Source organism: Pygocentrus nattereri, chromosome 22, assembly GCF_015220715.1.
Source record: "Pygocentrus nattereri isolate fPygNat1 chromosome 22, fPygNat1.pri, whole genome shotgun sequence".
Lineage (NCBI taxonomy): Eukaryota > Metazoa > Chordata > Actinopteri > Characiformes > Serrasalmidae > Pygocentrus > Pygocentrus nattereri.
This window is the reverse complement of record NC_051232.1, coordinates 25,381,479-25,449,687: the sequence shown is the minus strand read 5'-3', so window position 1 is coordinate 25,449,687 and position 68,209 is coordinate 25,381,479. Positions and strand designations below refer to the sequence as shown.

At 39.0% G+C, this 68,209-nt stretch overlaps 1 protein-coding gene across 5 annotated transcripts; it reads right to left on the bottom strand.

Annotated features, from left to right (window-relative positions):
* Positions 1 to 7,719: 7,719 nt before the first annotated feature.
* LOC108427441 (sodium/potassium/calcium exchanger 2) lies at positions 7,720 to 55,890 on the bottom strand. 5 transcript variants are annotated; one of them, XM_017697563.2, is made up of 12 exons: positions 55,782 to 55,890; positions 52,788 to 53,761; positions 34,453 to 34,491; positions 33,142 to 33,250; positions 30,235 to 30,249; positions 24,852 to 24,902; positions 21,768 to 21,848; positions 21,326 to 21,408; positions 16,246 to 16,380; positions 16,076 to 16,165; positions 12,816 to 12,982; positions 7,720 to 12,480 (listed from the first exon to the last, which is right to left on the bottom strand). In XM_017697563.2, exons 1-12 carry the CDS (start codon positions 55,861 to 55,863, stop codon positions 12,231 to 12,233), a joined length of 2,076 nt encoding a protein of 691 aa, XP_017553052.2. In that variant the 5' UTR covers positions 55,864 to 55,890; the 3' UTR covers positions 7,720 to 12,230. The 5 variants fall into 5 exon arrangements, with proteins under 5 accessions (XP_017553052.2, XP_017553054.2, XP_017553053.2 ...); XM_017697565.2 differs by lacking the exon at positions 24,852 to 24,902; XM_017697564.2 differs by lacking the exon at positions 34,453 to 34,491.
* Positions 55,891 to 68,209: the final 12,319 nt, after the last annotated feature.

The window sequence follows — 68,209 nt, the reverse complement described above, 5'->3', positions numbered from 1 at the left end:
TTAAAGAGCCCCATTATAACAGTCTTTCTCTCAATGTATTAGCAATATCTCTCGCACATGTGAGATGATCACATGATCACTTTTACACAAACATGAAGAAATGTATGATTATCATATATAAATCAACTATACATATTTATCAGATAGAGTCAAAAACTGAACAAAATACAGCTCAAAGAAATCTACTGATGTTGATACAGTTCCACTAATTATGAAATACCATGAAATCCTCCGTGCGACTGACATATGCAGTAAAGCTGTAAACAGGCCGATTCACAGCCCACCCTGAAAAAGAAAAACGGTTTAAAACACATTCAAACATGTTAATCAGTCAAGGCATCTCTGCTTATGATGACAGTAGTCAACAGAGACTGTCTCTAACAGCTCTCCATTCAAAACGGTCAGAAATGGCTATTATGATTCAAAAGCACAAAAAATAAACAGGATTAGACTTTTATGCCTATAGTATCAACGTTCTGCAGAAGCGAAATGGAAATATATGGTTATCGGAGTGCAGTTACAGCTAAAACCTGAAGAATCAGACATTAATAACATCTGGTGATCGAAATCATGAACAGCAGCCATAAATCTACTCTGTCCTGGAGGATGATTTAGGATAACAGTCCAAATCTCTTTGGTCTAGTGATTTAGCATGTCATTCCCTTCTTAAGCAATAAAGGTAATTAATAACAATCCTGGAGTGTGTTTAATTTCCTCAGAGAGTCAAGATCATAGTTTACAGCTGTTATTAATAGCAGATTTCCTGATAAACTCATGCACAACCTTATTCACGTATAACTTTGCCCTAGTCTGTCCCATATTCTTTCATAGCCAAGAATATAGAGGAACTGCTGCATCAACTGCTGCTCATATAAATGAACTTTCTTTCATTATAAAGTCTGATTACATATGATCTGCACAGCAGAGCTCTACAGCTGAGTTTTCACTTTATAATGTCCATCTACTCTGTATCTGCACTCACCGGAGGGATATAACGGCTCATTTAATCCATGATTTAATACAATTCACCACGCTAGGTTCACTTTTCGGGACTCTGTTGTCAGAAAAAAAGATGACTACAATCATGTTGCACTGCTTCCTACCCACACTAGAGCTGCGAGGCAGGAGGAGAGCTGTGGTGAGGTGTTTATTCTGCTGTATTCTGCTCAGTGCACTGTCACAGGGTCTCAACACATCAGCTGGTTTATCAGAAACACAGACCATATACACTGCCTGGCCAAAAAAAGAAGGTCACCACCTGGATTTAACTAAGCAAATAGGTAAGGGCCTCCCACTGGATAATTACTGCGTGGGTGATTATGTTTCAGCTGGCATCAAGTTACTCGGAAAAAATAACTCTTTTGTTTTAATTGGGATATACAGGCCTCCCTCTGCCCCACACTCTGCAGTCGAGGAATTAGCAGATCTTTTATCCAAATTTAGTGCTTCTGAATTGCTGGTCCTTGGTGATTTTAACCTCAACTGGCTTTCTAATGCATCCGATCACTTAAAGGAAATATGTGGCAATCTTAAACTAACACAGTTAATCAATGAACCGACTCGCCCAAATCTGAAAGAACCCACCAAGTCAACCCTGATAGATCTAATACTCTCCAATAAAGCTGACAAAATTACTGCCTCAGGAGTTTTTGAACTTGGCATAAGTGATCATTGTCCCATCGGATGCATTAGAAACAGTTGCACAAACAAAACAGGCTCTCGGTTGGTGGTTAGAAGAAATTTTAATCATTTTAGTGAGCAAGCTTTCCTTTCTGACTTAGCAATGAGTGAAATCCACCTTACACTAGAAATCTCAGATGTTGATAGGGCACTAAACCACTTCAGTAAAACTTTCCTAACAGTGGTAAACAAACATGCCCCATTCAAAAAGTCAGGAATTAGAGACAGATCAAGTCCCTGGTTTACGGGTGAGGTTTCCTCATTGTTTAAGGCCAGAAATAAAGCCTGGTCAACTGCTAGACGCTCAGGGGAGAGAGACCACTGGATTACCTTTAGACAGCAGATCAGAATATTACCTCAGCTTAATCACCAGCACTAGAAACCCTCAAAACTTCTGGAAAATAGTAAATTCTCTAAAAAATAATTCCCCCCTTTTTCCAACCAGCGTTTTAGTTGACGATCAGCTGATTTCTGCCCAGAAGGAAATATGTCAAGCCTTTAACTCACATTTTGCAGCAGCCGGCCACATCTTTGATAAGAATAGCACAAACCCATTGAATAAAACTGATCTCAGCTCTACTGTTTCTAAAATGCATGGTCTCTTCTCACTCCAGCCCTTTTCTCCATATTTAGTTGCTAAAGCCCTGGCTAAAATTAATCCACGAAAAGCCACGGGAGAAGATGGGCTGGACCCCTTTTTATTGCGTCTCGCAGCCCCGATTATTTTAGAATACATTTGATACATTTTTAATCTTTCACTTTTATCTTGCAAAATTCCCAGGGTCTGGAAAACAGCTCATGTAATTCCTCTGCATAAAGGTGGTGAGACAACAGATCTGAATAATTATAGGCCAATCTGTTGTGTTTAGCAAAAATGTTAGAATCTCTAGTAAACCAGCAAATGAAATCATTTCTTAACGAAAATTCTGTTTAAATATCTAAATATCAGTCTGGTTTCAGAGAAGGTCACAGCACTATCTCTGCTACGACACTGGTTTTAAACCATCTTTATTCAGACATAGACAAGAAGAAACATTGTGCAGCTGTTTTTATTGACTTAACAAAAGCATTCGACACAGTTGATCACACTCTTCTTTTACAGAACTTAGAAAAGATTGGCTTTGATGCAACTGCGCTGGACTGGACCCAAAACTACCTCACTGACAGAAATCAATGCATGGCATTGAATAATTATAAATCAGAGTTGGTATCTGTATCTAAAGGTGTACCACAAGGTTCAATTTTGGGTCCAGTCTTATTTAATATCTACATAAATGATATTGCTACCTCTGCTTCAACCTCAGACTGCAAAATTCACCTTTATGCAGATGATACGATTTTATATTGCTCAGCTGATTCTATTCATGCTGCAACAAGAAAATTACAGAGCTCATTTAATGCTCTGCAGGTGGTGTTATATAAGCACAAACTAGTTTTAAATGCCACGAAAACTAAGTTCATGCTGTTTTCCAGATCTTTTAATACTGATTTTAGTACAGTAAATATTACTACCCTGGCAGGATCCACTATTGAGAGAGTCACGGAATATAAATACCTTGGCATATGGCTGGATGATAAACTCAGTTTTAAACCACACATAAATAAACTAGTCAGTAAATGCCGACAGAAGCTGGGTTATTTTTATAGACATAAGTCCTGTTTCCCCATGCATGCCAGAAAAAGTCTAGCTGAAGCAACTTTACTATCAGTGCTGGACTATGGTGACGTTATCTATAAATATGCTCCCTCCAGCTCTCTCAAATTACTGGTGTATCACCAGTAAAAAGTGTATCACTCTGCCCTGAGGTTCATCACTGGAGATCCGTACAGAACTCACCACTGTGAGCTGTATGCGAAGGTTGGGTGGCCCTCTTTAACGGTACGAAGGGAAACACATTGGTTGATTTTTATTTATAAGACACTCTCAGATAATTTGCCAGAATATATCACTTCATTGATGAATACAAATAACAGTAATTATCAGACTCGCTCTAGTAACTGGATCAGCTGCCAGGTACCAAGAGTTTTTACTGAACTGGGAAAATCTGCTTTTAGTCACAGCACCAGTGAGCTGGAATTCACTACAGGACACATTAAAACTCAGGTCACTGGTGTCACTCAGTCATTTTAAACTTTTAATATCAAACCACCCACAGACAGCCTGTACCTGTTTTACTTAATCATATTTATTTGTAACTTTTATTTTTGAATGAGTTCTCCTTAGTTTTTTATCTCTTTTTATTTATTTATTTATTTCCTCTCATTTTATTTTAAGTTTTTATGATTACTTTTTTTTTTTATTTGTGATATTGTACTATTACTTTACTAATTTCTTATCTATTTTTGATCTTAATTTCTTACCATTTAAATCTCAATTTAAAATTTTCTTTTAATTTAAAATGATTAAATGTAGTTATTATTTTCTTTGTCATGTCAATCCCTGTTTTTGTAAATGCTCGGCTACATTGAAAATGAGGGTTGCCCTCAATGTACTTCCGAGTCAAAATAAAGATTGATTGATTGATTGATTTGACCCCAAGTGATGCAGGGAGTAGCTCCTCATTTGTTAAACAACATGTTAATCTGTTTCAGAAGGGTCAAATTATTGGCATCAAGCAGAGAAAACCTCTAAGGAGATTGCTGAAACTACTAAAATCAGATTAAGAATTGTCCAGCGCATTATTAGAACTCAGAGATATGTTTACTAGTGAAGTAAGAGCATTTCTACATGCACCATGTGAAGGGCACTCAAGGGATTGGTACTTAACAGCTGTGAAGCCTTAAGAAAACCACTTATCAGTGAGGTTAACCGGCAAAAACGGCTTCAATTGGCTAGGGAGCATAAAGATTGGACTCTGGAGCGTTGGAAGAAGGTGGTGTGGTCGGATGAGTCCAGATTTACCCTGTTCCAGAGTGATGGGCGCATCAGGGTAAGAAGAGAGGCGGCTGAAGTGATGCACCCATCATGCCTACCGTACAAGTCTGTGGGGGCAGTGCTATGATCTGGGGTTGCTGCAGTTGGTCAGATCTAGGTTCAGCAACGTTATGGGCCCAAAGGATGAGGCCAGCTGACTATCTGAATATACTGAATGACCAGATTATTCCATCAATGGATTTTTTCTTCCTGTATGGCACGGGTATATTCCAAGATGCCGATGCCAGGATTCATCGGGCTCGAATTGTGAAAGAGTGCTTCAGGGAGCATGAGACATCATTTTCACACATGGATTGGCCACCAGAGTCCAGACCTGAACCCCATTGAGAATCTTTGGGATGTGCTGGAGAAGACTTTGCGCAGTGGTCCAAATCTCCCACCATCAATACAAGATCTGGGGGAAAAATTAATGCAACTTTGGACAGAAATAAATGTTGGGACATTGCAGAAGCTTGTGGAAACGATGCGTGCCGTAATCAAAGCTAAAGGCTGTCCAATGAAATATGAGTGTCTGACCTCATTTATACATGGAAAGGACCACCATTAGGACCACCACTGTCCAGATATTATTTAGGTGGTGGTCCATTCTCAGCATAGCAGTGTCTGATTTGGCAGTGTGGAGCTGGTCTGAGCGGATCAGACACCTAACAGACATGTTATGGCCAGGCTGAGTGTGAAAACACCACTAAAAAATATCCAGACAAGAGAGGAGAAGAACTAGATCTGTACACCTGCAAGGTGTTTCTAATAAAGAGGACAATATGTGGACAGAGCACCACACACACTGTCAGGTCAGTGTCACAGCTGTGCTGAGAATGATCCACCACCCAAATAATCTGTGGGTCTATGCGGGTTTTTATCCACTGATGAAAGGTGTGATCAAATGGTCAGCGAGTGCAGGTCCAAGGCAGGTGGGTCTAATAAAACTGGACACTCAGGTGCAGGAACTGTTCTAGATGTGGGATTCCAAGAAAACTTGCAATACTTTGCTGTTCTTTTTTCTTACCTTACAGCTCTTTGTTTTCGTCCTCCTTCACCTGGTCTACAAACTGTGTTTATGCTAAATTAAGCGAGGGAGGATGTGCTGCAGCAAACCAGAAACAAAGGAGTAAATAAAGAGTAAACAAAAACAGCTGCATCCAGCATTAACCAGTTTAAAGGCTGCTTCCACTAAAACAACAAAGTGAGGAAGTCAATAGGAAGAGCCCACCTGTCAAAACACGTCACGACCATATGATGTCATCAAAGAGCACTAACAGATTTGCTGAAATAAAACAGTAATCCCTTGCGACCACTAGAGGGCCACATAGAGGCTATCATGTATGTTGTTTCAGAAGTGAACAGAGAGTTCTCACAACTGTGAATGCTACAAATGTTTACTCTTGATGTTTTGGTGATGCTTTGGCAGCACTGTATCTCAGCATGGCTAGGATAATAAGGCTTACTGAACTGAGCTGAGATAAATTCCTCAAGTTCTTAGATGTTCTCTTACTGTTCTAAACGTTTGTTCTTGTTCTGATGATGCCTTCTTATTGCTGTACCTATATGGTCAGGGCAAAACAGCTTCCATACTTGAACTGAATCATTAACGCTCCCTAAAGATTATTAATAATGAGGGCAGCTCATTTGGTCGGTCTTTGTGATGCTTGGACCTTCCTGATGACCACAGTGGTGAGGCCTTTAGTCTCTGCATATATTTTCATATGATGTCAAAGTCCGTTAATCAGCTACACAGACAGTCTGGCCAAAATGTGAAACTGAATTTTGAAACCTGAATTCAGTTGACACTTATTTGTATAGATCGTCTTGCAAAGGACATTGTTATAAAGCAGCTTTACAGAAAGCGAACAAATCAATCACAACAGTGGAAAAGAAAAAGCACCTGAGAGCACCACTGAGAGCCAATAAGAGCTTTAAGAATTATAAATATGTGTGCATATGTAACTGTATGTAGTTTGCTGCCCCCTACTGGTTGGCCACGTCCAATCAAATGTACTTGCAGTGTTCTAAAACTGAGTGATGAATTACAAAGAAACCACAGAACAGCCTTGTAGCTGCCAGCAGTGCTCAAACGATCAGAACTGAGTCATACCACACTCCACTGCACCTAAAAAATAGCTCTTTGCCTTCTGTTTGTCAAACTTGGCTGTCAGAGAAGCAATAAGCGCACAGCAGTAGGCAACCAGAAAGGCATGTTTCTGTTTTCCACCTTGTGTGGAGCTCATTAGTGATCAGTCCGATTTTATAGCTTCATTCTCCGTGTACAAGAACAGATGACAAAATTTGAAGGGAAAAAAAAAGCTTTGTGTACCGTGCTCACACCAACCTTTCTTTGCGAGTTATGGTGACTCACCATGGTATTAAGGGGAAGGAACTGTCAGGTTGGAAAAGAAGGTGGGAGGAATGTTGCTGCTCAACACAGCAGATAACTTTTTGTTTTATTATCAGATTTCATGAAAGTAGTGGCTTGACAGCTGAAGCTATGACCAAAATTCAGCAGTCACTGCACTGTCACTGCGTTCTCTTAAAGAGGCCACGTAGTGCAATGAGTGAAAAAGCACTCCCTGCATTACATTTTATTATATACTGCTTCAGAAATGCATATAGAAGTAAGATGAAACCTAATTGTGAACAGCTTCTTCTCAAGAATCACCTGTATTTCGGTGACATTTAAGTTCCCCTTTTTCTAATGATAATCATGTATGCAATACATAACAAGTCCGCTGTGCACCTGAAAGCCCTCCAGGCAGAAAATTCCCCACAAGTGAGCATTAAATTAGCTTTTGGTGCTTTACATCAGTGACACTGTGCCCTTATTATATTTGCATTCCTTAAAATTTCAAAAGCAGCCTGGATTAGCCCTGATTACCAGAGGACAATACCAGGCCTGGTCAGTCATTTTCTTATGGCCAGTCGATGCCATGAACTTCCTTTCTTCTTTTGACAATGATATATGCAGACAAACGTTCTACAGAAACTGAATCTAGGTGTCATGAAAGTCACAGTGAACAGGATTTTACTTTTCTCTTACCATAAACCTGGTATTTCGCTTAGTAGTAGTTAACTGACAGAAGTCATTCACAAAAAGGCCACTACACTGCAAATATTATATTTACTTTTATTTCTTTTATTACATCTTCTGCATTTATACATAGACTATTTCTTTTACACAAGTTATATGATCATATCTGTATATGTATATATGTACACTAAGTCAACTACATTAACAACCTAGAGATGTGACACTGATGTGGAACACTGGGCATGGGAATGATGAGCGTGAGCTGTTATTTAAGTCTGTGATGAAAGGTGCAAGACTTCGTCCAGTGTTTCTCTGCATTCATGCTTCAGGTAAAAAAGCTCTTAACATCAGCAGAGGGATTTCACTCAGGTCCCTTTTCTAAAGCTGGATGCAATGAGAACACAGGGGTTCCTCAGCGTATGCACAGGCAGCTGGCCAGGTGATGTTTCCAACTTGCCTTGATTTCCAGGTGATAGATTGATTTCTGTGATCCGCACTAAAACGGCATCAAGCTTGCATCAGCCAGCACAAGCTCCGTCACCTTCAGGGATTCCAGCAAGTGCGAGTCGTTATTTCCTCCTAATAAATCCTAAAACTGCACGGATGAGTCAGAGTGGGTTGGTGAGATGGTGTGCCATCGATTAAATATATATATATCTCTGAACTGCCTGGAAAAAATGTAGAACTCACAAAACTCCAGGTGAAATCTTGCTGTTGAAATCTCCAATTGGTTTTGTCTACACATCCCATGTAGTATTTCATCCCATGTAGTATATTACATGTTTCTATAAATGAAGGTGTTGAGAGGGTTAAACATCAAGTCCAAATGAGGCAGAAATGTCCCAGAACGTGCAGACCCAGGCACACCCATTTTCAGGTAAGTCTGTCAGTCAGTATGAGGATGGCAAAGAAACAAACAATAAATGAATAAAGCACAAAAGAGGAGCAAGCAAAACCTCCCAATCATACAAAATGCACTGAAGAAACTAGAAGGAAAAGATAGAGCACTTGAATATCGTGGTTACAGGTGCAGGAGAAAGAAAGGAAAGTTTACAGTAAACACATGGCGGAAATCATGTAATATAAAACTTATCCATCTTTGTACACTTCAGAGGCAATGTGGTTTTTTAAAGCCCTCCTTTAATACCCTAATTACACATTCCAGTAAAAAAAAATAAAAAATATTTGTCAGAAAATAAAAGTATGCTGCAGACCGCAGCGGTGTCTGCCAAAATGACCAAACGCACTCGAAGATGTTCAGAAAATCCATAAGCGTCACATAGTATGAAGTCTTCGATATAGCTTCCAGTTGAAAAAATAGCAACGAAATTGTCTATGTACATAAATAGACACGTACAGTACATCTCAGGAATTGTAAGACCACCTGCCTGCTTCTATCTGTAATATATCTATACTATGTATATCTACTGTATTTACAAAGTTTCAGCCTTCAATTAATAATGCATATAGTGAATAAAAGCAGTATCCTCTCATCTTTGCAGTTCAGTGCAGTTCACGATTTATAACGTCCAGCCGTGATGTGGAACTCTATCTGCCCCCCCATCAACGTAGCTGAGGGAATTAGAACAGTTAGTGTATAACAGTGAGGAGTCTATGCTAATCTATACTGCAATGTGAGTCTACATTAAAGTGTTCTGAGTCAGTACAGCTAAGTTTGTATCATTGATTAGTGAATCCACACCACTGAATTCAAAGTCTGTAGCAGTGTTAAAGGCAATTAGTTCCACTGGAGTCTGTAGTAGTTACTAAGTTTACATGTGCACAACAAACTGGACCAAACCAAAGCATTTATATGAGCTGTTTAAAAGACTTGTCTTGTTTACATGCACAGCAGCATACCCCCTGTTTACAGAACACAGAAGGATGAGTATATATTCTTATGGGTCTCCTGCCATTTGAAAATCTCACTCTTCCTTTCTCCCTTGCATCTAATCCATTTCATGATGTATATTTCTACACTGTTCATGGCGAACGTAGGAAGTCTCTCTCTCCTTAAAAGGTTTGAGCCAATTTATGCCTAATTTCTTTCCCACTAATGATTTGAAATATTATGCTTTATACTGTATCAGTACTGTCTACAGCATTCTACTCCTTAGAACTGTACACAGTACAGTTTTCAGTAAGTGAAAATTGTTAGTGACCTATATACCATAAGGCACCTTATGACACCAGACCTGTCTGAAATAACCTACTATATTATGTGTAATGATTGTGCTAAGTAAGTAGTACCTAAATAAATCACATGAAAATCTCTAATACAAAAGCAGTATGTGCTAAGCTATTTCTTACAGGCCTATTCATGAAACGGTCATAAAACTAATCATCAGTTAATTCTACAGAAACTCCAGGCGAGTCAGTGGAGCTCTCTAAGCGCTTACGACCAAATCTCGACAGACTGGTCAACATCAGCGTGAATCTCACATTTTAATCACACTTAGACTAAGTCAATGACACCAAACAGTTTATGTGATCATGTCTTTGTTAGATTAGCAGGTGTGCACCTGATATCGAATCACTGCTGAGCATGTAAACATAGTAAATGACAGCTGAGTCTGTATCACTGAGCACTGAGTCAATAACAATGCTTTCTATGTCTATATTAATGAGTACTATTACAGGGTGAATGTAGCTGTAGGTTAAAATACAACAACTAGGTCCAGATCTGCTGAGAAAAAATGGGGAAACTATTTAATAAATAAATAAATAAATAAATAAATAAATAGCTATGTGGAACTTTTTACGTATTTACACATACCTTTCCAATATCCTTAAAAACAGATTGCACAGGAATAGTAATTGATTAAGACTACCTGCAGACAATTCTATCATATAGAGTAAATGAATACCCTTTTAAACTCAAAAGAATAATCATTCTGAAAATCAAAATAATGAAAAAGTTTATCTGGAGTGTCATGAGATTAGAGCATTATGCTTTAATTAAGCTACATGAATGTTCACGCATGTAATTTTAATGATCGTCTTTTTTTTTAAAAACAAAAAACTCCAGTGTCACCCAAACTCATTCAGAATACACTGAGCGCTCTAAGCATTACGTATTTAAGGAGATTATTGCACATAGCCTCTTCTGCTGAGGAATGCAAGAGATTACATATCTACAGGCTATTTGGACACTCAGCTATGTCTATAAGCATATACACAAGTCCCTTCTGTTTTTTCTCTAAGAGAATGATAAGGTTTTTTTATTCTTACTTAGTATGTTAGTACTTTAAGTCTAATCTAAGTTGACTTACAGTCTATACCATTACATACAGGTGTGTGAATGATTTAAATGATGGGAGTTGTCAGTCAGTTAGTGATTGTACATTGTTTTTTTTTTTTTGCTGTTGTCAATACTGTGGTTCAACTAGCTCTACTTACTATCCATTATTGGAGCAACAGCCATGTCACTTGGCCACTTGACACACAAGCAAAAATAAATAAAAATTTTGAAATAAATAAACAAATAAATAAACGACTTAGAGTGCAAAATGACATCCTGTTATTAGATGTAAAATGACATCCTGAATCCGTGTGAGGCCTTCATATTCTCTGTTGTATCCAAGTTCCCCACTGCCTAATAGAACTTTGCTGTCCAGACATCAAGTTTTCATGAAAGACAAAACGTTGGCCACTGTACAAGTGCCCTGTGAGTCTCTTCCCATTTGAGAAAGTCTCCAGCAGATGTGACAATGAGTGAGTTAGCACCCACACATTTAGCTGCTGTTTCAACCAGTGTAAGGTTGCCCGTGGGACCACTTTGATACAGGTGTGAAGAAAAATCTGTTTTCCAGAGGCATCAGATTCAGTGAACTTAATGCCATGCATAGCAGATATCATATCCACTTCCCTCTTCTCTCCCTGCTTTATAATTAAGCCCCTAGTACTGAGCAATATTGCTTAACCATTGATCTTGATAGAATAACTAAAAAATAATATACATGGTGTATATTAAATATATAAATATATCATGATCTAGTCATGGTTATATTATTAATAATTTGATTCATTTGTACACAAACATTAACTGGTTACTTTGAAAATATTTAATTTACATTAATAGTATTTGCTTTCTTTAAAATGGGCCATCATGATGCTAGGTTGAAATATGTGTCACATCAAGATTGCATCACTTTATTAGTTGTGGTCAGCTATTCAATTAATTTAATTATCTTACTTTACTACAGTAACCAATTTTTAAGTAAAAGTAAATGAAAAAAACAAAACAAAAATACTATCTTACAATTTGATACTGTACTTGAGAAGTTAAAGGATATTCTAATTACTGAAGAGGTTTTGTAACATGCTTTATTTACAGAAGCAAGAACGTAAAATTCTGATACATCGTTCAACACTAGGGGCCAACAAACGTTTTACTCACGCATTTCTAAACCCTAAACAAGCTCTAATGCAGCAAAGCCAGCACCCAGAAAGTTGATGGCAAAAAATCTTTCAGTACATTCACGCTTCCCGAATTAAATATCAAACATCGGTGGGTTTTCAGGTAAGGTTTAAATAGACGTGGATGAGGCTTCTGGAGAGGTGGTTCACAGATCGAGTATCTGTGCGTGTAGGTCAGATTGAAACGGGGCAGGTGATGATTTTGTCCTCCAGCATAACGCTGACCACCAGGAAGACGATGTAGAGGAGGAACATGATGAAACCCAGCAGCTTGCTCATTTTCCACTTGCAGGCGGCGATGGAGATGATGACAAAAAGAAGCATGAGGAAGAGCAGCACAATGGCACAGAACAGTCCATTACTGCTCACCCTTATGGGCTTCAAGCCGTTTATGAGAGAGTACAAGAGCCATGGGAACGGTAACCTGGGAAACACAGGAAGCAGATCCCCATGAAGTATCTCACAGCGTTGGAACGAAACAGCACTGCAGTTTCCTACTACCCAAAACAGCAAACAACTAATAGTCATAATGTTTACCGGTGTCCTCTTTTCTTTTTGTGAACTGTCTTCCTCCTTACATAATTTTAAGGCTGTGTTAAATTAAGAAGTGTTCTCTTCCAGGGCTCAGTAAAAACTGTTTATCAAAATAAAATATATGTCAAGTCTGATACAAAGAAACAGTAACAAATCAAGCTTATACAAAAAACAAGAATAAAATGGAGTAATATTAATAATTTCATCATAGTGAGTCTTTCTTACCCCACGGTGATGTCAAAAATGTTGGAACCGACAGAACTGGACACAGCCATGTCACCGAGACCTTTTCGGGCCACAATGACACTGGTAATGAGATCAGGAATGGAGGTTCCAGCTGCCAGGATAGTCAGACCCATAATCTCCTCTGTGATGCCAATTGTCTCGCCAACCTGAAGGAGAGATAGACAAACAGTAGGTGTGAGACCCAGGTGTTCCGCTTATTCAGGCATGTTCTCTGAAGAAAAGCCCAGCCTGATTTTAACTCATTCATCCATCTCATTCACCTTGCCTGCATCGTCTCTACTCCCGCAAAACTGAGAGAATGTTACACATGTCAGTGACTCGTTTGTTCTTATACAGGCCCAGAGCACAGCAGTTTTGGGCTTTCCCTTATTAAAAACATGTGATGCAACTCATGTAATGCAAACTGTAATATGTAAAGGAGATAAAAACTTTTTTTTTTATTGATATAGGTTAATGCTAAATCCTTTGTTCAGAGGGCATAATTTGTGCTATGTTTGTTGTTACAGGGACTATGATAAATGTAAATGTAATGTAGCGAGTTACCTTTTGATTTTACTCAGATTTTTTGCATTTGGTGTTGTGTTTTATATCATGACAGTTTTCCTAAAATTATATAAAAAAATAATAAAAAATCACATTATATTACCTTGCTTACAGTATCACAATATATTGAATCCTAAACCCTAAATCATGGCATATTGTATCACCAAGTTTGTGGATCTTGTGGATCTTGGTGCTAAATTCTGTTGACAACACAAGTGGGTAATTTCAGCACATCAGATTAAAAACTCTATTAAGGTAATAAAAATAGGGAGGAAGATGAAAAGGATATTTATTTAAAGTGAGAAAATAAAGCAGAATGCAGAATAATATCCGTTACATATGTGAGAATTCAAACAAGAAATGATGTCTGAAACTGACCAAATCCCAAAATTAGCAGCTTTAATGACAGTCTCGTCTGTGGTTCTACCATTTTCTAAAGATAAAAATAAATGTCTTTAGGTGTTTTCATGCTCTCTGTTGACCTTGTTGTGCTAAATAAAAAGTACTCAAGAAAGGTATCTCTGCGCCTACAGAATGTTCTGGCCCTGACCTGACCACTAGTGGAAAATGCTTTGAATCCTCCAGACAGATAAATGGTTATGCAGACATGCGTGCTAACAATGCTGCTTGTTTAGGCGCTGTGTACAGACACATAAAAATCTGTGCGTATCAGAGCATGCAATCAAATGCTCTGTAACAAGCAATGTTCCACTGTTTATAGTTATCTTTAGAAAGTCCAAAGAACTGATGAGCAAAAAAACAGCAGTCAACGAGGAGAACGTTCTAGAGTATACAAACAACCTCTCACCAGCAGTATCACACCAGCCAGACATTTTTTGTTTACTGCTTTAACCCTTTGGTAGAACTTTTACTCTAATGGTAGATCCCATGCCCTTTTCTCATGAGTCCTTGGACTACTGAACTATTTAAATGAGGGTGCTTCTTACAGGATGCCTTGCTATTCATGCAGCCCTCATGCCACAGAATAAATCTCAGCTAACCACAGTAATGATTCTTTAAACTAAAATAGGTCCATGAGGCTATGATAAATTTTTTCTAGTGCTCAAAAATTCTGCTGCTCTGCTCTTCATACTGCTTTGTTTTGTTTACTTAGTATGATGGCGCGCACAGAGTTGTAGTGTTATTATTCAGAGCACCACAAAGTTTATACCTTAATGGTTATGTTATATATGATAACTAATATAATGTATATCATAATACATGGTATAATTATCCTGTATCTTGATGGTAATTTAATATTCTTAATTGTCTTCTTCTTACTATTACTACCACAACAACAGTAACAAATTAGACCAAATAATAGCAGCCAACTTTTCACTGATCAGTGTAACCTTTCAGGGATTTACATGTAATGCTATTACTAGATAGCCAGTAAATCACCGTGTCAATCTCTCGCTACCAAATATACTGCCTCATAGTACATAACCTTTTCCCCTATTTTCCCATGTTTTAAATATTTTGAATAGCTTTTCTTGTACAACCTTATCTAAATGCATAAGCCATCATTATGTGACTCTGTAACTCCCAAGAATGCAACTCGTCCACATAAATTTCACAATTCATTAGACTATGGCCATTCAGTAAATGAGTTAAGATTAGATTAGTCCTCATCATTTCATCAGAAGAGAAAATAGCAGTGGGGGTGTCAGAGGCAGAGGCCCCCTCCTCCTGAGTTCGTAGTTCTTAGCAGATTGTCTAGGTTTGTAGCCTTACGTTACTGTTTTAGTGAATTATACGTACAGAATGTGACGCAAAATCAGCAAATGTGTTTTAGTGCTACGAATCAGAGATGCTGTGTGGCTTCCTATACCCGCACAAAGCTTTGCTCATGCTCAGTAATAGGCAGGCACATTACTGACGGAACAGAAAGAAAAAACTGTTGAAGAATGAGACAAGTTGTTCATTACCCCATTTGAATCTTTGATTTAAACGCTCATCCCTCATCACACCAGTGAGTCACAAAGCCTTGCCAAGACTTCGCAGATACAGCACTGGGTGTCACTAAGCCAGCTGACGCCACTGTCTAGAATTAGACTAGATCATCCGCTCACAAACATTGCAAACACGATCTCTGCAAGCAATTGCTGACTTCCTAATCCATCTGCATCATGTCTCATAACTACAGGTTACTGCTGACCCTTTCCTGGCTCCTTTGTGCCAGAGTTTGCTACATCTGCCTGGTTCACTGTGATGTGCATCTGCTGTGTGTGCTTTGGCAGTTTTGACAGTTGTAACAGTGCTGTATCTGTGTGCTGTACAAGTTCCTTGATTCACCATGTTGAATGTTTGGTGTGATTTTCACCGAGCATTTCACAAAGGAAGATTTCCAACACACCCAGATAACTCAGAAGTATGGGACATTCCTACAGGAGAATATTCACTTTGGACTTAATTCAATGAAACATAAATAAAATTTACAATATAAATTTCTTCAATTCTTTAAAGAATATATATATATATATATATTTATCTCAAATGTAGTAGATCAGCTGAGACATGTTTGGGGTCTCAAGTTTTCCTGATAGTTTAGTTCTACACTGAAACTATGACGGTAATGTAGCCCACAAGTTCAATGGAAGCACACTCGTCACCAATAAGTACTGTGCCTGCCTAAATCATCACATGCTTTGTGTTTTTCCTGGCTCCCTGCAGTGTCCTTGGAGTATCAGACGCACCTGGTGAGCCCACCACACCATCAGGTAGGAAAAACCAGCAATCCAGCAGATTGCTCCCACAAATGTGACAGGGAAAAACCTCTTGGATGTCTAAAAGACAAGGAGACAGGTAGACTAATTACACACACTTGCATCACAGATGAGACCCTCTCAGTCTGAACACAACTCACGGGCTTCCTGACGTCAGGGAGTGTGATCCACAGGGGGAAAACGATAGGCAGGATGAAGAGGTACGTAAAGCGCTTGCGACAGGTCTCTGGCCAGGACAGACTGAGAGGCTGATCTTCCTCATCATCTTCTTCACCCTGCTCAAAGAAAAGAGCCAGTCAGTGTGAAGACTAATAGTGACATGGCAGAAACAGAAATTAGATTTAATGTTCTAAACCAGAGGTGCTGTCATGTGCATGCACACACGTACACATTCACACACAAAGACACACATAGCCTGGCCAATTAGAGCAGCATAAATTCCTTAGAGAACAATGGCCACTTGTCTAAACATGCCATTTAAGTGTTTGTTCATGACACACTTTATATGTGCAGTTGTGTCTGGGTGGCGTGTGTGTGTCTGGTAGAGCATATACTACTGTAAAAATATAGGGGTTCCACTGAGATGATCTGTCACCTGCCTCGTTGTAACCTTGGTAATGAGAGACATTGAGACAGAGCAAAAGCAAAAGCAAAAGCTTAATGAAGCCCTCGCTCACACTATGTACTTTCTTAGACAAAATATACAAACTGCTTCTCTCTCTCTCTCTCTCTCTCAATCACACACCAACACCCACGCTGTTTTTCACACAGACACACACGTCTCTTTTTTACTGTCTCCCACAAAAAGCTGAGCATTGCCAAAAATGGGTCAAGTGGCTGGAACTACAAGGGCAGCATCGACAGCCTGTCTGTGCACGTTCCCAAGAGTTCTCTTTCTCTTTTGCACTGGTACATGGTACATTTCTAGTACATGGCCATTTTCAAACTAAAATTTCCATTTAAATGAAAAGATGTGTCAGCTTCAAGAGAATGCACTCTAGATGATGTATATTGTTTTCATGTTTTACACACTGTGTGTCTGTGTTGTATGAACATCCCATTCTGCGTGTGGGTTGTATGGGTGCTCTATCTTTGTTGTCTGAAAGCTGTATGGATGTTGTTTTGGCAGGAGGTGAATGTTGTGCCAATCTGTTGAGCGTTGCTGTTGTTTTCCTGTAGGGCAGGTGTGCAGCTCCTAGCAGCTCATTAAAGGAACTGCTGAATCAGAACAGTCAGCTAGCTGTAACACAGTCTGTGTGTGCCAGAGCATGTCCTGCCTACTGATTACTAACACTATCTACTCAACACTAAGCATACTGCAGAATGATTTGTGCCTTCTGTTTAGCATGAGATCACGTTTCCATTAACTGCAGTGCACTTTGGGGGAAAAATTAAATAAAACCAGAAATTTTGAAATCACAAAAAGGAGGCTTGTTAATTTTAAGCAAATTTTCACATATGGCCCAAGAGTTTTTTTAATGGTCCTATTATCATGTTTTCAGCCATCTCTTTTAAAAACATAAGCCTCAAGTAATTTCTCAAATTAAATGAATTTAAATGTGTTTATGAAATCAAAGAGTGTCTAAATAAAGGTGCACTTGTAGTTATTCAGCTACATGTGGGAATGCTATCACTGGTAGGAGAATACAGTGAATGTAATCTCTCTTGGGCAGAGACTGAAAAAAACTGTAAGGCTAAAAAAGACTGACTAACATTCATTGAAGTAGATTACTTCTGCAGTGCTTTACTTGTGTTTTTGTTCCGCTCCTGATTGACTGACTTGCAGGCTCATTTTTCCTCAAGTAAAAATAGCTCCAATTTGAGCTAAGAATGTCCTGCTGATTTTAAAAGTGACCTTCAAGCTGCTTTGCAGGGCGCGTGTTTGCACGAGTGATCAGGACAGCCACCGGGAGGAGCAGAGTAATTATCGAGCGGGTGCACTCTTGGACACACCCGCAGGTGCGAACACAGTGTTGCTGCTTCCTGCCAGATGCACGCAGGTGCACTGTGGGATGGCGGGGTGTGGGCTGCTGAAAATAGATACAGCAGGAGTGTGGCAGAGAGGAGAGCGAGGTGTCAGCAAAACCTCAAACACACACACACACAAATGCAGGGAAGAGCCTCTGGGATGACAAAAGGGAGGAATCCATTCAAAGAGGGAAAGTGCAGAAATTAAAATTGTACAATGTATGAAAAACATTGGTCAACCCCTAAATACAGTGTTACTGTATTGTTAGGAGTGGACCGATGTTTTTTTCAGGGCTGATAAAGATACTGATCATTAGTAACCAATGACCAATATTTGGAGCCAATATTAATTTACCATAAATTTGATGTTTGTGTATGACAATTTAAAAGACTGCAACTCTTCCTCACAACCTATATTAAATGAATATTAGAAAATTAAAATGTTTCTTACTGCTTTGGCACCTATATTTATAAAGTGCTTTGAGCTTTAGACAAGATATCTTTAAGATAACAAACAGATTGAATAAGTAGCTCTCAGTGATGTTTGTGAAAAAAGGGATTCAAAAACTTTAAATTAAAAAATGTATACAAAGATATTTACACATTTTTTACATAAACAGATATGTAGTGTAAGTCACTGATGGTGTTGAAAGGGCACACATCAGGACCAGCGCTTGCCTTTTCAGTATATGAATGCAAGCAAAAAAACCCACATACAGACTAGCCTACACTGACTAAATACATTGAACTGTAAATGTATTAAAATAAAAATATTACAGTAAGCATCTGAACTATTATGCATTAAAAACTACTTTGTTTATATTCACTACTATGTGATTATTAACATTTATTTCATTTTGTTGGCCAGATAGCAACGTAGACAATAATCATGCCCAGCTAGTAGGTAACAAAAAGGCTAAAAGAAAGATGAGCATGGATAATCTGGAGATGAATGCATTTCTGAGCACTCCAGCTCATTTCCTGATATGTTTAATATGCATTTTCCTGTTCCATGTTAAATGGCGCAGCACTTACATTATGTCGCATCAGGCACCATTTAAGGTGGAACTGACAAATTCAAACAAGAAGTTGGCAAGTGAGAAGCTGAATTCGGTGTGATCAAAAATCGAATGTTAAGAGACATTTTGCAAGAAACTATTGCATTTTGTGTAAAGGTTTCCTGTGAGAAAACTGGCTACAGCTGAGCTAAAGCTTAAAGCAAAGAAAAATAAGTATGCATTTTCATTCATATTTTACTTTTTGCCTTTATTAGTACGTTATCACACACTAAGAAATATTTACAACAAAAATGATAAAATGGACACAAAATATTGTGGCTCCCAAGGCGGTTAGATTTATAAAGTAAAAAATGTCTCTTGCTAACATTTAGTTGCCGAATCCCTGGGCTACACTGTACTGCTTCATGTCACTTTTCAGAACATGCCGTACAAGACCATCTTTAGCTACTTGTGTATATAATGCTTGGTGAGTTTTGTATTAAAAAGACACTGAATTTGAAAATCACAGATGTTAATCAAGCTGTAACAATTTTATTTTATTTTCTTCTTTAGTTTGTTGTTTTTAGTTTGTTGCCATATCAATATTGCTATCAAGCATTGTGGTATCAGTCTTTTAGTCAAAATGTTGATTTGTAATCCTAGTTTAAATGATTGACCATGACTCAAAATGGAGTTTATTTTCTGTTCAGATGCAAAGCACAAAATAATTCTTGCTCCTATGGCGTAAACCAGGAGTGCAAAGAATTAAGCCTAAGAAGTTCAACACTACCAGTGATCTATGAGAAGCAGAATAAGGAGCTCCATTACTGTGGCTAACAAGTGTGAGACAAAGCAGTATGAGAGAAATGACTGTAGTGCAATACAGGATATTGAATCCAGTGAAGACACTCATCACTCTCCAGCTGTGCTTCGCATTCTCCTAGTCAACCCAAGGCCTGATCTTAATTTAGACAAAATGAAGTCTCTGGGACAAACAATAGTTCAGGTTTTGACTCTAATGCTCTAATGTATATACTCTTTGTGACTCTACTACACTGGAACAATACCTTGACATTTGATTAGGTGAAGATAAGCATGTATATGGGTATGCACCTGAATATTTAAGTGCTTCTTGTATTTGAAGATATGCAGGTGGAGTATGTGCGTGTGATTGCATATGTATGCAGTGATGGACTGAAGTGCACTGTTATATTATTCTCTGTTCTATTTCATTTTTTTCATTTCTTGATCTGGAAACCAATAAAACTGAACCAGCAAAAAAGAACTGTGGTCAAAATGGTTAAAAACTGTTTGGAATGATCTAGAATAAAAACAGAATGCATCCCTTCCCTTCCCTAGGTACATCCTCTACCAAGCAATATACTTTCTGTGCACTCTCCACCACTAGGAAGTGGCTATGGGAAATAAATGAGAGCTTAATTTGTCTGGACTGGAATAAATCTCATCTCTCATGTCTCTACACAGATTCAGCACTTGCACTCAGCCTCACTCAAACTTCATCTACAGAGCCAGAAGGCCCCTCTGAACTGTTATCTTTAATGTGTGTGCATACATGTGAGTAAATGAACGATTAGGCATATGTTGTATATCAGTGGCAGGGCACATAAACTGATGCCGTGTTTGAGTAAGCTGGAACTGAGCATGGTTGTGGCCCTTTGTGACCTGGTTGTCTTGGTGACATTGAGAGGGCACTCTCCCTGCCTGCACGCAAGCTGTACCATCTGTTCAACTGGCATCGTGCTGTGCCAACAGGGGGCAGAGGGTGAGGGCTCTTCATCATCCAAACGAGAGGAAAGCCAGGGAGTGTGTGTTTGTGTGTGTGTGGCTTAAAGAGGTAGGTGGAGAGCTTTCCATTGAGTACAGTGTAAACTTAAAGGGCCCATATCATGGAAAACCAAATTTCTCACATTTTTAAAATTCAAGAGTTAAGGAGCAGTATGTACATTTTAAAGTTTCAAAAAGTCATGTTCACCTCCCCATGTTTACACAGTCTACATATGGAAACTACTGTAAAAACAGCTTACCACATGCAAAGTAATATGTGGATCTCTGGGACCCTTGAATGCACAATTCACTCGGTCCTGTTTTAGTTACCATTTACCACAATATCATAAAGTTGATACAGCACACAAACTCCACCAACTCCACAGGCTTGCTCTCTCTCACATGTACATGCACTCTTTCGCTCATAAAGAAGTCAGCGTTTGTGTGTATTGTAATTTTAATCACTTACCGTGTCGCCCTCTTGCCCCGCAGTGCCGTTTAGAGGAGGAGACACTTCCACCTCCACACTGGAGCTGTTTGGAAGATTCTTATCTAGCGTAAACACAACATACAGTAAAAAACACACCTATATGTCAGCAGGAAAGTGTGTGTGTGTGTGTGTGTGAGATTGTAAGTCTGAAAACAATAATATTGAGCAGACAGGACATCAAAGAAAGATGCCGTCAAAGGTGCCGTGCCATTTGAGTTGTGTTAAGATGCTAATATGGTAATGTGGATCTGTTTGCATAATTGTCCTGTTAAAACAGAAATGTGTCCGTCTTTGATCTGTATGAGTGAGAATCAGGAGGAAAAAAGAAAAAGATTCTGAATACTGAAACACAACACAGCTATAATGAAAAACAGTGTGGATGTTACAACCTCACCTGCAAAACCTAGCTTTAAAAACTCACCAGCCACTCCGTTGGCATCTTCTACTTGGCATTTCTTTTTGGCAATTTTGTGAAGGATTGACGCTTTTTCACGAAACTTTCCTAAAAGACACAGTGAAAGAGTGAGAGTTTCCTCAAAAGGTTAAGGTTACAGTTAATTACCAAGTACAATGCATAATATGACACATTATTTCCTTAATTCATGCTACTGATACAGAAGTGAAATATATTTGAGATAACCTGTGTAGGTTTTGTGGGCTACGTTCACATTACAAGCTTCACTGTTCACTTCCAATTTTTGCTCAAATGCTTTAGCGTTTCACATTTGCGCTGGTAAATGACTTAAATCTACCATTAACATGAATGAATTTGTGCCATGAAATGACCTGTACGTGCATATCTAACTTTTTAACAAATTTTAGCAGAGCAAGAATTTATTGCTAATATAATACGCTCTAAACAGCTCTCAGCTGTTCATTATCAGAGCATGATGAAAGCGAAAAAAGGTCAGATGCTTTGCTTTTGCTGCATTTTACTGGCACTAGCTTCAAGTCAGCACTACTGCCACGTTAACACTGAGCACATGAATTCTCATTTGACTGTTCTCATTCAGTTTACATGACCACAAATCAATAGTGAAATGAAAATTCCTGTCTGAAACTAAAATTTGAACACACAATGGGCTGAAAACCAAAATAAATAGAGCAAACACAAAAACTGCAAGGTAATAAAGAAAATACACTTTTATTATTGATAAAATCTGCCTTCAACAGGACAACACAGTTTGTTGAACTGAAACTGAATAGACTCAATGTGCCACAACATCCAACATCTTCAACAACAAAGAACAGTCGGTCATTCGAGGCACTGAATTCCATCAACTCTTAGTTGTATTCTTTGCAATCTCACAGCGTCTTCTAAAACTGTGTCTGCAGATGGCGTTGGCGTGCTCGCAGGGACTTTCCTTTTTGCTTCCTTTATTTAGTTGTGTGATATTATATTGGAGCAGGATGTTGTGTTTGCAAATGCATCAAAGCTGATGCAGACAAGTTCTTGAGTGTTGTACCCTCTTGATACTCAGCATGAACAGTGTTTACAAAGCTGTTGTCCAATATCCCTCATAGAAACAGTAAAATAGTTCCATGTGATCAACATTTTTCCCCCACTGTCTACTGCCCCTTTTTAACTGTTTCAACACATCCGCACTGAACACTGTGGACCTACTTAAACTTTTTTTTTTCCTGCCAAAATCTGTGGCCTTTTCTCTTCCAACCGAAACCACTATCATTTTTGGCTGAAATGTTTTGGTGGCCCAAATTTCAGCACATCCCTTTGAGTCAGATACGTATTTAACATAGGACCAAATATGAAACCGAGATCTCATTTGGAAAGATTCAATTTGTCCATACAGCTCTGGATTTGAGCCACTTTAGGGAAGTAATGTGAACGTAGCCTCATATCACTGCAGGAAATACTATTGCTCCACAGATGGGCCCACTGATGTAGGTGCACAACCTTTTCAGATATCCTCTATACGCGACTGACACACTTGACCAATATCCTCATAACAGCATACCAACTTAATGGCTAGCAATGTTTTAAGGTTTGAGAAACATGTGTGCTGCTGCGTGAGTGAGGAAGTGAGTGCATTAACACACTGGGATTGATTGAAGTGATCAGCTTTCCCTTCGTGTAAAGTCTGAGTTTTTTTTCCCCAGTAGTGAATGTGCTGACCCATCATTGTTTGACCTTCCTAACAAAATCATTAATTGTGATTGGCTCTCTGCCCACCCTGCTGTCTGTTGCTATCGGCAACCACCCTGGCCAGCCACTCTAACCTCCACTAACATGCACATCTGCATGATATGACCTTTACATCTCATGACTTATTGGTTATCACTTAACCATCTACAGAATCACTTTGAGCTGTGGGAGGTTCTTGGGGGTTAGAGGGCTAAGGTTAGAAAGCTACGGATGATGCCTTCAAGGTTATTTGTAGGTGAGTTCAGGAATTTATATGGAACAATCATTGTAGTGAGTCAAACATCATGACAGGTGTTGCAAGGTTGGAACTTACAGAGTGTGAAGCACTTTTCCATATATGCAAAGTAGCAGTAAAATGTAACCTCATTATTATTACATCAAAGAGTGTGTAGTGATGAGGAGGGAAACTAAAATTAGAAGTTAGTGTCGGCCTTTTCTCTCCAACATCAGAGGAAGCAAGCAAGCCGATTTGTCATTCTGCTTGCTGTGATGTGAGTCTAACCCATCCTCAAAGAGACTAAAGCAATTCCGCCATAACCAGATGTCTCAGAACTGTTATTATTGGATTAGAACGAGAGAGAGAGAGAGAGAGAGAGAGAGAGAAAGGGGAGGGAGAGAAAAAAGAGGGAGGTTGAGGGAAGTCATTATTACATTAGCTCTGTGTTGCTGCTATTGCATAACTCCTCCCAGAGTGACTCACTGTTCCTCGCATCATCTGTGACGTGCAAGTCTCACTCTCAATGTGAGAAAAAAACTACAGCTTCTAAACATTAATATATTTCTGTATGTTTTCACTAACTGCACTCTGATGTCACTAATTAAAGATTATGTTTAGATGTATACATGCTTTTAAATGATTCGAGTAAGGGATTCTCATGCAGAATTGACCCTTTAATTGTTCTGTTTAGATTCTATAGAATCTGGACCTGCAGAAACACTTATACTTAAGAAATAAATCATAACCCAAAATAGGAAAACTGCTCACAAAAAAGGGGAAAAAGAATCCAAACAAGAATAAATTAAAAGTGAAGGACACTTAAAAAAAAGAAAGAAGAAAAAAAGCATAAGAAAAAATTGAGAATGGTGGACACGATTTGCACTTATGTTAGTGAAATCTCACCAAGAGAGGCTGTCAAAGCAAGAGAGCAAAAAGAAGTAGGCATTCTCGTTCACTCGCATGTGCACATGCACACACACACACACACACACACACACACACACACACACACACACACACACACACACACACACACACACACGCACATACAAACTCACAGCATAATGAGGGAAGGAATGAGGAAGATGATTACAAATGTGAATTCTACGGAGATAGTATCTTACCTTCTTCGGTCATTGAGTGATAATATTTTAGCTTGCCATAAGTCCCCAGCTCTACAATATCACACACACAGAGACAAGTGTAAGGCAACACGCGCACACACAGCCACTCACACGACCACTCACACATGCACACACACACACCGGAGGTGTAAGACAAAAACACACAGAAAAGAGGTGGAGGTGAGCATGACAGAGCACATGTGACATGGTTTACAGAGAATTTCTCCCTGTAAACCAATCTCACCAACATAAGTGCAAAAGACAGGGTCAAAACCAACACAAAGTAGATCCACCCTTTCCAAGACATGAAAGTGAGTAAATGCTCTCCAGGGGACACAGAGAATGGAGACACGACCATAGTGATCAGCACAGACAACCACAGAAGAAGGCAAGTCGAAATCTGTATCAAAGGAATCACTGAGTAATGCTTCATAAAATTCATACAATTCAACACAATACAGCCGTGTCTCAATTCACTACTTTTTTTTGATAAAGCCAAAATACGTCTGAGAACGTTCCTTACATATGTATTGTTACCCTACAAAGGACACAAATTACTTCACTCATACTTTATACTTTGCATCACCTCAAAGACTTCACTCATAAAATTGTTAGGCCTGTATATGAAGCAGGGATATACCTATATGGAATTTAAGAGCTAATATAACTAATCACTAATGAAAAATTTTACCAACAATATATCTGTTGTGTACACTATATACTTCCTAACCACTAGGAAAAGTCCCTTATGGCAATGATGTCTTGAAAGTGTGTGGAACGTGGGCTGTTTGAAATAATGTTGTTGGGTTAATACAAAAGAACGTTGGATACTACATGACAACATCCATCCATCCATCCATTATCTAAGCCGCTTCTCCGTCAGGGTCGCGGGGGGGTGCTGGAGCCTATCCCAGCAGTCTTCGGGCGGAAGGCAGGATACACCCTGGACAGGTCGCCAGTCCATCGCAGGGCAGACAGACAGACACAGACAGTCACTCCCACACTCACACCTAGGGGTAATTTAGCATGTCCAATTGGCCTGACTGCATGTCTTTGGACTGTGGGAGGAAACCGGAGAACCCGGAGAAAACCCACGCAGACACGGGGAGTACATGCAAACTCCACACAGCGAGGACCGCCCGGCCGGGGAATCGAACCCAGGCCCTCCTTACTGTGAGGCGACAGCGCTACCCACCATGCCACCGTGCCGCCCACATGACAACATTACTTCTGTAAATCCAATTATAGCAATACAACATAAAATGTATAATTTTGCATAGCCATGACATGACATTTTACAGTGGTACATGAGCATTACTGGAAACAGCTACATTATTATATGTAAATATTTTACAGCATTCAGGAGATGACCAAATTCACTTAAATCTGAAGGTGAATGTAACCTTACTAGACTTGTTCAAGGACTTTTACTGTGGCATTTCAGGGCTGTTCACTGCACACTAAATAAGTTGAAAAGGACAGAATGCCCAGCTCTAGTGGCTGCTCATATGTAAATCCATGCACAAGAGAAAAACTGATAATAATTACAATTTTCCATTTTTGACAAATTATATATCATTCTGCACTATCCAACATTATCTTGCTCAAGCTTTACAAAATGAAAAAGCAGAAAAAATACCATACATTCCCTCGCATTTTGTTTGTGAGTGCACTCATGTCTCCTGTCCTTGTTAAGCAGTGACGTTGGTGACCTTGCAGAATGACCTGTAGAGTTGTTGTCACAGTCTGCCCCCGAGGCACAAAGCTTTTAACATTGATTCAGCCAGGAAGGGGGATGTATGGGTGTGTGAGCGTGCGTTTATGTGGCCGTGTGTAGAAGTCATTACATAAAGAAGACCCAACCTGATAAACTATCAGATGATTACTGGTGATTGTGTGTGTGTAAAAGGCAGTAAAAGCTGCAGGACGATTGAGTAGAAGGCTGGAGAGTGTCTGTATTTGTGTGTGCGCCTGCTTCCGAAATAAACAAATGGAGTGCCAGTTTGAGGGGTCAAGCAAAAAGATCAATACACACTATGCAGCTGAGGGCCAGACACTGGGACAATGCACGCACTCTCACACACTCACATGTACAAGGTTGTGTTTGTTTGGTATGTTTTTGTATTGTGTGTATTCTGGAGAAAGTACTTATATCATTTATTCTGTAACATTATACTCAGCACTGAGTATGTAAAGAGAGAGAGAGAGAGAGAGAGCGAGAGAGAGTGAGTGAGAGAGACAGTCTGTGCATCAAGAACAGTCTGTACTCATTACTCGTAAGGGACTCAACACTAATTAATGAGCTTCAACAATTAATCAATCCTGGGCAACCACAGAGACTCTCCACATGAACAAAACCACACAATATTGTCCCTTATTTCTAAACTTCTCAGAGAAACATCTATTTCAAGGCTTAATCTAAAATTTGGGACCCAACACACACTTACACTTTTACTATTACGTATAGAAATTTACAGTGCATGTGACGCACAGGACTAGAACTGAGAACCCCAGATCTATGTAGAAAGACATTAAATCTCTTCATGTAATATAGACAAGACAAAACCCGACCCTAGTACAGATTGCTTACTCAGAGAAATTTGATAAGTACACCCTGCATCACCACTGCTCAAAGCTAAGGCACTTCAGATAGGATCTGAATTCATAGACAGACAGATAGATAGCTATATAGGTAGATAGACAAATAGGTAGGTAAGCAGGTAGGTAGACAGACAGACACATATATAATTCAAGTGAAAAAAATTAGGACAACCCATGAAATCCTTTGTCTTATTCAACATATTTCAACATAGACATTTGATCTTCATTTTTAACAATATCAAGAGATTGTAGTATTATAATTAAACAAATAAAACTGAAGAAATATCTTTGAAAAATAATCTGTAAAATGTGATATAAGTGAAATACAATTTTCTTGTGAGGAAAAAGTTGCAACAAAATCACCATGGTGTGATCCACAGATCTCTCTAAGGCCTTTAGAAAGAATACTGTAGATGCATGAGAGTCTGGAAAGGGATTTACAGAAATCTCAAAACAATTACAAATCAGCCACTCCACTGTCCAGAAAATAATTTACAAGTGCAGAACATTTAAAACAACTTTTAACATGGCCCAGTCAGGCCATCCTAGTAAGTACAGCACAAGAGCAGATCGTAAGATGCATAAAGAAGTTTCCAAAATTCCTAAATCGTCAACACAGGACCTATAGGTAGCTCTTGCCGCAGTTTACCATCAAAAATCAGGATGCGCAAGAAGGAAATGCTTCCTGTTAGGGCAAGACTAAATCAGTGCTCTCTATCATAGAATCCACTATGAAATCTTTGAGGAAAATGTGAGATCGTCTGTCCTAAAATTGAAGCTGAAGAGGAGGTGGAACGTGCAACATGACAATGACCCAAAACATTCCAACAGATCCATCAAGGAAGAGCTCAAAAGAAGGAAACGGAAAGTTAGGGAATGGCCATGTCAAAGCCTGGATCTTAATCCTATTGAGATGCTGTGGGGTGATCTGACATGGATTGTGCATTGCATGAAACCCCTCAGACATCAAATAGCTGAAAGAATTCTCTGAGTCGATGCCAGAAACTGGTAGATGGTTACAGAAAACATCCTTTTGAGGATATTGTATCCAAATGGAAAATACCAGGAATACAGGGGGTGTCATTTTTTTTTCTCAGTAGAAAATATCATCTATTAAATGTAATTTTCATTGTTTTGGCAAAGATGATGCAAAAACATTACCAAGATTTATAGATACTGTTAGAAAGAAGATCAAATATTGATACGTCTATATTTCTTAATAAAGAACTAAATATTTAATGGGGTGTCCTAATTATTTCACATGACTGAAGATAGAGAGATAGATAGGACTATATTACAGTGTGTCCTACAGCACAAAAAACATGAAAAGAGCTGTGAAGAACCACTGTCAAAATCATTCATAATACAGTTCACTGTAAACGTTTGGGATTGCAGGAGCAACAGCTTCTGCACCAAAACCTTTACCTAAAGTTATAAGTGGGAGGAAAGACCTGCCATAATTATATCTTTCTCTCATAAAACTGTTGCACACAACTGGTATGGCAAATAATGCACTTTATGTACTACAAAATAATGGTGCTGAACTCAAGCGAACAGCTGAAATGGTGGTGGTCTAAAAGTTAATTAAAGGAATTGTGGAAATTATACTTAGCTAGTCTGTTATGTGCTTATTAGTTTGCTGCCTTCTTGGCTCATCATGAAAACAGATGATAGTTTGTTTCATGTGATGATTCATCATCTACCCCCCTAAATCCCCCGCTGCAATCTGCTTGCAGTCTTTTGATAAACGTTGGCAACTCTGCATGGTGTATACACAATAGCAAGTAATTAACATTGATTGAACCAATTGTTCTAAACCTCCTCGGCCATGCACTGTCAAGCTTTTAGCATAAAGAAACACGTCAAAATCATCTATAATAAACTTTTAAAATACATAGTGTTCCACGAGCATGAAATAAAAATCTGACAAGAGTTCTCAGAAAACAAATAATTCTATGAGGTTTCCAATGAGTATTTCTTATTTGTTTGGCCTTTTGTCCTTAGTTTGCTTCCCAATGTATTTCTAACTCCAGTGTCAAAGGCCTTGTCAGATGAAAGCATTGTCAGTCTTAAAGGAAAAGGCTAACACAGCTATATATAACAAACTGCTGTCCATTCAGCATTGTCCAGCACTTGAGTGTGTTTAGAGGACAGACTCGGACATAAACTGTCAGGTAATATCTAAGAATAATCAGAGTAAACAGCTTTAGCAAATCTCTATGAAGAAAACAGTCAGTGTGAATAGCTATACTGAAGAGTTGTCCTCATTCTGTCGTCACAGCCGGAGTAAGTGATTTAATACTGTCTCCTGCGGAGCAGCTTATGTGTATTTCATAAATTATGAAGTCAATCTCATTTAAACTAATCCAAGAGCCATACTGAATAGCTGAAGTGTAAGGTCAGAGAAAACAGCTGTAGTTAACAGCCATCTTCGAGTACTACAGCAACAGATAACCAAGCACTGGACCAGCAGGTTAGTGCTGGTTAGTAAAACGGACGGGGAACCAGCACAGAGAGAAGGAAAGGGCCAGTGAAGGAGATCATACACATACACAAAACAAATCCAAATAGACAGATGGCATTCAGAAAGATCAGAAGGTACACTCAGGGAGAAATAAGACAAACAAAACTTGAAGTGGAAATGAACCAAAAATGACTACTGACAATTATTAGTGAGGACGAACAGGTGTACAAGCCTCACTGGATCTGCAGTCAGACAAACAGGACTGGGACAGGGGAGAGGAGAGCTATGATAACAAGATTTAGAGAATAACTCACTCACCAGAGTCAGCAAATTCTGAGGAAATAGTAGACAGACAGAAAGAAAGATAAAGAGAGACAGGAAAAGAAGATGAAAGAGATGAAAAAATACTATATAAAACAGGCAGAATATGGTCCAGCTCAGAAGTGCGACAGCATGTTTAGTGAGATCAAGAAAACACATAATAGGATATGTATAGGCAACAAACACTAGAAAGTCTGGAAAAGGCTCCAGATCGTTCAGATCAGTAGAAAATTCCTACTATTAAGAAGCCGAAGTTGTAGTCAGCAAGCCGGGACATAATTGTATGTGTATGTGTGTGTGTATGTATATATATATATATATATATATATATATATATATATATATATATATATATATATATATATATATATATAAGTTATTCTGCGAAAACAAGTGTCATGTGGATCCAAAACATTTCATGAAATGCTAAAGGGACAAAAATGTGCCAAAGTGTGTTTCCAAAGCTTAAAGCTAATACTTTGTTCTTGTTCTTCTATTCTTAGAGTTACATGGCCATTTTTACACGTTCTTATTTAGATTTGCATCTAAAATATCACAATAAAATAAATGTTACAATTTTACTAAACCTTTATTATTTTCAGGAGCGTATGTATGCATGCGTATACACTCACTGGCCACTTTATTAGGTAAACCTTGCTAGTAAAAGGTTGGACCCCCTTTTGCCTTCAGAACTGTCTTAATTCTTTGTGGCATATTTTCAACAAGATGTTGGAAACGTTCCTCAGAGATTTTGGTTGTTTTTTTGAGTTCCTGTTGCCTTTCTATCATCTTGAACCAGTCTGCCCATTCTCCTCTGACCTCTCACATCGGCATTTTCATCCACACAACTGCCGCTGACTGGATATTTTCGCTTTTTCTGACCATTCTTTGTAAACCCTAGAGATGGTTATATGTGAAAATCCCAGTATATCAGCAGTTTCTGAAATACTCAGACCAGCCTGTCTGGCACTAGCAACCACGCCACGTTCAAAGTCACTTAAATCACCTTTCTTCCCCATTCTGATGCTCAATGCCTAAATGCATTGTGTTGCGGCCATGTGATTGGCTGATTAGCTATTTGTGTTAACAAGCAATTAAACAGAAGTACCTAATAAAGTGGCTGGTGAGTGTATATTTATTCAAAATAAAAGCAGTATTTTGTGTAAAAAATGTATGATTTGTGTGTGTTCCTTGGACTCATCACCCCTTCACACTAACTTTTTTGTTTTTTGCATATGAATAATGTTCTGTTGCTTTCAATGACTTGACAAAACGGAAGTGACATCATTTAAGTCTCAAGAGCAGCCAGGAATGAAAAGCAGGTAGGTTCTGACATTCTTCTACGTTGTTTATTTTCTTTTTTGTGTTAGATCCCCCAAACACAACCCTCTCACCCTGGCACACAAAAATGACAGGGAATTCTTTTTCCCCCTCTATATCTTTCAGTTACTGACCGTCTCTTACACTCACTCACTATCTAAGTCTAAAACCAACAGTTCATACAGAGAGACGGACTGTCCATACAAACCCATCATAGGGTCAGCAGCTTTAAAAATAATGAAAAGGTAGTGAAATGCCCCTCAGAATACTGTTGACTAATCAAATGATCATAACTTTTATTTGAAATTTTGAAGTGAATTAGTATTTTTTGTACAAACAATGAGGCCACAGTTGTTGAATTTATATTTCAGATTAAGAATCAAAAAATTAAAATAAGATACTTTCCAATGACTTGGTTTCCAAAAAAAAGGACATTTTACTAGTAGGAAAACATTACATTTTTAAATTTTATTTCATTTATTACTACTCAAATGGTGTACACATTGTCTGTGACAAGGTTGTAAAATATGTTTTGGAAAATTAACATATCTTTCATGTTGTGGACTAAAAATGTTTTTTTATATTGCAAACTGGAAATGGCACAGGTTTTGTAGAACAACCAATGTGTTTATATGTATATTTTTATGTCATTTTCTTGGCTTCCTCATCAACATATGCTATTAAAATCTGGTGCCTCAGTACCTTGAGAAAACACTAATTCAGCTTGATTACAACTCTTAAAGGAACATGCATAACATTTCCTATGGCTGTATATTTGCCTGGCACAAATAAAACAAAAACTTTGTCAAGAATCACTGAAAATGAAAAGCATGTTACTTAGACACACATTTCAGTTTGCAAATACATGCGTTTTAGTGAGTTCAATTAAAGTATTGCTATTAAAATGTAACTTTCTTTGGCATTGCATTACAAAATAGAACCCCTACTTTTTAGCTACTATTTAATCCACAACAATAAACGAGAAACCACAGAAGTCATAGTAATAATACTATGTATGTACAATATCTAATCTCCCCAAGTACTGCAAAAAACACTTACATAACTGAACTACATCAGAATGCACAGTATCATATAAAAAATAATTTACATACAAAATAATCAAAATCCATAAATGCTAAATGTTTACATGCATATCTGACATTTCTATAATGACTCAAGGACTCTTGACATTTTCCCCCACTGAATGGTACACATGGTATATTAAAACATATGTACATAAAATTCTTTAAAAAAAAAACAACAAAAAAAACCCCAAAATGTAAACTAAAACAAATAATCAAAATGAGACATCACAAAGCAAATTAAAACATCAGTAAATGCACATAAACTCACCCATGCTACATCTCCTTTCTGTTATGATGTTAATATTTCGAAAGGTTTTCAATTACATTTTTTTATTAAAATCGGCACCTCAGAGGGGTGCTTGTAGTGTGTTCACAAATAAGTGAAATCATTTTGATCAGTTTGATCATACTGTGCTCATCCAATATCTTGGTAGTAAATGTGTGTTTGTTTGAGTGGTGTACACATGCTCGTGTGTATGTGTGCGAGAGTGTTTATTACCTTCGCTAAGCGGATCTAGTGTATGGATCATTAGCTGGAAGATGCTGTTTCTCATCAGGCTGTTGTGCAGGGAGGCTGAACTTCCCCCTCTCTGCAGCCGGGGCTTGGCCTATAATGAGAGAAGGCGTGAGTCAGTCATAACACTCTATGCTGTGACAAAACAAACAGTGTAGCAATAGTGTTGTAACTCCATCACAAAGTTGTGAACCATCTGAACATTCCATACTAATAACTGAACCCTGTTAAGATTAGGGAGTAGAGGTTAGGGGCTTGAGGTTAGGGGGTTGAGGTTAGGGGCAGGGCTTGAGGTCAGCTGCTCTGTACAAAACAGCTCTGCCTTCCAGGCTGAGTTAAGGGCACCTTTCAACTCGACACCATGGCAACACGTCAGCACAATCTGGAGGAGTCAGCTGCAAAGGCTTATGCAGGTGTGTGTTTGTGGGTAGGCTTTATGTGCCACTGACTGCACGTCTTAGAACATTTCCATCATGTTTGTATATAACTCGTGTGTTTAGACTAGTTCAAATGAAAGCATTATGAGGCTTTGGCAAACAAATGGCATTTTGGGGGTATGACGGTAGGCGAATGCAACGAAAATAAATGAGGCACAATGTGGTCAAAACTATTTTTTTGCATACTAGTGTGATCTTGGGAGTTTTTTGTGATGTTCAATATGTATACACAACCCCCCTCCCAAAAAAGGACAATGAACAATTGTGCTTGGAGTGTAAAAAGTCCCAGATCCAACTCCTTCAAAAAACTTCTCTCCCTGGTTTTGATGAGTTCTCCAAAGTTTTCCTTTTTGTAGATAAATAACTACAAATATTATATGAATATAAAGATTAGTTAAATAGTTTCACTGAGGTTTGAGACTGACTTAATCTGCATCACACAAAGGTTTTAACTCAGAAATGTTGCTGACCAACACTACAAATCCACTCACCCCTCTCCACTGCCATTTGTCCATCTTTAAGTTGATGAGGAAAACAAAAAGGATGTTGTCTATGGGAAGAGCTGTAGCTTTGAATGATTCAGCCTCAGCTTTAATTTTTTGTACAATGCATTCCTAAGTCCATTAGGCCTTGTTGGCCACAAAAGCAGTCCTGCTCCCCCCCCCTCTACAACATAGACTTGTGCATAGTTAAGGTAAGTGTGGTAGAGCTTTAAACTGGAATCAGATCATGGGATCTTTTGGTCAAGCAGGCCAAATGAGATGGTCTCAACTATGGAAATTTCACCTACCTTACACATAAAAGAAACATCTACAAACAAACACTTCAACATGCAGACATAGACATAGACTTGACCTACCGATAGTTTGCTCTCATCCTCCGGTCCCACTGGACTAACCTTTACAAAATTAACGATAAAATGAGAGAAAGAAAGAAAGAAACAAACAGAGAGAGAGAGAGAGAGAGAGAGAGAGAGAGAGACAGAGAGAGCGAGAGAGAGAGAGAGAGAGAGAGAGAGAGAGAGAGAAGAAAAAAGGCCAGGGACATGAGACAGGAACAGGCGAACACCAGTGATTAAACTATGTTACGACACTAGACTTCACACGAACGCAAATAAGAACCACAACAAACAAACAATAACAAACAGAACAAAGAATAACAAATAAATTATTTAATACAAGTAATTTGACTAAACAAAGTTTGAGTTGCCCATTTGTAACATGATACAAAAATGCAAAAAAAAAAAATAGTTTTACTTGTGAAACCTTGTAACTGCTCTTGTAGCAGAAAACAAAGAGGAAGAAGACTTGCTAGAGGACATTCACATAGTGCATAAACTTTGTTGCGTGCCAAATTAAATGTTTGACAAATCCCTCTTCTGTGTAAGAAAACTGTTTTTTTTTGGTAACATTTTTGTTTCCCAATTTTCTCTTCAATTTATATGTGTCCAATTCTACCTGCTAATTAGGACTCCCCCAGTCACATGCACTAGCACTAAGAGGGCAAAACCTAGCATAGGCTTCCTCCGAGGTGGCTGAAGTGAGCCACTGCATCTTTTCGAACTGCCACTAACACAATGCCACTGGACAGCTAAACGCCCTCTGAAGAAAGCGGCAACTGCCAGTTCTCTTACATCAGCTGAGTGATGGCTGCAAACTTGATTTTTAATCCCTATTGTTCAGTTAAGGATTGATTTTGCAAAGGAATTAAACAATGACTTTTTTTTACTGGTATTTCACAACTGAATTTTTAAAAAAAATTAATTTTATTACTATTTACATTTGTTTTTTATGTGCCCTTTTTGTCTATTTTTAAGGTGTATGCAGGTTTTCTGTGTCATCTTCTTTGAGAGTATGCTTCAGTGTCATGAAAATGTATTTGAAGTATAATCTTACCTATGGTGAAAGATCATGTGATAGTCTAGATAGAATAGGGATGCCCACATTAGGCACCACTCAAACCATTTCCTTATCTACAACCAGACTATGCATTTTCCATTATAAAAGTTGACAAAAATAAATCAGACAGAGAGTGATCCAAGATTAGCGCTTAATGCTACATTTGCCTACAGTCAGACTTCCTAGAAGGATGTTAAAGGAGCAGGTTTTAAAAGGAGCAAAATCAATCAGGCCCTCTTGACGTACTGCCTCGCCAAAAACTATTGAGCTGCAGTCTCACAGAGAGAGTGAAATGTGCCCATGTATCATTCAATGGTGTAGAAAAATAACAGCTAAAAATATCACTCCCCATCACACACCAGCAAACCACCACAGGCCCAGACTTACACATTCAGCACCACATGGGTGGAGGGAGATTTTAAAGCTATGGTCACCGCATGCTGTAAAAACAGATTCTCTTTTCACTATTTTTAAATGTATTTTTACATACCACATGTCTTATTTATTCAGGAACTGAGAACACACATGCACATTTACACAAAGAGCCTGTATAAACTGCAGAAATCAAGAGTAGGCACCTTACTAACCTTAATATCAGTAAAATCTCTTCTAAAACAATATATTAAGGTTTATACTTCTAAATCAGTAGTATTTGTAATGACATCATTCTCCATAATTGCTAACTGTACCTTTGAATGAGGCATCCAACCCCACCCTTGATCAGTAGCGACTGTCAGCTAATCGTGCTGATAAGCGAATCACCTCCAAAAACACTGAACAGTGCATTTCTAGTTATGTACATTTCATAGTTTTGATCCCATGCTCCTCATCTCTATCAGTAACAGCCTTTGTCGCACAGTCCATATGCTTAATCCAATGACATCCAAAATGCTTAATCCAATTGACAGGTAACATAAAACCCAGCTTCTACAGAAAATCATCAGCAAAGCTGTTTCATTCAGAACAACACAAATGCACCCAAGTACCGAGCAAGCAGCAACAACAGTTCTGCTAAATCATACCACACTGTGCACTGAAACTAAACCCAAGCAGTGATGCACTGACTTAGATCACAGTGTTTATGACTGGCTGTCCATGGTTACTGTGTTTATTGACTGAATTGAAGTGTCCTCAAAATAAATATATTTATTTATATGTACTTATTTATATTATTATTGTTAGATTTTCTTTTTCATTCAGCGTTTAACATATAAACTATTTTTTAAACTTAAAACAGAGCGTTACAAAACTAGCACAAATAATGCTAGATGTCAGTCGATAAAAATTTTTAAAAAAAAATCAGCTTGTAATCAGCTTGATTGTAGTATTATGTCAAAACCTTATATCTGTGCAATTACATTTCTCATTAAGGACTTTTCATGGGTTTTACATCAGGTTATATTAAACCAATTTATGATTTATAAGATTTACATATATAAACTCGCACTTTTTGAAAGTTATTTTGCTCTGCAGCATATTTAGACTAAACCTTCAAGTAGCAAACTGTACCAAAATGGTCAGTAATTTTGGCTAGATCAGTGAAACACCAGTGTCTGTGCCACATCATAAGTTGTGCTTCTTGTTTTGTACAAACAGGGAGATTAAATAAATATTAATATTGTTGTTAAAATATGTTGTATGTCTAACATCTGAAACAGCCTATCTGCCATGCCCTGTCAGCACAAGGTAGTTCCTGATTTTCCATCTGTCCCCGAAGACCCCAGAAAACATGTCGTGGTAGGTAATCAGGGATATCAAGAGGGACAAAAACAGACACATACAACAAATTTAGCCAATTGCTAATTAGTGACCTGATTTTCCTGTAGCAGAAGGAGGTGCAACACTTGAAGCAGTACAGGACACCTCAAAGTCTAAACATCTATCAGATAGAAGTGACTCACAAACTCCAAACCAGCTCTCATCCACAGCACACAACCAATATAAGGGCAACCGAAGGACCAGGCCCACAACCTCAGCTCAGAATGAAGGCAAGCTAAGAACATCTGAACAGAAAGAACTAGAAATCTTAAACAAAAAAACAATAAACTCCTATACTTATTAGTGAGGAAAATCTAAATGTGACACACTCATATTGTATGGATTCTGTGCTCAATAACCAACAGATAATAACAATTCTCTGACCAATGTATTTGTATAATTAAGGGAAGTGAAAAACTCTTGGTTAGTGCTTTTTACAGGGACAGAAATTATAGTCTGCAGTACCAAGATGTTTATTGAGCTCTCTCCTCTGCAAAGCACACATTAATATATCTGTGTTCAACTGTCCAAACAGCCTTTGTATGACTCAACATACAAAGCATATGCTGAGCATACAAAATACTGAGAATGATTAATGATTCATCATTGATAACAGCAGACTCTAATTCTATGGTGAAGCCAATCTGTTTACTTGTTCTTATTTTGATTGCATATCTATCCCTTAATCCAGTCAGCAGATTGAATACCACAATCCCAGAGAGTCAAACTGCCATCATCTTGAACATACAGTCTGAGCTCTTACAGCCACGTGTGAAACCGTGAAAACGATTTGGTTGGAAGGTCCAACCAAACATTAAATTGGCAGACGTTGTGATGACGGGCTAGGCTGTTGGGTGGGCATTTGGACAGGTTCTCTGCATGAATGCAGTCATTTTAATAATTAGCCCTTCATAGAGCTCATTACCGTACCTGATTGCAATCAGCTCTTTTTCAATTGGTAGAATAACACTGACTGTGCTTAAGCTAGGGCCAGAAGTCACCTACTCACACATGCACACTGGAAAACCCACAAAAGGGAACAAACAACAAACTCTTATTACAGTTGCATACACAGAGAAAATGTATTCAAGCAGTACATAAGAAACTAGAGATTGATGTATTTTTTGCCACTTTGACTGAAAGGAAACAATTAATATTTGGGATGCACTGATCATGATCTTTTTTTTATTATTCCACTTTCTTTATAGTTGAATTAGCAGGTTTGATTTTTATCAGGCCATTTCTATTTGCTTATATATTTGTTTTATTAGCTGAAGATCATACTGATCATAATAAGGTGCTGAATTTCAGCTTAAGCAATCACAGCCTCCCTAATTCAGGAAACCACAAGTGACAAAAAATGAACTGAACCTTGAATAAAATTGTCTTGTTTAGCATATTTTGCAAGTTCTTACACTCACATTTCAACAGATAGATTTTTCATGCTTAGGATTTATTTGGCAGCTACCAAAAAGAAACCTTCCAAAGCAAATACGTTGTTTTCGCTCTTAATGTGTATTGATTAGATGTCTTTATCTTGCATTTCTGTTGCTGCTGCAGTTCTGTTGAAGCACACTTCAGCATTACTGACATTCCACTGACTTAACATTTATTGGCAGAAGAAGCAGACTGCAGCCAGAACATTCTGAGAAAAGAATTTAAGAATAAATTAATAAGAATTGTAATATACAAACATTATGTGCCGAAGAGAGACAATAAAAAGAAACAAGGACAAGGACAGATGATAGACACATCACCAGCAGGGTTGGGTAGTAACAGAATATATGTAACAATGTTACTCAGTCAGGATACGAGAAGTAAATGTAATGTGCTTCAGTTGCAGAAAAAAGCCAGTAATGGGGCAGTTGTGGGCTGGAGGTTAGGGAACCAGACTTGTGATCGGAAGGTTGCCGGTTCGATCCCCAGAGCCAACAGCATATGACTGAGGTGTTCTTGAGCAAGACACCTAACCCCCAACTGCTCCCTTGGTGCTACGGACTGGGCTGCCCACCGCTCTGGGCAAGTGTGCTCACTAGTGTGTGTGTGTGTGTGCTCAGTAGAGTGTATGTGGTGTTTCATTTCATGGATGGGTTAAATGCAGAGGTGAAATTTCCCCATTGTGGGACTAATAAGGGTATCTTAATCAGATTACAGGTACATTATCAAAACAGGGTGATTACCAGCAGAATTACTTTTACATGCAAACTCTTTTGCATTCAATTTCATAACAATGTTACATGAGTTGTGTGGATTTAAAGAGTTTTTATTTGGGGGAATGGAGACGGTGTTTCTGCTGCCAGGAGAGATTTCTGAAAAATCCCCCACCTAGCAGCAGTTGATGGGTTTTTGTTCATCCAATCTATAGAAATATAAATTAGTAAGTATTTTATTGTTATTGCCAGGACCAAAATATGCAGTGTTGCATATCTGCTGAAAATATATGAATCTCTGGATTTCCACATTGCCAGACTCTAGTGCATCAGACTACAGTAAACTTTATTCTTGTTTGTTGCTACTTAAAATTATACAGTTTCATTGGATATGAATCAAACAAGGTTAATCTTAACCTGCCAGACTTTAACTAACATTCTGAAACGTGATAAGAAAGCACAGTCTTGAGAGTGGCAAAGTTAGTTTCGTTTTCATGTGTATGATTTTTTTCCTTCAAATTTTTTCTAATGGTGTGTATTTACATATTAGGTGTGTAATACAATGTTAATATGCGTAAATGATTATTATTTGTGACTAAAGCTGAAGTTACACTACATGTATTTCCCCTCAATTTTAGCCCCAGTTCTCAGTCTGGCCAAGTCTGCGATGGTTGACTCTAGTCTGTAGATTTTTGAGTCAGTTGGAGTCGACAGTTGGAGAGAGAATCGAGTAGTGTGTGAGGAGCACAGACTCAGATTTTTGCCTTCCGATTCAGACCAGTCAGAGTTTATCAAACATTTTTGATTTTTTAGCCCAACTCTGAGCATGATCTAGTTCAAACTAGTCAGTAACTCAATCTGAACGGACTCCGCCAACAGCCAATGAACACTGAGAGTGCAAAAGAAAAAATGCAGCAAGTAAACAAAAAAATGGCAAACAGTCACACAGATGTGGATGTTTAAAACTCTAATAAAATACCACACTGATCACATTTAAATCCATTAGTCTCACTTAAACATAACTACCTTCTGCTTCTTTACTGTCAGCACAAATGACAGGGAAACAGCAGTAGTAGTGAGCAGCTCCATGTTTTGTTTATTTTTGTCTCCCAGTAATGAGAGAACGTGTGAGTTCGTGAAAGTTAAGTGAGCTCTGTTTGGTTCTTCAGAAGCTAAAAAGTTGTGTAGTGTGTAATCCCTAATGGTTCAATATGTGATCCCCAATATTTCAGTCACCCAAAAAATTTGCAAAAACGAGCTGGATTGTGTGAGATGTACAGTCTTTTTATACTTTTAAGACTTAGTCATGTAGTGTACCCAAGGCTTAAGCTGATAGCTTTTGTGTGAAATAAATACCTTATTAAACTCATAGCATACTTTGATCTCTGTTGAACTGCTGAAACCGCTGAGCTGATTAGGGAGGATCTACAATTTATGATTATCAAGCACAACATACCGATATACAATCTCATAACAGCCTTTCAGCAGACAGAACAGCAGTCTTTTTTTAAAATGACCCCCACTTATAATTAGTGTTGATCATTGTTTGATTACTGTTGATGAGGGGTCCCATAATAAAAATTTCTATCACATTGATCTTTTGTCTTTGACATTATAACCAACAGATTTGTAACAAATAAGGCAAATAAAGAAAAGTCCCAGAACAGCAGTATAGTTTTAACTGTTCTGCATTTGACCCAATGTATTGAATCATTCTACACTGATCACCTGTTCCCCTGTGTTTAGTCTAAGAGCTTTTAGTCTCAGTGCTCAGATTTTGAATTTTTTATGTTAAAAATCACTCTATTTTCTTCCAGGGGAGCAAAAATTCAAGATTTGAGTACACATGTCTTAACTCAAACAAATAATTTTGTTACACAATTTTATCCCCTTTATGTTTTAAATATTTCCACATATTGCTTAAATTAGATTTGGCCGTGAGATCAGTGATCCTTTCTGTGAAGCACAATATTTACATCACCTACAATCGGTCATTCTATATCATAAAACAAGGTAGTTTTTGCGTTTGGCATGTGTGTAATTATTTTTCTCTTTTTGTAATTTTATCATACATCTTTAATTAAAGATGAGCAATCCAAAAGTAACAAAGTATTCAGATTACATTACAATAGTAAACCCTTGGATTAGGTTACAAATACTTTTTTAACAGGTAATCTGTAATCTGTAACAGAACACATTTTTAAGTAACCCTCCCAACCCTTATCACCAATAAAAATCAGATAATTCCATTGGAAGCCACACACATTATGCTAACATTTCTCACATTAGGTGGTATGCTATGCATCATGAGCAGTGCCTTTTTTCTCTATACTGTCCTTCTTCTGTCACTCTATTTAGCGTTCTAGTCTTGACATTTACTAATGCTATACATCTTGTGCTAAACTTGATGCATATTTCTCATGTTAGAATAGTTTGACACATCCAGTGGCACAACAACTGAAGGGGTAGTCACACTGGGGCCTGCGGTGCAGAGGGGCCCACAGCGAACATCCCCAGATTTCTTTAATCGTGTAACTCCAGGCTCAGACTGCCCACTCTAGCTAGCTGGCTACTGCAATACGGTGTTTCTTTTCACGAGAAAATATCAAATTAACTCACCAGTGACCAAGATGATGTCTGTTCTTAAGGTATAGCCTCTACCTAGCCGATTTCATTAACAATGACACATTCAGTGTTTGCTTATAAAAATAGTGTAGATTCTGCTGCCTAACATAGCTTATCTTAAAACAGATTTTACAGAAACGGTATCCACTGGGACAGTCACTGATCATGAGAAATTCTTTTCTTACATTTGTATTTTCTGCTCAGGCCAATCAGTGTTTTTAATTAATAGTTTTAGAGAGATTACAAAGTAGTGACATTTAGGAAATGTAAATATTAAATCATACATACAAAATATACTGTTATGATGTGGATTAAAGGTATCGCTGAACTTTAGCTTCACTGGTCAAAGTATTTAAAATATTGCATGAAATACAGCATTACTTACACTGGCATTTACATGACTGAGACGATTAAAGCACTCTCATACTTGGATGAGTATAGTTAAGTAGGCTATTAGTATAACATGATACAAATATGGAGTGTAAAAGTTTAGAATCTACTTCTTATTTTAAACACACACCAATATTGTAATATATAACAACCTTATTGTATTATGCATGCTACTGTGCAAAGGTCTTGATCAAATCTAATTAAATTCCTGTTTATAATTCTTAAGTACATAAAGTATTCTTTAGTTATCTACTATTGCTTTGCTCTGCTTTATTCTGATTTTCAGCTTCATCATGGTCTGCTTTCCTGATACCAACACTTCTGTGGTCCAATTCAGTTGACAGTCAACAGCACTGCCACAAGCAGAATCAATTTTAGACCTTGCATCAGCTCTCTTGTGCTCCAACAAAATTGACCAAGAGACAACTTGGCAGCCAACTGCCCAATTACTTTTGGTCCCCTGAAATAAGTGGTGATTACTATATAATTCAGTGAATAAGCACATTTTAACTTCAGCATCATTGCTTCAATCCATATAACATATGCTGGAGTAAAATGGAAATTCCCAATTATTTACCAAGCTGTTCCAGAGCAGGGGTGGACATGGCCACATGTAGGGATGCATCAATGCCATTTTTGTCTCAGAGAATGAGTAAAGTTTTTTGGTATTTGCAGATACTTTTTCTAATATCATGAGTAACCTACCTAGAATTAAGTAGTTGCTAGTATAACTGTTATCAACAAGGCTGTTTCAACACATTGCACACCCAAGTACTAAGCAAACACACTGCAACAGCAGCTCTGCTAAATCATACCACACTGTGCACTGAAACCAGGCAGTGATGTACATGGGTATTACAATACATTGTCTCTCCAGCCCATTTTACAAAGTCAATGAAAAAAAAACAACAACACTAAATTAAAATGGCAAAACATAGTTGCGCTCATGCTGGACGAGTGTTAATGCCTGAATGTCCATAGTCATGTACAGCAAATAATGGTTTCAAGCAGTGCAAAACAATCTTAATTTTTATATAAATTTTATAATAATGATATGCTCAGAGCAATCTTAATCAACTTTGTTTTTTCATTATAAAAAATCGATAAGTTTACAGGATTACCATCAAGACGGGACAACAGCCAATCATACTGCTCATTGCTGAATTGCTCATTCATGAGTTGAACGAGAAAGCAAGCCATTACGGAAATTACGGAGTAAAAAAACCTTTGAAGTGGAGGGAAACATCTCAGATCAAGATGGCACAATCTCTACATTCTCTTTATAAATCTCTCTAATGTATTACTGTTTTGTTGACTGAATGAGGTGTTCTCAAAGTGTCCTCACTTATTTATAACACTATTATATCTCATGTTGTTTTATCTTAAATATTAAGTCTTTTCTTCACTATTCAATAGATCAGTGGATCACTAGTTTGCCTGCCACACCATTAGTTGTCTTATTTGTTCTGTAAAAGCAGAGAGATTAAATAAATATTAATACTAACGGTAAATCTGCTGCAAGTGATGCACACGAAGGGCACGCTTGTCAAGTATTTCATCTTGTTGGAGTATTTTGATTGGCTGAATGAGCTATAATTGAATGTCCTCAAAAATATGAACTGCACTTGAAACAGAGACTTGTGAACAGAATTGATTACAATAACCTCTGTGATGGCTAATGTGACACTGTCCCATTGGCTGACTTTTACTACTGACACTTTATAAAATAAGGTCAAATAAAATTAGGTGTTAAATAAGTGTTACAAACACAAGGCCATCACTACAGAAGAATAATACCTGCTGACAGAATCTAGATCTTAAGAGCGAACCACATTGTCAAACCACAAACACTACACGTAAACGTTTCATTCATGTAAACTGCTCAATAAAAATTTCCTTTTTCAAAGTAAGACCTGTTTCTGGTGCTGAAGCTTGCTTGCTATGTCTAAATAAAATTATTTACTATAATGTACTATTTTTTGTACAACCTTTATTTTTCAAGGCCACAAGATTCATTGGCTTGGTGGCCTGTGTGTATACACACACACACACACACACACACACACACACACAACAGATAATATTAGCAAAAGTAAGCAAAAGAAAGAAAACCATGTCCTTGGTGTATTGCCGTGCCTGTACAGTGCCTACTACATTAGCTAATTCCCTCATCTTTTAAAATAGCTCACATCGATTGGCCTCAAATTTCTCTCTCTCTCTCTCTCTCTCTCTCTCTCTCTCTCACTCTCTCTTTATTCCTCCCTCTACTGGCCTCACCTTTAGCCAGTTGTCACAGGTGACCTTGCCTGGAATCAAATCGAGACAAGATGGATTTTCTTACAAACACAAACACACACACCCACCCAAGAGATGGATTATAGTGTCTAGACATATATAGTGTAGGTAAGTGTGCATCCAACCATACTACACTGTGTTTGGTGAACACAGTGTCATCACTAATTGCTACACTATATGTCCAGAAGTATCCTCTCTTTTTATTAGTATTTCTTATTGGTACATTCATCTACTTTAAGTGCACCAACTGCACTCAATGTATTCAATTGCAGACACACAGCTTGTTAAATCCCCATAAAAATGCATTGCCAACTGAAAGGGACATTCAGCAGCAGTCAGACATGAGCATCTGCTGGAGGCGAATAAAGCCCCCAGCACTGCACTGTGAAGCAGCGGAACCGCATTCTCTGTAGTAATGGAGCACCACTGAATGCCTTCGGGTTGAGGTGGAGCAGCTTTGTGATTCAGAACTAATCATCCAACCTCAGTACTTGGCAACGCAATCAAAGCTTCACAGCAAATGTTCCAACATCTTGTATAAAGCCTTCCCAGAAATGTAGTGCAGCTAAGGGTGGAAAAACTCTTTATTAACAAACTTGATTTGAGAAGAAATGTTGAATAAGCAGGGAACTACAAACTCAACACACATAACATACTCGGCTTGCCTCTGACTTCCAGGAACAGCGAATATTTAGAGATCTAACTGAGGAGATTCTTTAGTGTGGAGCTTAGAAAACCCAACTAGATTCTGTAGCTCAAATCTCACATTTACATTTATCATTCAGATCTTTTTATGATGGAAATGAGCTCAAGCATTGACATAATGATTTGGGGTAACTGTAATTCTACTCCACACATATGCAAAAGTGCATTCACACAGCTGCGCGTGCACGCACACACACGCGCGCACACACGCGCGCACACACACGCGCGTGCACACACACACACACACACACACACACACACACACACACCATCTTAGGTTACCACGGTGACAGGCTTTAACTAAAAGCTTATTAACCATTAGAGCTCATTAAAGCTTCTCACTGGCTCTGAAATAAATGTAATTGTTATAGAACAAATTCTGTATTTTTATTTGAATGTAAAATAATTTGTATCTCAACTTAATGTTGAATCTGTATCTACCCTGTTACTGTGGAAGTAAAACCTACACTCCTAAACATTAGAGCAATATGAACTATACTCACCCATCCCAACAAGGCAGTACAACCTATGGTCATTATATTAATTGGATACCACCTAATTTGCTTTAAAGTCATCTACTTAGACAGTATAATATATGCATATAAACAATGTATATGTATATTATATATGGTGAACCAATGAACCAACGATGAGTTGATGAAATGTGTTACTGCAGAAACACAAGTACAAGACTGAGAATGAAAAACACTCTTCTAGGCCATGTTCAAGTAAGCTTTGCTATGGCTATACGGAGTCTTGTGATAGGTGGTAGTCACCAGTCGTAAGCACATCACACACCTCTCTTTGTTTGAATCTCAGCATGCATAATCTCACCTCTCTTTCTCTCTCTCTCAAACAACATTACATCCATCCATCCATCCATTTTCTAAGCCGCTTCTCCGTCAGGGTCGCAAGGGGGTGCTGGAGCCTATCCCAGCAGTCTTCGGGCGGAAGGCAGGAAACACCCTGGACAGGTCGCCAGTTACAATTACAATTTAGAAATCATGAATTTTAAATAGTCTAATTTTACACATATTTGCACTGTTTACAGATCAAAAAATGTTTTTTATCACTGACTATGTTTTTTCTAGCTAATTTTCAAACTGGAAAAAATCAGTATAATCTGATACTCAAGATTTTAGTAGCAGTATGGATAGCAGAAAGGAAAACTGGTATCGCTGGTATCTCTAAACATGACAGCACACAGTGCCAAATTATTGTAATTATTATTTCCTAATGAATTGTTTATGAACCGAGGAGCATATTTGTTATTTAGCAAACAAAGGGCCTCTGTTCAGTATTTGTACTCTACTACTTTGTACAATGTGAAGTGCACAGGTGAATGGAGGGGTCCTGAAATCCACTGGGATAAATCACTAGATTTCTAGACTACTACAGATTATGAGAGTCAAGATTCTTCTTTGCGGGCAGAACGGCTAGATATAGCATGTGCAGCTCAGACACATATACATGTGTTTTGATGAAGCAGCAGAAGTACCAGAGGCTCAATCTGGTCACTCTTATATGTCTGATGATGAAAAATAGAAATACTTCATAAGAAAAGAAAACAGAAAAGGAATAGATAGCTGATGGACAATTACGGCAGACTTAACACTATACTGAATCACTGCACTCTGGACTCGATTACACTGGCAGTAATCAAACACACTTACTGAGTCACATCAGGCTTCCTGAGCTGCGAGTGAACAGGAGGCTACAGATACACACACACACACACACAAAACACCTGAATAACCAACAAAATAAGCAGGACGTCTTTCAGTTATATATGTATATATGTGCAACAACGTTGGCTTACATGTTCTCACTCTTTCCTTCTCTGTCTGTCCCTCTCTCTTTTTCTGTCAAGGTCATTTAAGCTGCTCAGCCTTCTGCATCTTATTTTAAACAGCTTCTTTCATGAACATGATGGAACAATGAGGAAAACCCTTAGCTTTCTGTAAAGCCAGCAATATACTTCAAACAACAAAAGACCTGAATGATATCAAACCAATGCTGAACACATTGTGTACATGTCACTATCAACACAGCTAGAGATTCTGTGCTGTGATGCAGGCGACCCTGTGACACTATGTGGACCAATCGCAGTCAGGGGAGGTGTCAGAATAAACATTGCAGTGATTAGGAGATTCATTCAGCAGCACAGCACACCTTACAATCTGAAACCCCTGCATAGTTTTGGACAAAAACAGCAAAACATCTTTTTCATTTGAAGTATTGAAGAATATTCCTGCATAAGTAATGTTTTTTTTAGTAAAAACATTAATATGCTTGTTCAGTAAACATTCATTCACTTTTATGCTGTTAAATTCATATATAATTACCATGGTAATCTATGCCTTGCTGACATCTGCCAAAATCAGCATAATATGTCATAATTTTTGGAGTAGAGGTTGGGGTACACTGCTCACACTGAATTTGAACATTATGTTCCAACAGTGCTGGGCTTGGGTTGAGCCAAAAAGACAATGAGTTTGTTTGTAAAGTATTTTAATATCGCTGCTGTCAGAACAAAACCTTGTATCTCAATTTTGCCGCTTTTCAGTTTTTGACATAATTTGAATGTACCAGTTGTCTTTTACATTGTGTGTAAATTTCATGATATATGCAGCGCAAAATATGGCCCAAAATTACTTTGAAAAGAGTCTGGTTACATTGAAAGTAGAATGTGTTTTTTCCTTCTCTTGTAAAGACAGATGAACATTGACATCTTGCTATAAAATGTGTGCCCTTGCACCCGTACCATTATGTCATTCTGATTTTTATTTATTTTTTTACACTTTATGATGGCATTATGAAGGCTCATGGAAGTGTTGCCCTGACAATTCATACATTTAGCCAGAAGAGCACACCTAGGGCCTCCTCTTTCTGTGTGCCTCTCCTTTGCATGGCCTATGATTAAATTTCTTTATGTACTTAGAATAAATCCTGATTTAGTTAAAGCTTTACAGTACAGCTTTAACAGATCATATCTCCAAAACTCATTTCCATCTCATGTCACAAAGCATCCTAAATCCATTGGGATAATCAGAGCAACGACATAAAATCTCACCAAGGAGGATCCTTCTCATGATCTGGCACAATCTCTATACAGTGCCAGTGCCTGATATCATTCTATCTCCGCACACTCACACACTCTTCATAATGTCTATCGCAGCACTAAGCAAGGCATTATCACAGCTAAATAGCACTATCCCTACATCTATCCCTTAACCTCAGAAACCAAAAGGAAACTTCCCTTTTAGCTTTACAAAAATCAAACAAACAAAAACAAGAACGTCAGCATAATGTATTTTCCTATCATTGCACACAAACATGCACATCTTTTCACACTGGAAACAGAATCTATTCTGGAAATGTGCTACAGGCATGCACATGATGCCACACTAGAGAATATCAGACCCACTAGCAGCTGATGCAGGGGAAGCTGCATCTGATTACGTCAGGACTGATCATTGCCTCTTCTCTAGAGGCAAACATTCTCAACTCTCTTTATCTGAAGTTCAAGCTCTATATCTCTCCTAATGTTCTGTCTACAGCAAAACGCTGTCTACAGCAAGAACAAGGATAGACTCTTAATCACGTTAAAATATAAGATGCTTCTTGCTTCCTAGAAATCTAGAAAACCACTTACTTCCTCAGTACACACACTCGTTCCAACATCTTGGTTAGCATAAAATATAAAATCTCTCAATATCTAAATCTTTAAAACAAAATCATAATAATCTTATCTTAACTCTCGGACATTACTTTTGCCCCAGCTTTAACATAAAAAAAAAAATCATATTCTTTCATACTGTTCTGTCACTTGGTATTATTTCAAGCTGACATGTTAACTGTCCACTATACACTTATGGCTGCTGGTGCCTCAAAGCCCTCTCATTGTCCCCTCAACTAGCAATGTCATATCTGTCTTGTTCACAGAGTTCACTGAATAGACAGCTGCATGACAGATAAACCGCTGTTCGGCACAATGTCTCTGCTTGGTCATTTTCTACAAAATTATATAATATTGCTTGTAAAAGCTAGGCAAACATCAGCTGTGAAAGAAGTCCAGACCGCTTCATATACAACATAAGAGTTTTAAAGGGGAAATGCACTGTTTTTTACAATTGCAAATGAAAACAAAGTCATTATATAAAATACTACCCAAATAAGCAGTGAACCTACACATCTATCTACAGTAGTATGACCTCCAGTCGGGTACATCGTGCCTTATAATGCCCTGCATGTACGTCACCACCACATAAAAAATGTTTAAGCCAAAAACTGCTCAAACTTTTACTTTTTGCAGTGTATTTGCTTTCATTTGAGGCAATAATTTTCTGTGAAGTATCTTACAGAAGCATAAAACCATGGGTGTCAAATCTTATCTGCAAAGGGCCGATGTGGCTGCAAGTTTTAATCCCAATAAAGCAGGACTGCACATGGCCAGCTGTTTTGAATTCTGAGCGATTGATTAACCAAGTTGAATTAGGTGTGCTTCTGCTTGACTGGAATGAAAACTTGCAGCCACACCGGCCCTTTGTGGATAAGTTTGGACACTCCTGCAATAAATGCTGAAGATGTCTGGTTCCACCACTGTGAACAATTCTGACTCAGCAAATTTCTTTAGAATGGATCGTTTTGGAAATGGAAATGGAATTTCCCTTTCACTCTGTCTCTCACTCTTTCTGGATATGCAAGTCTGCCACTTCTGCTCATTTGGATCTGATGGTCAGACTGTGGTTATCAGACTGTGTCTGCTGTAACTGCCAAAGCACAGAACACTCCAAGGATGGGAAATGTGTGGCATTAAAAGTGAAGAGAGACTTGGATTTCACCATGTTATGGATACTGTTACTGCACTAAGTAGCAAAAGGTGGAAACACCAGCAGGGTTTCTCACTACCTGAAAACCCTGTGTGGATAGGAATATGAAATATCATGTGCACAATAAAGGCAAGACTTATGGAAGATAAAAGAAAACTATGAATCATTGTCTTTGGTTTCGTAAGTTTTAAAAGGTACCTTGTATCGTTTAATTTTGAAGAGCTTAGAAAACATCCCTCTTATGAACAATAGGCATCATTCACCAATCGTTCTTAAGAACAAATTTCTTCTTAAAACCCACTTATGCAGTTTTCACGAATACATTCACCAACAGAATCTACACACAATCTTAGGACCTTTCTCAAGAACATATTTAAGAAAAAACTTGGATACTGGCAAAAGAGGCCCAATGTTCATTTACCATAAAGCTAAACCTTTGTGTTTAGCATGCACAGGAAGATGATGCATAAACCTACACACAGTTAGGGAAAATAAACTGGAACAACAGTTGTATTTTAATAGCACAAAAAAGAAAATCTTTAAAAAGGGCCACTTTACCAACTGTCTTACACCCCTACCTGGGATAAGAAGCCCCCTTTTGTGAATCTTGCATGAATATTAAAATACACTTAAGGCATTATATTTTAAAATAAAACAGAGGTATCTATCAATTTATGTCTTAATAATGAGTTCTCAAAAAACAATAACAGTAACATACAGAAACACTCGCAATGTTAGTTTTGTTATTTAATTTATGAAATATTTATTCTAATTAAATTGCATTTAAATGTATGCAGAGACATTACCATTATTTTTAACTTTTGTTTTCTTTTATTGTTTATTATTATAATAAAGATTAACTGACCTCAAACCATCCAGAGGAATACATCCTAGGAATGTGGGGGATCAGTATGACACTTCAGATCACAGACACAAAATAGACCATAGTTGTTCAGTAAACATGTCGAGATTAGATTTTAGCCTATCATTTGGTAAAGACAGAAATTTAAATAGCTGGACATATTACTCAGGGGCTTGTTCCCCCTAAGTTACCCTACAACATTATTCTCACATGCATACTACCACATACCTACATCAGACATTGGACAAGAGTATATGGTTATACCACATTCTTGTCCTCATGTATCTAGAATACTTTATCATGTATTCTTGTGCCCTCTCTACCATATATACAACATACAACTGATCCACTCACATTAACTCTCTCAAACACAGCTGCAAAACACAGTCAGCAAAGCTGAACTGCCACATACACACAAACATACACATGCATACCACTGTACCTGAACAGATAATGTACAAACATTCACTGCCCATTGCCAGTCTGTTTTGTGGACAACAAAGCAAAGCTGTTGAGATACATCAGCTGTATTTATATCAGAACAATCCGTCCTCTTGCCAGGCCTCCTACATGTTATGTGAATCACTGCAAGCAGCACAAATACCCACTGCTGAGACACATTTAGCTGAACTATAGAGTCACGTAGGATAAGCAAGATTTGGTGAGGTATAGTGTGTTGAGTACTGAGTGGCTGCAAGAGAGTTACATCGGGTCATATTTAGGAGCTTATTTGACTTGTATTTAAGTCAAACAAGTTGGTGGGTTCCTAGGTACAGATGTATGTACCACTTCAGGGCTTATCATGGGTCAGTTCCCTCTGTCCATTTAATCATATAATTAGGACATGATTATGCAGAATCTCATCCAAGATCAAAGGTCTACTTCTGAGGAGTCAGACTAAATGGCCTCTTGTGGCTGAATAAGAGACCAAATGCTGAGCTCATACTACACTGAACAGGTATGACTTCTAGAGCTGCAATTAAACATTAAACGTACTAATGGCACACGTATCCTGTTCAAAACAAACACAGGAACAGAGTATTTTATCTGTGCACCACACCATATAAGGTAAAAGTGATGAGTGTATATGTGCGTGTGTGATTGCGAGTAGTGCCATCTAACCCACTAATCAAACCGCTACCTGTTGCCAGGCAACATAGAGGGGTTGACTCTTTGGTGTGCAACTTGTGTCATTGAAAATGTAGCACATGATAAATGACGGGTGAAAATCCACACCAGAGCAATACTACTATGATAGAGTCATCCTACCATTTGATCGTTTTTCACGTGTCAGCCTAGAGGTCTATCATTCTACTACATCAAAGTAACGCTTGGTAGTGGTACTCTATGGTAAAACAATGTCTTACAACCCTATCATAGCTTGTTTTTGGTTGAACTGTTTAATCTAATTTTTTGGAGGGCAACAAGGCACAGGGCTATTTTTCTTTTTTTAATAAAATATTAGATATAAATGCTCATTATATACCAATAGTAAAACTAAATATCAGTATTGCTGTATGACATCACTATCAGTATAGAGAATATGTTGCTCAGTAACACATATAGATACAAAAGGGAGCAAGTGAACCACGACTAGAAAGGTGGGAGAGGAGAGAAAAGGACATAATGAAGGTTAAGGGTCAAGGAGGCATAAAGAATTGCAAGTGCTTCTTGCTCACCTTGGGCTGGGCTTCCACCACCTCCACCACCTGGTTGCGATTCATCAGGCCCTTGACAAGCATCTCCACTTTGCTATTATACTTCATGAAGAGCACGTAGGCGGCATAGGCCAGAAGCAGCCCAATGCTCTCCCAGTAGCTGATGTAGTTGTCCAGGAAGAAGATGATGAGCATGATCAGATCCAGGATGTAGAAGGACACGTCCCGGAAGAGGGGCCACCACGTCAGATTAAGGATCTCCTTGGAGAAGACAGCACACATCCCAATCACAAAGAGAATGTTGAAGACAGCTGAGCCTACAATGGTGCCGATTCCCACGTTGCTGTGAGAGATGAAAACGCCTATCACCGAGGTGAAAAGCTCAGGGGCAGAGCCTCCAGCAGCCATGAAGGTGGCCCCAGCCACATCATCAGAGATGGCTAGCTTCTCAGTGATGACAGTTAGGGCAGGGACAAAAAACTCGTCGCAAACGATGGCCAGCGCAATGAACATGTAGAGCATGCCTATCATGTGCAGCACCACAGCACCCCGACGCCGCTCTTCCAGTGTGAACAGGTCCTCAGGATACTCGCCCTGACTCTCGTTGGCCTCTGCTGGCGCCGACGAACGCATGGCCTCAGGCATGTCTTCCGACAGGTTGCTGGGGCTACCCACCTGAGTGGAGAGCAGTGTCCTGTGAGGGGTGGGCCCCTGTAGCCCCTCCCACTGGGAGGCCGAGCCCCATGAGAAGAAGGCACGAAGGGAGAAAGGAACAAAGCTTATTGCTAAGAGGCCGAGGAGGAGCGTGAGCACTCGAACGGGTCGCAGCTTCCTCCGGATGCATGGCATTTGCTGACCCATGGTGGAACACTCAGTAGACTGTGTCACGGCAGGCCTGGTGGGCTTATCACATACTATACATGCTGCTGCCGCTGTGCAGGAAATCAGCCAAATCCAGATGTCCTTCAGCACTCCAGCGGCTTCCTCATAGTAGCCTGGATAATAACAACAACAACGGGGGAGGCGGGTTACTGCCACACGCTGCACAAAGTCAACAATATGAATCCAGTCAACTTGCCATGAAAACATACTGTATGATATTAACCGAGAGGTAGTCTGTGCGTGTGTGTGTTTGTGTGTGTGAGAGAGAGGGAGAGAGAGCCTGCCCATGCAGACCCACGGGAAAGTCTCTCAGTGCTGACTGGCTCCTGTGCTCAGCTGTGTCTGCACGCTCAAGGTCACAATGAAACGATGCAATGTCAAAACCGCCCCCGACCGAGGAGATTAAATGCATCCGACGCCGCTCATCCCAGATTCAGCCACCCACATCGTTTATGACCATCTCAAGCCTGTACACTGTTTCAATGTGGTACCCATAAACGCCTAAGACTCCAGTATTCCAGTAAACCCCCCTTTCCGAGAGATCAGCATGCAGGCAAGCAGACAGGTGCCGGGTTTCCAGCGGTACAGAAGCATGTCAGCCCTTCCATGTTACTGTAGAAACTGTTCAGTACAGGCTATTATTAGGCTTTACATTAGGCATTACTGGGCTCTGCAGCAAAGAGAAGAAAATTGCATTTACAGACAGGCACACACAGAGTGCTAGACTGTCAAAATCAGCACTCATATCACACCCAGCTTACTGCCCATGAAAAAAGCCCTCGCCTAAGGCGTTGCTGTGTGCTAAATTTAATAACACACGTTACCACTTATTTTACTGGTTAATTCATGGCTCATCTGTATGAGATGCCAGTTCAGTCTGGGCTGAAATGTCAGTCCAAGACGTGTTAAAATACCACCTATTCAACACTGCAAAAACTTATTATACATTATTACATAATGAAAAAAGGACAATTTCAGCACCAACCTGGGCTCTGGCGTACTGCTGATCATTAGCCTCAGGTCACACAGAGGCGAGTTAGTGAACTAACTACCTAGCTTAGTTAGGTTAGCTAACCTAGTTAGTCAGTTTGCAGTACGGTAGCAGTTTTCTGAGGAGCATCTTACTCGAAAAATGGGATAAAATCTCATTTATTACATTCCGTTTTGTCCTGTACACGGAGAGAAGGATTTTACCTCAGAAGCACGAATCCGTCGGCGGTTGCTTCAGCTAAACGGCCCGTTTCAGTGTGTGAAAATCCGCTAGCCTGCATTCAAACCGGCCTACAGTTTCAGAAGGACACTCCGAACAAATTCACGATAATTCAGTCAAATAAGAAAACACAATATTTACAGTTATTCGTTCAAAGTACGTGTCTGTCGTCCTGACAAAACCGCTCTCTCCGTTAATATAAGTTAACGGTCACAGACAGGCAGCAGCTCATCAGCGTTCGTTTAAAAATAAACGATTACGTTAAAAACAAACAGTCAGCGGAGGACAGGTCGTGTCTCTGAAAGAAACGGAAAAAACGGTTTTTAAAGTTTTTTTTTGAGAATAGTTACACCTAAAATGACTATAACTGAATGACAACCTGTCTGAACCCGTATCAAAAAGCAGCAGAAATGTTAAAAAAGAAAAAAGCGACAGAAAACCACCTTCAGTTCGTGTGGTGCTGAAGAAGAGCGAGCTGAGTTACTGACATTCAGCAGGAGCTCGTTAGCTTTCATTTGAAAATGAGCGGTTAAACCGCTCAGTGAAGGGGAGACTGTTACTGAGACGAGGCTGAAGTCAGTTTCTCATTCACCAGCGTCTTGTTCGAATTTCCCCGTTCCACCTTAAATGATGCAGCAGTTATTATTGCAACGCCTCACGCACGAGAACGTAACTGCTGCACCATTTAAGGTGGAACGGGAAAATCCGAACACGAAGCTAGTGAATATAAAGTCAACTTCAGCCTCGTGTTTCTAAGGGAGATAATGAAACAAAATAATACAAAAAATACATATATATAGGAAAACATATGTTTCAATTCGCAATTATTGAACATAGACACTGCAAGAAAACAGTGTTAAATAAAGAGCGGAACCGTAAAATAATCAAATTAAACAGAAAAACACGGAGTTACAGTTGCTCACCTTCAGAGAGCGTCAGCAGCAGCAGCACCTCGTTGGAAGTCCGCGCGCGCGGGTCCCTGCCTCGTGCACCTCTCGCTCGCATTCGAGTGCTGTTAGGACGGTGACGGTGATGATGATGATGATGATGGTCGGAGGCGGAGCTCCGGAGCATTTAGTGAGAGAAAAGTTCGAATCGGCTCAGCGAACCGACTCGTTCAAACTGTCCGTTTAAAAGAATCATTGATTCACATGCCTTCCTATCCATTTCCATACAGACCGATCAGGCATAACATTAAAACCACACCATTGTTTTCACACTCACTGTCCATTTTATCAGCTCCACATTACATACAGATGCACAGCCCCCAATCACCCTGTTCTTTAATGGACAGGACCACCACAGAGCACCACTGGGTGGTGGATCATTCCCAGCACTATAGTGACAGTGACGTGGCGGTGGTGTGTTAGTGCTCGTTGTGCTGTGTGTCTGGCCACTGTCTACTTGATTAGACACCCGTATCTTGTTGGTCTGTCAGATGTAAAGTCAAACATAGTAGCACATCTGCTGCTGCACAGTTTGCACTGGTCATTCTCTAGCACTTCAGTGGTCCCACGTTGCTGTTGGCTGGGTATTTTTGGTTGGTGGACTATCCTCAGCCTAACAGTGACACAAAGTAGTTTAACACTCCAGCAGCACTGCTGTGTCTGATCTACTCAGACGAGCGCAACACATCACCACCATGTCAGTGTCACTGTTCAGTCTGCAATTTTAGAACTACAAAGCGCCCCTATATGGTCAATGGAATGGAAAATGAACAATTAGCATAGATACAAGGAGGTGGTTTTAAGGTTGTGGCTCATCAGTATAATAATACTAATCACATCTCCTCCATAATAAGTGATAGTTCAGCTAATGAGCCTGGTGTGCGCTACATTTACTTACAGAGTAAATGTTCAGCTTGTTTCAATTAACCAAACCACCATTTATCATAATGTAATGTGGTATAGTTCCTTGTTTAACACACTAAGGACATGAATATTAATGTTGCTCTCCACATGGAATGAGTGATTTCATGAATGAGTCTCTTTCTACATACTAAATGAACATATAGTTAATGCATACACATAATACAGAGCAGCCAGCTACAGTAGAGCTAACATAAGTCAAGAGAAGTTTTTTTGATGTGTTAAATGTAAAAGGGGAATTGCACCAGTCTTTTATATACTCTCAATGTAACTCAGCCACTATGATGTAACCAAAGATGTTCAGAGATGTTCATTGTAGAGATTCAGATTTCTACACAGCAGTGCTATGGGAACCAGGGTCCCAATGTCTACAACACAATTATTACCATTCTGTGTGTTACCCAAACCCACCAATACTGCAATACTACATGTGTATTCTGAGTTTCTCATGTGATATTGAGGATGTTGAAAAAGTGCTAATTCTGAAAACAAAAAGAGATAGAGGATTTATTTATGTACTGCATGTACTCCTCCGATATGAATAGATTAAAATAAATACATTTCGGGCCAAAACTTTATCACAAAACTCTGATTACGTTATTACATGTAATAACGTTCTGTCAGGGACGTCTGGTTCCTATCACCACTACTGTGAACAATTCTGACGAGGCAAATGTCTCTAAAACAAAGCGTATCGCTTCAAACCAGCCTCGTTACCCACGAGGACAATCGGCTTAGATGAGATTTATTACAGCTCATCTGTCTATAACACAGGCGTAAAGTTGTGCTTAGATGCTGTTGGATTCAGCGGGATTCACTGAAAAGAACCGACTCCGATGAACGATTCGTTCACGCGTGCCCGCATGCCGTTCTAATCTTATTTGGAAATTCGTGTATTGACCTTTACGAGGCGCAAAGTGCTCCATTAAGTCGGATTATTGTTTGTGTTTGTTTTTGTTTCAGATTTTTTTTTCGATCGAGCGAGCGGCGTTGCTATGAGAGAAGCGTTGCCATGGTGACGCCAATGGCAGCGGCGGCATCCCCCCCCTAAGAGCCGCCCCCAGTGGAGCCTGATCAGAGCCACACCGCTCCGCCTCAACCAATCAGCGCAGCAGCTGACAGAAACTTTCCCCTCAGCTCAGCGCTGCTCTGCTGGGTGTTCTCCGATCAGCCTAATGCTTATTTTATTCGGTAATACTTTATTGTAAACGTGTTTAAAATGTTTGTTTTGTTGAACTGGATATGAATAAACATATGAAAAAGTCTCAGAACAAACAACGTGTAACCACAGACTCGTTACATGGCTCTAATTAGTCTAATTATGTCAGGTTACAGTTCATAAATATAGACAGACAAAGAGACAGACAGACAGACAGAGTAGCAGAGACAGACAGATAAACAGATTTTGAAAGGTTAAAACGGATTAGAATTGATTAGAATATAATTCAATAAAGATTCAATAAAATACAGGGCTGTGAAAAAATATTTGCCCCTTTACAATTTCTTCTATTTGTCACACTTCAATGTTTCTGATCATGAAACCCCTTTAATTATTAGACAAAGACAATCTGGGTGAACGCAAAATGCTGTTTCTAAATGGTGATTTCATTTATTGAAGGAAAAATGCTGTCCTACATGGCACTATGTGAAAAAGTAACTGCACCTCAACTACTAAATCAACCTGTTAAACAAAGTCAGGTGACTACTGGGTTCAATTTCACTCACCACACTCAGGCATGATCACTGCCAAACCTGCTGAATCTAAACATCACTTCAATGTGAAGCAGGGTAGAAGGTCTCAAAAAGCAGATCACGATGCCACGTTCTACAGAGATTCAAGCTCGGATGTGAAACAGAGTCTTTGAAATCTATCAGCATGGAAAGGGTTACGAAGCCATTGCTAAGGCTCTGGGACTCCAGTGAACCACACTGAGAGCCATTATCCACAAACTGAGAAGACCTGGAACAGTGGTGAACTTTACCAGGAGAGGCCGGCTTACTAAAATTTCACCAAGAGCGCATCGACGACTTATCCAGGAGGTCACAAAAGAACCCAGATGAACAACTGAAGAACTGCAGGTCTCACTTGCCTCAGTTAAGGTCAACGTACGCAATTCCACAATAAGAAAGAAACTGGGCAGAAATGGCATCCATGGGAAAGTTGAGGGGTGCAAACCACTACTGACCAAAAACAACACAAAGGCTCGCCTAGCATTTGCCAAAAAACATCGAGATGACCCCAAAGACTTTTGAGATAGTATTCTGTGGACTGGTGAGTCTGAGGTGGAATTTTTTGAAAGACATGTCTCCCATTAAATCTTGCATAAAACTAACACCACATTTCACCACGAGAATATCATATCAACAGTCAAACAGTCAAGTGGTGGTGGTAGCATGGTGGTCTGCAAGACCGGGGCGACTTGTCATAATTGATGGAACCGTGAATTGTGCTCTCTATGAGAAAATCCTGAAGGAGAATATCTGTCCATCAGTTTGTGACCTAAAGCTCAAGCGCATTTGGGTTATACAGCAGGACAATGATCCAAAGCACATAAGCAAGTCCACTTCTAAATTAAGATTAAGAGTAAGTGACCCTTATTAGTCCCACGATGGGGAAATTTCACCTCCGCATTTAACCCATCCGTGAAGTGAAACACCACATACACTCTAGTGAACACACACACACTAGGGGACAGTGAGCACATTTGCCCGGAAGCGGTGGGCAGCCCAATCCGCAGCTCCCGGGGAGCAGTTGGGGGTTAGGTGTCTTGCTCAAGGACACCTCAGTCGGCTCTGGAGATCGAACCGGCGACCTTCCGGTCACGAGGCTGGTTCCCTAACCTCCAGCCCATGACTGGCTCAAAAGAAACAAAATTAAGGTATGAGTGGCTGAATCGAGCAGTTTAGATGCTGCGGTGAGACCTTAAGCAGATCGTTCACGCTCAAAAACCCTCTAATGTGGCCAAATTAGAACAGCTCTGCTAGCGATGTAAAAGACTCATTCCAAGTTTGTGCAAACATTTAATTGTGGTTGTTACTGCTAAGGGTGGCACAACCAGTTATTAGGTGATTAGGTTATTTTTTCACATGGGTGATTGAGGTTTGGAATACATCTTTACCTTCGATAAATGGAATGATCATTTAAAGCGTTTTGGGTTTACCTGTGTTGTCTTTATCTGATACAAAATTAGTCTGGTGATCTGAAACACTTAAATGTGATCAATGAGCAAAAACAGAAGAGATCAGGTGAGGAGCATCTCGATCCAAATTTTGAAACCAATCAAATCAGCTTTTTCCTGAAACTCATGAAGCCTCTGCCTCTGTAGCCGTCTACCATGTGCAAATGTTGAAATGACACAGTCATAAATGAAACTGTGCACTCAAATAGGAGGGCGTTCTCCGTAGAGGACGTATGCAGTTATTTTTCACTTAGAAGAAAATCAACAACACATCCTATTTGACTGGGGGCGTTCAAACTTTCGCATGCAAGCACATACACTCTGTCTTTCTCATTAGAAGTCTGACTGATGGACACACTGATGAGCAGATAAGAATCACGCGAGTCAGGAGTTTTTTTTAGCACTGTAGCATTTTCTAGTCCATCAGCATTAACCAGCTCACTTCTCTCTCTCTCTTTCTTTCTTTCTGCCTTTCTTTCTGCCTTTCTTTCTTTTATTTCACTCTTTCCCTACTTCTCTCTAAGTGAATGTGTGATGATTCAGTGTTTGATCATCCTGATTCTGATAACGAGGGAGAAAATGTATGTGTGTGTAATGGCCACTGGCAGGTTTTACCAATCAGATCAGCTGTTTTTTCCACAATGGGCTTGTTGGAAGGCACGGGCCACTGGAGGAAAAGAACGGGTCAGTCATGGGACCGCTTTGATTTAGCTCAAATCCATCCAGGAACAAAACAACAGCGACTGACCCCATCTCACACACACACCAAACTAACGCCCCCGCCGACTAAATCCGGCTTTTGTGCTCCTCACAGCTCAATAGATCAGTCAGCAGCGAGGCGGGGGGCACTGGGCAGTTTCTGGTGGTCAGTTCTGGTAAAGACAGACAAACCAACACTACAAACAGCACTAACACACAATATACATTATATATACCTCTGCAGTGCTGTGCAAATGTCAGAGACTACCCTTCACTCGTTTTAAGTCAGGGAGGAGATTAGATAGAAGATAATCCACTCCATAAGGACAGAGGAAGTCATAGGAAAAATAAATGAATGAACACAGTTTCCAAAACTGGAGTTCAAAAACTCCAGAGAAAAGGGGACTCTTAAAAACCACCCGAAAGACCTGTTAGACCTACAAACTGTCCCAATCAGATAAACAGCACTTAAAGCTTTCATTTTTGAGAGAGAGGAAAAAATCCAGCTCCGCTGTTGACTCAGATCTGAAAACATCCACAGGTGTTTCTGTCCATCCTTCCACTCTGAGAAGACTCAACACTATGACTCTGAAAGAACATGTAGCTGTCAATAAACCCTTAATGAGAAAATGGACAAGAGGAAGAAATCAAAGAAGCTGCTGGTGTTCTCAGAACAATGGACTGACCTCAACAATGAGTCCAGACCTCAACATCACTGAATGTGTTCGTGATTACTTGAATCATGAGAAGCAGAAAATGCAACCAACTTCTAAGACTGAAATCTCGAGGAGTGAAAAATATTCCTGCCGATTTCTTTGAAAAACTGAAAGTACGTCTCCTGAATAGAATGTTAGCAGTAATGAAGGTAAAGATGCGACACAGAATATTAAAAGGTTTGAAATGTAGTTCTTGAGGTTTAGTGTGAGTTTTACTGAGTGTCCCTGCTAGACTGAGAATAGACTGCCAGCCAAAAAAAACAAAAAACAATAAAAGCAACCAAAAGCAGCTCTGCAGTCAGAAAGTGCCTAGAAGACCACAAACTGTGCATTCTCTCCAACTCTACACCAGCCAGGTGGAGCCACAAGGGAGGGGTTTCTAATAAAGTGGCCATCCTAATGGAGGAAAACAGCTAAAACAGCTGAAACAGATTAAAGGGCTCCTGGCTACTGGTTAAAGGGCTCATATCATGTCAAACCAAAAATTTTGGTTTGATGTAGTTTGTAAACACTGTTGGGAGACTTTCAAAACAAACTATTCACTCCCCACTCAATACACTCAATACACTGTAAAAAAAACAAAAAGGTGTTTAACTCAAAAAATGAAGGCGAGCTGGTGTCTATTTACCTAAAATGCCAGATTCTTTTACAGCCTATGTGGAATCTAAGCTGTGAAATCAATGTTAAATTGATTGTTTTGTGATTTCACAAAAAACAGTGCATTTACATATATCCACTTTTTTCAGCCTACAGTAGTTTAGCTCCAGCCATTTATAATATAACATTATAAGTGGAAAAAAATACATACAAGTACAAGACATATAAATATATAGTAGTCCCTTTAACATAGACAAACTCACTCAAAATCAGTGTAAACAGACTGCTGACTTGCACCCTAATGTGGGCTAACAGATCTTTTTCCAGATCCTCATTTTAAACAGCCCAGGTCAGCCTTATCCTCACTGTGATTGGCTAAGGAAGCAGTTGCTGTGAAGATGAATAGAGTGGACGAGAGATATTCGATGACGACACGATACACATACGCATGCACATGTGTATATGGGGGAGGTGGGGGTTACTAATGGGATTATAAAGGGCTAATCCAGATCAACAGATTAGATGCCACACAGATACACATACACAGAAATAGAGCCGCACATCAAGACTCACTGCATTTATAGCCAGACAGAAAGTCAACAAAATCTGCATCGCAGGAAACCACATAGTTGCTTGGAGCTCTAGCTTAGAGTCTTACGGCTCTAACGGGGCTTTTTTTCCCTGCTCCTTAATCAGCCTCTGCATCAAATAGAGCCGGTTCAGAGTCAGAGGTCAGCTCAGATTTGATTCCAATCAAAGCACTACTTTATGTTTGTCTGACAGAGATGAAATGAGAGACAGACAGACAGACAGAAAGGCATCTAGCATTTAAGGGATTGTTCTGTTTGATGGTCGTTCAGCTTTTCTACTATTGTATTCCTTCACACAGTACTACCAGGGTCAACCAGGCCACAGTTTTGAGCTGAGACCAGACAGTAGCATACTTCATGAATATTAATGCAACACAGCAATGTGTTATATTGTCTGTTCTGATTGGCTGCACTGTTATGTAAATGACCTCTGTTCTGACTGGCTGCCCTGGATTGTACCTCAGTCAAACAGCGTGGCTTATAACTTCTGTATAAATGGTTGGAGCTTTGATGCTATAGGCAGAATAGGTTGACTTAAGTAAACTCAGTACTTTTTGTAACATCACAAAGCCAGTTCACACAAACAGGCTGTTTTTGTACCTTAGTTTACATATGAGGACTATTTGAACTGAGGAGTGACCCTTTAACACTAGCTATGAGAGTGAGGGGTTGAAGTGTGGGCCCACATACAGATCTTTTGCTGTAGTAGGATACATTTAAAGGGGCATTCTGGCTTTAAACTAACATTTAATATGTCAATCACAATACTGAATTGTGTTGTGTGAATTATGAATCCACAGTTTTTTTTCACTTTCGTGTTTTAGTGCATTGGCGCTCTGTCACTACAGTACCCAGCATGAATTTGCCAAATGCATGACACCAGCATTCTGAATTTTTATTGATAAGTCTCCACTCCAGAGCATGTGAGGCGTTTATTTCGAGATAATTAAAATAAATACACCATCAGAATGGGATTTCCTTGTCTTTAAAATAGGAAGTGTCAGTTCAGAGACAATACAGATGTATTGATGGTTACATTTTTTATTTTCGGCTGGGGTGACCATTTAATCTGACTGATACGCCGAAACACACATACTGGTGTAAACATGTTTGCATACTTTTTGGAATTCCATGTCACTGCTAATGACACCTAAGTGGAATTGCATATAATCATGACTGTGGTTCCGTCCCTTTTCCATCTACAGAGACCGAGAGGTATGGTGATTACAGCAGCCGCCGCCTGCCGAGTGACTCAGAGTGGCCAGGCTGGTGAGACGGTGTAAGAATGTGAGAAGATGTCAGATGTTCTGAAATTATGTGAGAAGTCTTCATAGCTTTAATGAGACAAAGAGATGACTGCTCAGTGATGAATCTGCTTAGCCTCTTGACACATGACTAATAAAGACTCAGCTCTGTTACTGTCCAGAGTATCTGTCACTGAAGTGCATTCATTATAGGGACACTCTGCCCAAAATAAAAATGTAACCGTCCCTATATGTTTTAAAAATGGCTACTTGCTTCCTGCAGTGGTGCAGAAGTAGTGAGTAAAACACTTGTTATCCTTGCATCCATTTTGTGCTGAATAAATATAGTTGCTGTTATCTGTGCAATTTTGTTTGACAGTTGAGGCGAGTTACACTAATGCTACGCTCTTAAAAAAGATGTTTCCTCAAGGGTTCCTAAAGGCAATTGTTATACATAGAACCTTGAATATTCCAATAACCCAATGTTCTTCACATTGACGCACAATGTGTTGTATGCGATCCAATATAGAAGCTGTTTCAAAAGTGTTCTATAAAGCACCAAAAAGCATTCTGCTATTCTTACAAGCTCACCATCATAACAACAGAAGAACCCTTTGTGGTGTTATAAAGAACCCTTTCCCAAAACGGGAGCTATATAGAACCACCAACACATTCTCCATCAATCTGAAGAATATTTTCACCATGTAAAGCAGGATTTCAGCATGCAAAGGGTTCTTTGAGTGCTCATGGTTCTATAGAACCACTGTCTTTACTAAAAAAACCCTTGAAGAACCATCTTTTTAAAGAGTGCAGCTTGGTTGTATTTGTTATGCTACTGGTCAGTGGTAGCAATCAGAATTGGATGACGCCACAGGGATTACCAGTGATTGCTGATATACTCTCATAGTATGCTGAGTATTTTAGTGAGAAAACATTAATAAGTAAAAACTTGAAAACGATACAAAAATCATAATTTCTGTCAAAGCAGTTAGGCAGAGAGACGTAATGCAGCACATAACATGACTAATAACATACAAAACTAGCTTTAGGTCATAATTCCCCTTTATAAGCTAAGTAGAAACCATCCCATCTTTAAGAAGACGGACTGTTGTGCAGAGCAGGATGATAAATCTTATTCTAACAAGCCTTTTGTTTTGTTTTAAGCAGCCTCAACTAGTACACTAATACACTGTCCAACCTCATCAATCTAAAGAAGACATCTGAGGTCTTATATGAAGATAAAGCACAGAAAATAAAGGTTTTGTGTAAACAAAATGGATCTTTTCTTTTACAGGCAAGCATCAATTTTAATACAGCTTTGCTATATGCAGTTTTTTATGTATTACGTATTATTTGCCCCAATGTTGTTCTAACATCCATTAACTAAAGCCCAGAAGTGATGCTGGTGTCTGAGCAGCAGAGGGCGCTTTTGGACAACTTTTTGTTCAGCAGTTCAACAAACATTGCACAGATCCTTTAGGCACCTTCATATTGAAGCAGGTGTTTAATTCCTTGAGAAATATACATATGATTGGGGTAACGTCCTTTACACTAAAGGTCACCTAACCTCCACCACCTAACCCAGCATTAACCATAACCAAGCCAAAAATTTTGGCTTCTTCTGTTTTATCTGATAAAAGCTGCATTTTTTGGGAGAAAAGCAAAACGTTCCCACAACATCTTCTATTTATACATTTTCTTCTTCCAAATAAAGTTGTCTATACCAGACAGTGATTTAAATCAGGCTTTGTTCTGAAAAAGGCAGCAGCTGATTGGAACTACGGCTGAGCACTTTCACAGCTCGAGGTGTCCAGGCGTCCAGAGAGAAGTGGAGCCTGCCAGACATGATTCATTATGCGTAACGTACCATTTTCACACATGAAAAAATGGAGTGTGAGAGAGTGGGGCTCCAAGACTCAGGCCCATAAAACTATAGCAAAAGCACATTATATCAGTGGATCAATGGAACATTCAGCAATTAAAAGGCATGTTATTTAATCCATGAGGCATTATGCTTGTCTAAAACTCCAATCTGATAAAGATGATCTAATTAAAGTATGTCAGTAGATACAGATTATCAGTAGTAAATCAGTGGTTGTCCAGTTAGGTCTGCTCCTTTTAAGAACGTTTTAGGTTCTTAAAGCTGCAATTTGTCTGTCATACAGTATATCTCACCAGCTCGTCTAATAACCAGGACAAAGCATTATATCAAAAACAACAGCCATCTGAAGGCCATGCTATGCCTTTGACCCTGTCAAGCTCCAGCTGACCCTGACTGAGTCCTCCTCAAAGGATGATTTTATGTTCAAAAACGTGGCTCATAACCATCCTGCTAAAGCAGAGCATGCACAGTGGATTTGTTCACAGAAGCTATTAGCGTTTGATCCATACCAATATGTGTTAAACTACAGAGTACTACTAAGAGTCCCACATCCGAGTGCACTTCCTGCTATTTGGAGCAAAAGATCAGATACATATTAAATTATATACAAAAAGATTTGATCTGACTGCTTGGAACAAAGCCTTAATGTTTTCCTTCTGCTAACTCTTGCTGGAGACTGTCAACATTTCACAGAAAGTTAAAGAGAGGTTTTGGAAGGATCACACTGAATATGGCAGTTGTTAAAGGAACAGTTTTGTGAGAAATGAACGGAACACAATTTCCCTCTTACGTCACATGTAGTCAATCAGCCAGGACATGTTTGGTGTCTGAAGTTTGCTGCTTTTCCACTGGAGCTACGAGGCCGATGCAGCTACCAGCTGTATTTATATACAGGCAGTAGTCAGGCCTACACAACAGGCCTAAATCTTCACAGTAGTAAACAACAGTGTTTTTAAGGTCCTGTGGCGTACGTTACATGAGTTTTTCCTAGTGGAAAAGTAGATATTTGTACCTTTTCATAAGCAAATTTTTAAATCAGAACAATAAAACAAAAAGCCTGGAGGCGAGACGGGGTGTGTGGAGTGAATACAACTTGGATTATGGTACAGTTATATTCCCTGACTAAAGGTACTGGGATGTACCCCTGAGGGTACCACCACAGAGACAAGGGGGTACTGCCCCAGTGACAGTTTTAGTTTTTAGTTTGTACCCATAAAACAGCATGTCACAGCAGTGACTATAGCATTTTTCTGATTACTATGATGCTTGTTTTCATATTTTCATTGTAAAAATGCACGTCTGTCCTACATTAAAATAATTTTAAATTGTCTTAAAAATTATATGTAAAAATGTATTTTGACAATAAATCTTGCCGCAAGTCAGAAATGTGAAATATAATTTAAAAAGAGCCGGAAGGGCTTTTTGACCTGGGATATCTCAGAAGAAGAAAGGCTCCAAGAAGTGCAAGGTTACATTTACATTTCTGATAAATGTGGCTAAAACACTTACAGCTTCATGTCAGAAAAGACTGTGTCTTTGATGTGAATCATGAAACATTAAAAGATTTTACAACTGACATAAATAGAACAACATGAATGCAAAATTGTTTTGATTTTAGCAGTTATCAGTTATATAAGTTATAACTTAACCAGTGCTGTTCAATATAAGGGACTATATTTTGCCCCTGAATCGCATATCAACACTCATGTTTTCCACCCCAAAGGTAGAATGACCCTTATCTATAGAAATGGACAAGCGTATGCTGCACTGCTAATACAGCATTAGCAACAAACTTAAGTCATGAATTTTGCCTGTACTTTTGTCCATTTTTATAGATAACAGTTTGACATACAGAGTCGGAAACAACATATGCGGGCCTCTCTGAGATTGTTTGACAATATGACACGACTTGAGTGAAGTGTGCGATGATTTAAGCACGCAGTTTGCACGGTGCTAATTAGGAGTAACAAGCTACTGTTATTAGCTACATTAGCCTCGTAGCTCCAGCAAAACTAAAGGAGCAAACTTCACATGCCAAACCTGTCTTGGATATTCGACTACACTTGAGGTCTGGGAAAAACTGTCTATATTGCTTCAAGCAGTCTGAACTTTATCTGAAAGGAATAGCAGCGCGTCTTGCTCCCACACATAGCTAGGCCGTGTATTGATATTGATGATGACCTTTCAGCCAGCGTGGACGGCACAGGCCTGAGCTGGGCATGGGTGTGCGTCCGCACATCAGATTCCATAATGCAATGCTATATTACTCCCTAGTGTGTCAGGTTTCATTCGGTAGGAGAGAATGAAGTGCTTGGTTCCCTGCTAGCGGCCTTAGCCATGTGTGTTTTGTGGAATTGCTCTGGAAGAAGTAGGGTTCAGGTTCAGTGTGCAGAGTGCGAGCAGATGGCTTTTGTACTTTAATAAGGCAGACTAAAGAGCTACTGCAGTACGGCCACTCCACACACACACACACACACACACACACACACACACACACACACACACACACACACACGGTAATAACCCGAGTGGAGGCTCCAGACACTGGCAGTAAATCAGGCAATGGCTGCAGCTGT

Bases quoted from the DNA above. Each gene is read 5' to 3' on its own strand.
- LOC108427441 (XM_017697563.2), bottom strand. From the start codon at position 55,863: ATGCGAGCGAGAGGTGCACGAGGCAGGGACCCGCGCGCGCGGACTTCC. The intron at 16,166-16,245 runs GTGAGTTGTGTT...CTTGTCTTTTAG, and splicing joins TCCCTGACGTCAGGAAGCCC to ACATCCAAGAGGTTTTTCCC. The intron at 12,983-16,075 runs GTGCGTCTGATA...TCTCTCCTTCAG, and splicing joins TGGTGTGGTGGGCTCACCAG to GTTGGCGAGACAATTGGCAT.